Below are 60948 nucleotides of genomic sequence, written 5' to 3'. Positions count from 1 at the left end.
CCACCCATCTGACTGGGTTGCCCCGGCCACTCTGGACAGCATCTAACATATATTTAAACATAATAAAACATTAAACATTAAAAAGCTTCCCCATACAAGGCTGCTTTCAGATGTCTTCTAAAGGTTATATAGTTACTCATCTCCTTGACATCTCATTCCTTCTTTCCTATCATAAGATAGGATCTTGATTTCTGCACCGAAAGCAATCAAACAATGCTTGTAATCCAAAGATCCATTACTGCCATTAGCCTACAAGAGTCATGCCCATGTACAATGTGAGAAGGTTAGAAAGAATATCGTTAGAAGCAAGAGGGAGAACCAACCTAATAGTAATCCAAGGTTCTGTAGCAGAAACATCAACCAGGGCCTCTGTGTCTGGATGTGAGTCATTTCAGGAAGCTAAAAAAAGAATGAGGCAGCAGTAAGAGAGCCAAATATATTAATATCTGGGACTGTGGGTGGGGCAGGCTGAGTTATGGGAAACATGACAAACTTCATTAGTAAAGACTTTTAAACCCAAGGTTCTAAATATAAGATTCAAATCTGTAGTAAGCTTGGAACATAGTTTTCTACTTCATCAAATGAGAAATACAGTTCCGAGATTTCAGCTCTTACACCATCACTATAAAGAATTACTGGAAGTTTATATGCATGGAGTTTTGAAAGGAATCCTTCCAAGAAAAGAATGTTTGATGAACGCTTTCCTTATAGCAGAAAGTCCTGTTTTGGTTGGAAGTGGGTTTGTTGCACAAGAGCTGCAAATCAACTTTAATTGTGCAACCTACATTTGCTGTTATATAATTGAATCCTACCCAAAATTAGCCATAGTCCGGAAGCATCCAGAGACTTGATCCAGCAATACAGCACCATATTTATGAGCTAAGCTATCCAACTGTTGGACACTGACAAAAAGTCAGTGTGGTGTAGTAATTAATGCAAAGATCTTTTGATATTGAAAGGCCAATGTAAAGTTCTATGAAAGCAGTTAGAGCACTTAAGAAGTTCATTAAAATGGCAATCTTTGAAGAAAGACCTGTACTTAACAGTACTGCAAAATCTCCTGGGGAGAGGAAGAGAGACATAAAAAATTAATTAGCCAATAAAAGGCTAGTACTGTTTCACAGTAGTGGCTACAATTAAGATGGACCTTTCCATGCAAAATGTTACACCATTTCCATATGTGACATTGAAATTACCCTTTCCTTATATTCTTTATGTGAATGCCTGAACATTTTTTTATGCAGGAGAATGGGGGCGGGGAGCTAGTGTACGTTCTGGCCAAATCAGGTTTTATATTTGCATAACAGCGCAAACCTAAATGCACTTACTAAGGATTATGTCCTCTTGAATATAATGGTACTTACTTCTGAGTAAACGTGCATGTAATGTACTGTAATTTGTTCTGAAATAACTACATAGACAGGGATCTCAGTTCCTAGTGTTCACAAAAGTTAATGTGCGTGCTTTCCCACTGAATTCCCAATATTTCTCACTTGGAAATGTGATGCAGAATCATATTACTACATCCCACATGATCTACGGGTCCTTGTTAAGAAGTGATTCATGTTGAGAATTAGAAGCTTAGGACCCAGTTCTGATCTTGCACATTGGTTTTTAAAGGTCATCTGAAAGATCACCTATAGCAGGCATGGGGAACTGCATCTTGCCAGTGGGGCAAATCTTATCATCTCTCTCACTTTCCGGGGTTCAGTATTGATTGTTGGACCTATCAATCACACAAGTAACAAGTCTCTAACTCACCAGGGGTTTCAGGCACACCCATTGGCTACCCTCACCTGGTTCAGAACCTACCACCCTTAGCTTTCTGGGAGTTCTTCATGCTTGGTAACATTGGCAGGCTTGATAGATTTCTTTGCCAACTTACAGACAAAACCTAGATGTCAACTTGTACATCTATTTAAAAAACATGAAAAGCACATTATAGCATAGAACAAGAGTACTAAGAAAATAAAAGATTCTCTTTACCACTTTAAGTTTGAAAATGGCTATACACATTAGCTAGGTCAAAATCTTAGCAGGCCACACCTGAGGATGTTCTACTGAGATAGATAGAGATAGAGATAGAGATAGAGATAGAGATAGAGATAGAGATAGAGATAGATAGATAGATATAGATATAGATTTATGTAATGGCTGTAGGAAAAGACAGAACTAAATGGCCTTAACATTTTGTACTTTGGCATGCAGGGGTGATGGGGCTGCTGAGCACCATAATCAGCCCAGACTAGATGGAAAACAATTTGTTTTCCTTGACTTTACTGTATTTGCTAAAGATAGACCATGGAGAAGCAGGCAGAAATAACTGGTCAATCAGTACTGCAATATTAAGCAAAAGCCATTCAGCTGATGGTACTCTATTCCATATACATACCTACTACTATGGGTAGCTTGACAGAGGATGAGATGGTTGGACAGTGTTCTCGAAGCAACTGGCATGAGTTTGGCCAAACTACGGGAGGCAGTGAAAGATAGGGGTGCCTGGCATGCTCTGGTCCATGGGGTCACGAAGAGTCGGACACGACTGAACGACTGAACAACAACAACAACAACAACATGGGTAGCTGCTTATAATAGAAAATAGTAAAATAAGTGCTTATAGAAGTAACCTGTATATAGATGGCTACTGCTTGTAATCAGTTTCTTAAGCTGGAAAAAGTGACAGTATGTTAAGTCTGCTTAATGCATGTCTGTTGCCTTACATGGAAACCAAACACAAAATAATAAGAACAAAGCAAGGACACTGGAGAAGAAGAGGTAGCAAAGAGACTGAGAAGAAAAAGATATATAAGGATAGCAGCTTCTGAAGGAAAGAACTCATAAAGTTTTAAAAGCTGATTTATATCTATAGTTACAAATTTAGATCCATTTTCAGAAGGAATCCACACTGTAAGTGATTTTTTTTAAGGAGGTGGAGGGATAGGGCTTACTGGTAGGTAAAATATTCAGTGCTTGGACCTGTAACGATCCATTGGGGGATTTATATTTCACTCCTGGCTGCTGGAAAGGAGGTTCCAATGTAAAAATCCACATTAAATGAACCAGTTGTTGCAGAGTCTTGAGATGCTCCACTTGTGCAACCATTCTACTCCGAATGCAATAACTCTTGGGTCACTTCTAGATGACCTGTTTATTGAGCTTTTGTTTATGGAGAGATTAGATAATGTTGACTATTTAATTAGCATTCATTCTGATTTGTTAGCAGGGAGGTTAGCTAATGCTTCAAAGCAAGTGCAATCTCAAGGTTTCCAGTGCATTTTCCTGTCACTTTTCTTTTTGCAAAAAAGTCCAATTTGGGGGGTGGGACAGGTTTGTTGAGGTTGACCTAATTAACTATAAATGTGCAGTCTAAATATAAAACTTAAAAATAGCCATTGTTTGGAAGCACCCTTAGAAGTTGTAGCTATGTATGCTCTGTCGACCTTAAACTGGGCCATAGCATTGCTCTTCAGCTACTAGAAATGCAGAAGTTGGAAGCCTTTCCTGTCAAAATTGCAAAAGAATGCAAAAAAAAATAATTACATATCTATTTCTTTGATGCAGAGAGAGATGATGAGATAAAGGAGGACACTTTCTTAGAATTATCCCCAGTGCAGGCACAATTAGATTGAAGCAAATTACTGTTCTGCTACCTAATATATGTTTTATGTTATTAGAGTATGATGATTGAACAGCACAGAAACAGCCAAAGATGGATTAAGATAATAGCATGGAAACTAGCTCTGAAGAAAAGACAGCATTATGCCATATCTGAAATGGATAGCAAGTCCTATATGCCAGGGGACTGCTAAGGATCCTACCAGAGCATTTAGGGGTCATGTTTTGAAATTTCCTAGATTAAAGGAAACTGAAATGTATCATTACAAGATGCAGTTATATACCTATTTGTTTCCATCTGGGCTAAATGAAGTTAGACATAGGGATGGGTGAATCTGTCAATTTCAGTTTCTTATTTTTCCAGTCTTAATTTCTCCAAATTTCCACATCAGTTTGTGATTTTTACAAATGTATCCTTTTGAAAATTCATCAGGTTTTTTTGTGTAAATTTCTCCTAATGTACACATTTTTACAATGTAATTTTCCCTAATATAATTCATTTTTGTATATTATCTTCAGTAATATGTGTACATTTTGGTACACATTACTTGGCTGGAGAACTGAATTGCAAAATTCAGAGAATTACTAAAGGATAGTTCTGTTTTGGTTCACATAGTGCAGTAGCGGTGAACCTATGGCATGTGTGCCAGACTTGGCACGCAGAGCCCTCACTGCTGGCACGTGTGCCATCGGCCCATCCGTGCTATTGTTATTTTCCCCCCATTTGTTCTCCTACTCCCCCCCCCACACTATAGCTTGTGTTCACTATTGAAACCCAGAACCCTTTTTTCTTTCTTTTTTTCTTTTTCTTTTTTGCTGTTAGCTGGAGATTGTGTTCGGCAATTGGTCTGTTTTTCAATTTCCTGCGTCAGTGGCTGTTTCTGATTGGGTGTAACAGCGTTCATTTTTCAACCCTTATTGTGCTGGGGGGTTTTGGCGCTTTGGCAGACGATGATGTCAGTGCTGCATGTTAGTTTCTGTGAAGATATTATTTGCCCCCCCAAAAAAGCTCAGCAGCTTTGGGGCATCCCCCCCAAAAGCAAAGCAACTTTTGTGACCCCCAAAAGCTTCAAAACCTTGGTTAGCGGCTCCCCCTAAAAAGCTCGAGAACTTTGAGGAGCCCCACCCAAAAAACTCAACAAAAAGCTCAACAACTCTGGGCACTTTGCGATAAATAAGTGGGTTTTGGTTTGCAGTTTGGGCACTCAGTCTCTAAAAGGTTCGCCACCAGTGACACAGTGTTTTTGAACGTATGAAAGTATGAATTAGACCCCTTTAAGTGGGAACTGAATCAAATTTCTCTTCCATCCCTAGTTACACATTAATTCATCCTGCTCCATTAGTTCAAAGACTTTCAGAGCAGCTCAGAGTTTTAAAATGACTCTAAGAACAAAACATAAAGCACAATAAATAGGTAAAAGCAGTTGCAGTGGTACAATCAATAGAAATACATACAGCTCTATGGATAAAAATATCGAAAAATATGATGTGCATCTGGCTCCTTCTGCAAGGTTTAAGGTATTACATGACAGAGATATGTTGTGTGTGTGGCAGGGGGAGGTTCTCTTAACCCAAATTTTAAGCATCCCTCATTAAGATTGGAATCCGATCCATGGGAGAAAGCTCCATTGTATGCATGCATACATTTGTGCTGTAAGATGGCAATCCTGAATTGCTAGGATTCATTTTTACCTCTATATAGCTTTGATTCCTGGATCAAAATATTGTAATGAGAATTGAGAGTTGTGAAATTAAATTGTTTTTTCTTTTTAAATGGTCAAAATTTAAGTCCTTGAGGTTTCACAAAAAACTTATGGCATCAAGGCACCATAGGGTGTGATAAAAAACAGCAGTTGGTTTTTTTAAGTGACAAAAATATTGGTGGGCAGATATGCTCTTTAAGCTGTGGTTAGCCACCCCTAATACCCATAATTTAAGGGGAAGTGTCATTTTATAGTCATGATGGGTAGCATAGAATGTGATTATGTAGTATGGAAAGAGAACTGAACCCCTGGATGGTTAAGTCCAGTCAAAGGCGACTATGGGGTTGCAGTGCTCATCTCGCTTTCAGGCTGAGGGAGCTGTTGTTTGTCCACAGACAGCTTTCCTAGTCATGTGGCCAGCATGACTAAACCGCTTCTAGCGCAGCAGAACACTGTGACGGAAACCAGAGCGAACGGAAACACTGTTTACCTTCCCACTGCAGTGGTACCTATTTATCTACTTGCACTGGCATGCTTTCAAATTGCTAACCCCAAAACCCCAGAACACCAAACCACTTAAATCACTGACCCCCTCTCCTGAATCAGCCTCCAGCCCCCCTGCCTTCGTCACATGCTTGTCAGAGCCCTGCCAGTCCCTGACAGCAATATTTTGGATGATCATGGGCTTGCCCACATGGTTACATGTGTATTTGAAACTGCTTGTGTCTCATTCTAATTAGCATTCATATGAGGCTGGTGGGTGGGCAGGTGGGCATCCAAGGAACAGCAGCCCAGGCCAGTGAGTGAACAGCCAGGCAATTGGATAGCCCAGGCTACCAAGTGGAGGTTTTACTAGATTTAAGGGGAGGGGAGAGGTGATAGTTTTGGCAAGTTCTAAAGGGAGGAAGGTAGCTTTGAAGAAGGAGTATAGGGATGGGGGTGTCTTTGTCAAGGAGTAAGGAGATTGGAGGTGCCTGTGCGAAGGTATGAAGGGAGGAGTGGGTGGCTTTGCTGAGAAGGTTAAGTGGAGTTGACAAATAAAGCAAGCAGGGATGCAACCCCCAGTTCTTAATAAAGTTTTACACATAATGTATTAATATATAACGGTAGTTTATTTTACTAATTTTGTTTGAAATCATTAGGGTTGCAATCGTGTACACAAAAGCTTGAGATTAAGCCCCATTGAAGTCAGAAGGACTTACTTCCATGTGGACATACAATGGTACCTCAGGTTACATACGCTTCAGGTTACATACTCCGCTAACCCAAAAATAACACTTCAGGTTAAGAACTTTGCTTCAGGATAAGAAAGAACGGACCTCCAGAACGAATTAAGTTCTTAACCAGAGGTGCCGCTGTACATATAATTGCACTGTAGGCCAATCTTGTTTGTGATCATTGCCCTGATGGTGTGCTTTAGAAGATTTGGCAGAGAAAAATCATTTTTCTTTGTACATTTTCCTTTTGATGTATTTCCAATTGTTGAGGATAAAACTATGTCCTACATCATCAACAATCCATGTAATACATGGGACAGGTTTTATCTCTCGCTCCTCCTTGCCTCTAAGGAATATACTTGCATTGTTACATTGCAGAATTCTTGGAGGCACTCACTGATTACAGGAAATGTTTTAATGTCAACATATTCTGATTCTATATTTAAAAAATTAAGGGCAATGTTTAAAAATAACTTAAGGGAATTGCAATCTTTAAGCATCCTGGTTGAGTTAATAAATGTTAAGTATGGGCTGTAGTGACTGATGTACCTACACTTTGTCTTAACTTTTGGTAATGTTACCAGCAATACATAGAGATAGAATTGCTATTTCAAATGCTTAATGACAAGTAATACTCTTATAATCCAGAGAACAAGGAGTGAATTTGTATCAGTGTGGTTCCATGAACTCTTGAGGAACTGGTAGTGGAAGATGTGTCCCACAAGGCAGCGCATAATCAACTGAAGATTGCATTACTGTATAAGAAAAATGACAAATATAGGTAGTGTGATATAAACAAGTGAACCATAACAAGTGGGAAGTTCACATGTACCCCTCACATGTTTTGAAACAATGGGATAGCTTCACGCACCATGTCTACACTTCCTGCCACCTACAGCAGCAATGCTTCCCTGTCATTCAACTATTTGGATGGCATAGAGAAAGGCTTTCCACCGATGCTGATTTATGTGGAGAGTTCCTCCACATGGGGAGGGACTCTGGCTCAATTAATGGTGGAGGTAGGACTATTCTACATTGCTGTATAGTTAGAATCATAGAATTGGAAGAGACCACAAGGGCCATCCAGTCCAACCCCCTGCCAAGCAGGAATCACCATCAAAGCATTCCTGACATTCATTCCTTCACATTCATTTATTTCATGTATTTGTATACTGCTTAATACTTACAATAATCTCTAAATTGTTTAAAAAACCAAAAAATACAACATAACAATGAAACTGAGACATAAAAATACAATATTAAACAAAAGTATGATACAATGTAATAATGCAATAACATCCCAAAAACAAAAACTTACCAGTATATTTTGAAACATCTTTAAAGTCAGGGATCCCCTCTCTCTTCAGTCTCCCTCTTACCAAGTAACAACCTGACTCACAAAATACTCAAATTCTGCCTTGTATCTAGACAAATCATAAAATACTGAAGTGTAGTGCGTGTGTAGAATGTGTTTATTTGGGGAAGGAATCAGCAGTTTTAATGTGCAAGAACTGGAACTTAAGGAAATACAAATATCACCTGTGGAATAAGATGTAGTAGACATCTCTAGAAAGAGTTCCTACAGCTAACCCCACAAATAGCTGTAAAATGAGGGTGTAACATTCTTAACAGGAATTAAATAGAATGAGAATTGTGCCAAACATAGATCCAATTGTCATAAGTAAAACTGAGATTTTTTTCCTTTCTTGAGATTAGCATTTTAATTCTAATTAATATAATGGCTTTTATTTTATCAACTATTTTCTTGAAAATTGATGGCCTAATTGTATGATATTTTATCTGAAGGAAGAAAATTTTGTTTCTTAAATTAATTAGCAGTAGCAAAAACTGGTACCATCTGTTACTAGTGACAAATAATGTTTTTTATGTAAGTGTGAAAAACAGAAGATAAAATTTAGTAACAGCATGAAATATATCACTCTCAGCAATTACCTTCTCAAAGGAAGATGCTCATGTCATTAATGAGGCAATTAAGAGAAACAAGAATAAAGGATGATTAGAAAAAAATGGTTCTCTCTAAAGATGCTTTCAGAATTACTAGTCAACCTAGAAACCATTGAAATCTTGTTATTTGTCTTATTCCTGCCAATTTAATCCCATAGATAAGCCAGTTTGATTTTCACTCTGACTACAGTTTACTTGGTTTGAGGGTATGCTTCTATGAGGGTTAAACTATAGTACAGAGAGGAGGCTCTCCAGATGTTTAAACTCCAGTTCTCATCAGCCCCAGCCAAAGATATGAGAGCAAAGATATATTTGGAAATCTACCTGTTATATGGAGTTCATTAGTGCTGTTTAAAGAATGGAAAATATATTGCATAAAGAATTATGGTGAAGGTAAACGTGTTTTAGTCAGGCAGATTCCATGTAGGGCCAACCTGAGAATGGCAGCACCCAGTTGGGAAATGATACTTTCATCAGCACCACTGCTGTTCAGGAAAGCAGCTTTCCTTTCCAGAACACTTAGGTATTTGTACACACTGAAAACAGAAGAAAATTGGATGAATATTATTTATATATTATTTATCAAGAGATTCCTTTACCACCATTCACCAAAATGGTCATAGGATGTTTAAAAGAAGAAGAAAATATACAATCATACGGTAACATTTAATTAACTTAATCACACAGTAGTACAAATAATGATATTCAAAAGACACATGAGAGTATTTTCATAGTTGGGGCTTAAAGTTGTCTCCTGACTAAGAGTATTTTGCAAGAAGCATTCAAGTTGAACAATTAAAATGGATTAAAGTGCTGTGCTGCCCTAGCACAACAAATCCTGTTGTTGTTGTTGTTGAAAAACCAGACTTATTGCTGTTAGCAAAATGACAAGGAAATGCACCTAGAAGTGTGGGATGAATGAATGATTAGTAGAAAGGTATATAAACACCATGCAAGGAAATCAGGATGAATGCTTAATAAATAGGTCATCTGTAAGAGTATCAGTGTACACTGCAAAAGTACAAACTATGTTAGAAGTAGTGATGAACACAGAGTTTAGAATTCAGGAGGTTGGAGTACAAATTCTTGCAGGTACAAATGAGTGTGGCCTCTCTACTATTGCAACTATCTGCCGCCCTTTCAGGATGGCAACAATGAGAAAGCTTGCTAGCTGCTACAACATCCATTAAATAGTATAATTGTGGGCACCCAGACATTGGGGACACTACATTTTACTGGTGGGGGTGGGGTGGGGTGGGGAATGAGGCTTGTGGCTGTTGTTCAACAGCAGCATATATTAATTCTAACAGCCATATTAATAATCCTGCTTCTTGTTTTGTGATGATCACATTGGCATTTAATTTGAATGTTTAATCAAGGAGAATGGGACGTTCTCCATTATATAGGTAAAGGTACCCCTGACCGTTAGGTCCAGTTGCGGACGACTCTGGGGTAGCGCGCTCATCTCGCTCTATAGGCCGAGGGAGCTGGCATTTGTTCGCAGAAAGCTTCCAGGTCATGTGGCCAGCATAACTAAGCCACTTCTGGTGAACCAGAGCTGCACACGGAAACGCCGTTTACCTATTTATCTACTTGCACTTTGACGTGCTTTCAAACTGCTAGGTGGGCAGGAGCTGGGACCGAACAGTGGGAGCTCACCCTGTCACGGGGATTTGAACCACCAACTATTTTTACTCACTTTAGATACTGAGCAATTCACAAACCTTTTAGCATTCAGATATAAAACAGATTAACTAGCAGAGGGTTGAGCCATAGAACTCCAGCCTCAGGAAAAGATATTTCGAATACATTTCCAACTATTGCTGTGGCGGTTTTGCCCCATCCTGACAGACATAAAATGGATGAGGCTTTTCTGGAAAATAATACAAGGTTTGGCCAGCATTCTAAATTTCCACTTCCTGCCCACTTTTGCCACTGCTTTTCATCTATACAGTGGTGCCTCGCAAGACGAAATTAATTCGTTCTGCGAGTCGTTTCGTATTGCGAAAAATTCGTCTTGCGAAGCACAACCATAGGAATGCATAGGAATGCATAGGAATTTAATTCCCATAGGAATGCATTGAAGTTTTCGTCTTGCGAGGCAAGCCCATAGGGAAATTCGTCTTGCGAGTCACCCTTTCGTTAGCGAATGCCTTTCGTCTAGCGAGTTTTTCGTTGTGCGAGGCATTCGTCTTGCGAGGTACCACTGTATACAGTTGAAAAGCTCATTGATAAAGCTGATAAGCAAATTTCATTTTCTATGAACTTTATTGCTTTGTGTTGATTTCATGTTTCACCATATCCTTCAAGTTTGGGCAGCACTGCCTACTCAAATGTGTTTAGTGATTTTAATTAATAAAAAGTGATGGTGTTTAAAAAATGGTAATACCCTTTGTAACTGCCATTGTACTTTGGGCATGAGTGCGTACAAGCTAGCTAAAAGAATCTGCTCATCATTTTACCTGTGCATTCCTTCAGTTTACTTTTACCTGGTATTCAGATATTTTTAAATGTTTCCTTATTGCTTCCACTACATCTTCAATTTCATTCCAAGAGAAAAGTCTTCATTGCTTCTTCAACTGAGCATACTAGTTAGGTAAAATTTATAATCCTGGTTCCACTGACTAAACATTGATGGACAGATGTCTCTTTGATGAGTAATATAATAAAGAAGAAATTTTCTGGAAGACTTCTTCACTAAAATAGCCTTCTAAATCAAGTCCTTTTAACTCAGTATTGCCCACTCTGGCTGAAAGTAGCTCTTCATGGACTCAGACACCATTTTCTTACACCGTCTGCTCCTTGATCTTTAAATGAAAAACAAACACATAAAATTGGAACCAGGGACCTACCACATGCAAAGTATGTGCAAATGCAATCATGATTCATCGCTTTTTCATTTTCTCCCTTCCCAGAAGGGAACAACTGGTTATTACCTCTGATGAAGAATATACCATACTCGAAAATGCATTTAGCAGTTTGGAGAGGTTCTGTAAACAGAAGCAATTTGTTCAAGCACCTCTTAAAGTTTATCTCTGTTTGTTGGGCTGAAGATTGGTGCTGACCGCCTTCCTTTCCTCTCCTTAGACTTTGCCCCACTTACTCTTGTACCTGCTTTTTCCACCACAGCTACCACTTCCTGGCTACTACCGTTTTAGGAGCCATGGTGGTAGGTTATGATGCAGGGTTCTGGAAGTGGCATCAGTAGTGAGATAGAGGAACTGTGCGGTGAGTTCTTTCTTTATTTTTGTATTTTGGGAGTTAATATCTAATGCTTAAGCAGAAGAAGAAGAATTTGCTGAAACTTCATAGCTGTGTTGGAATTTGAACCTGTGATTCCCACCTGCTCCTCAGCCACATCCAGTGGTGCCAACTTGAATAAAATAGGAGGGGTAAGCCTCACCCTGCATAATCAATCACATGATGCGGTGCATGCACACTACTGTATTTGAATGGCAATACCCATCAACTTTGGGGGGGCAGGTCCCTCAAATATTTTATTCGGGAAGCGAAGACCCCTTGGCCCCTAGGAGTTGGCTCCTATGGCCACACCCCTTACCACGTCCAAATGCTCTAGACCAGCAGTAGGGAATCTTAGTTCTGGGGGCCAAATGCAGCCCTTCAGAACTCTGTATTTGGCCCTTGGGGCTCTCCTTAGACCATGCCCCTTCTCAGCCACATATTTAATGCCTCCTTGCTCTAAAAACTGTCTTACATTGGTTTTTAAATAGTCTAAGAACAGGTGTCATACCCTCCAAAATCTGACAGACAGAAAGGACATGCTTATAATAGGCAGTATACTCTAAGGACCCAACTAGATGAGATCCTATTCATCCAATTACCATTTGTGTGAATGACATTCTAAAAGACTGGACAATAGGTGATCAGATACCTCTGGAGTTTGAAGCATGGGAACTCCTAAACAAATAAATTTAAATAATAATTTGGTAGATTTGGAACTTTTTTATTGATAATTGGATAAATAATTTGGAATGTAATTTGGAATGTTTCAGTGTGATTTTGTTATATTGGAAACTCTAATAAAAATGATTTGGCAAAAAAAAAAAGAAATTCTAAAAGACTGTTAATCTGAATCACTGGCACATTACCAACATTTTGAACTTGAGGCTTGCAGGAAATGGCAAATGGATCTAAGATCATTTTGGTTATATATTTAGCTCTGCAAAATAAAACAGCTTAGGAAGTTCCAGAGAACCATTTTAGTGTTTGTGAATCCCTTTCTAGTGTCTATGTAAGTGTTACAGTTGAAGCAGAAAAAACTAAATGGTAACAAATAAATGTACACATGTACCTGAAGAACATAGTACATCTGTTGAAAACAACATATAAGATGAATAAATATATAAATAGCAACATAATCCTTCTTTGCTGAGATGAGAAGTGAATCACATGAAAAAAAACAAATAAAAGAAAACCTACATACAAAAAAAAAGAAAAAAAAGAAAATGAAGGTGCTGTGCTTACTAAGTTATCCATACAATTTTCCATTCACCACTTGACTCACTGACCAGATTACAGTCCTCTTGCATCCCACCAATCCTTTGTGGACATAAAGTTCCCTCCAGCATTGATAATTTCTCTTGTTTGGTTCTGGTGGTGTTCACTATAGTTGTTAACTGACATGATGCCTAAATCAACTTTCAGATACCTGTGGTGAGAGGCAGAGCTGCTGTCTTCCTTCAGTTCTTTATCAGGCTGCATTCCTGCAGTATTTGGTCTAAATATAAAAAGTCAAAGATGCCATCCAAAGAATGAGACAGGTAGTCAGGAAATAGATTTCCTACACTTAGTCTGTGTTTGCGTTGAATTCTGGTTTGCAGTTCGCAGCTTTAAACTTGAAACCTGAAGATTTTATACAATAAATGGGGGAACCCTTAATTAGAGTGGCTGCAATATGTTTGGAAGGATTTATATGGTTGGCTAAGCTGATTTGCAGCGACAAGCTGTTTCTGAACAATGTGGGGGTCTGCAGGGAAGCAGCAGGAAGCTAAGTCGACTGTGGGTAGAATGGTTCAGTAGCTTTACACTGTAAAAGGGTGACTCAAATGGATCATTCCTCTCCCCCATCCCCAACAACAATAATAATAATATCCTTGTAGTAAAATGCTCCATTCTTCATTAACCAATTTGATAATGATAGGCTTCTGTGATAAGTTTATGAAAAGGTTGTATGTTTCCCTTTCACTGCATAATGTCAGGAGGACTAGGAAAATTCAACAAAGATTGCATATTAGTATAAGAGCTCTGCAAGTGTATACACATACCAGTTTCCAGTCACTTCCAGTCACAACAAAGAGCTTGAACCTATGAGCCACTGAACTAATAGAAAACAGCAGGTTCTATTTTACCTGTGTTGAAGCATCTCTGCTTTGGTCTACATTTCTGGGAGAATGAGGTGCACTACACAGCTTCAAATTGTAGGTGTGTATTCTGGATTTGAATGTTTCTAAATGAGAGAAGGTGAAGAACACTATTCCAGCACTTTATTGTGCAGGTTTTCTATTCACAAAGGCATAGTAAAGGTAAAGGGACCCTTGACCATTAGGTGTAGTTGCGGACGACTCTAGGGTTGCGGCGCTCATCTCGCTTTACTGACCGAAGGAGCCGGTGTACAGCTTCCGGGTCATGTGGCCAGCATGACCAAGCTGCTTCTGGCGAAACCAGAGCAGCGCACGGAAACGCCATTTACCTTCCCGACGGAGTGGTACCTATTTATCTACTTGCACTTTGACATGCTTTCAAACTGCTAGATTGGCAGGAGCAGGGACCGAACAACGGGATAGGGCTGTATTAAAAATGTGATCACCCACTCACAAACTGAGTGGTACAGTTCAGAACACCACCTCATCATAACTTCTCAGTCACTGGAGTTCTAGTGCTCTGCCCTTCCCACAAACACACATAACACTGCAACATCCAGTTTGTTTATGTATTACATTTATTTATTTTTAATCATTTTTATTACATCTTCCAAATTAACAATCCAATCAAAACCATATTAAACATTCTGAATTATACATATACTTAATCCAAATATTCAATCCAATTATAATTTAATTATTATTTTTTGGACTCTCCATGCTCCAATCTCATCTCAGTCTTTCTGCATTTTATATTTCTTTCCAATAGTCCTTTTGGCTCTCTGTCGTTATCCTTCATTTTTCTCACAGCCTCTGAATTGTTCCCACAGGTGAGTTGAAACAGATGTTATATTCCTGTGTGGATTTTATGTCCATTTTGTTTATGTATTACGTTTATGTCTCCCCTTTCCTTCAAGGAGCTCAAGGCTGCATACATGAAATTGCACCCCAGTTTATCTTCACAACTATCCTTAGCTCTGGCTGTGAGAAAGTTATATGCCCTAGATCATCCAGTGAGCTTCATGACTGAGTGGGGATTTGAATTTGATTCTCCTTGTCATATGCACTGTCAGGGACTGGACTGAGGTGGAATGGTGGGAACCGTGCCCCCCCTATTCCAGCACCTTCCCGAGAAGAGGAGGATAGTATTGATTTAGAACAGTGGTTTGCAGAAGGTTCAGAGGCTACAGAGGGGAGAAGCTGGGAAATATTGGGGAGTAGCAGGAAGAAGAAGCACCAGGGGAGAGACAGCTAACAGACTCAGTGTCTCTTGAAAGCATTCATGACCCCCATTCCCTCGGAACAAGGTGTGCCTTGCGGATGGTAGAACAGAAAACTCAAAGGCAGAAAGCATAGGTCAGTCGGCACAGGGGTGATGTAGAATAGTGGGGACTGATGTGGTGGAACTTTACTTGGAGCAATGCCATTAACTAAGAGAGACCACATTCCTTAGTCTCTCTCTGAATATTGAATAAACTACCTGCTAAGAATTCTTTTTGTTTTCCACTTCTTGGCATCCCACTGTGAAGGGGATAGGATTCCCTGGAGCCTTGACACTAACCACTACAACACACACTGGACTCACATCAGACTTAAGATTATCTGTATTGGCCTCAGAACCCAGGACAAAGTGAAGACAGTTGTCATGTTGTTTTCATCAAAATAGAACATGTACAAATACATGTACAACACTTATTTAAGATAGAATGCCATTGAATCCTCATAAAAAACAGTTATTCTCTACACATCTATAGACAGAAGACGAGTTTCCATGTAAGAGGTCCAACAAGTATGATTTGCAGACGAGATTGACTCCACACTTCTTATTTAGCAAGTAAGCCATAGAGCATGACATCATTTTTAAAATTCATGCATTGTTTGTACCTACACACACACTGCCAAAAACAGACACAAATACTTTTAAAGTGTGAGGAAACACTTGCTTCTAGTTGCATGCAGTTTTCCTCCCTGCAGGAAAAAACACACCAGTGAACTTTTCATTATACAAAACCATTATTTCTTTAAATTAAAAGAACAAAGAATTATGTGGCACCTAACAGACTAACAAATTTATTAAGACGTAAGCTTTTATGGGCCACAATCCATTTCATCAGATGCCTCAAGTGTAATCCTGAATTAGCAAGCTTGCATACACATGGTGGTGGTAGTGAAGAATGTAAAACTCTGAGATTAGAGGGAAACGAAATGTTAAAAAAGCGGACTAACATCACATTTTGCTTAAAGTTATTAATGTTCTCATTATGCTGAAAAGAACCTTGCAAATATGTAATTTTATCAAAACATGATTAGAAATGTATGAAGATTCGCTTGTGCCAGGAAACTGCTATAGACATACAATTTATTCTAGATGTAATTCCAGATACTGCAAAGGACAGCGCTTTTTTTCTGGGTGGATGCAGGAGTACGTATACCCCTAAACATTTTGTGAATCTAAGTTTGGCCTCATTGCGGGGCAGTATTTCAATATGAGTAGAATTTTTTTTTTTTAAGAAAAAAAAGCACTGGCAAAGGACACCACTCATAAAATGTCCTTCATCCCAATACAATATACCTGCTGTATCAAAAGAAAACTTCTGCTTTCAAATAGGAAGTTTGGCCTACTGTAGCCAACAAACCCGGCAATGTATGCATGCATCCCTTTACTAGAAGCATCCTCCATACAGCAGTCATGCCTGTTATTATACACAACATCAGACCTGATTTACTGTAAAAGAATGTAGGTTTCATTGCGAAATGAAGCAGTGCTAAGAAGCTATAAAAGTAGAAGCAGCTAATAATGCCTGCCAAAGCAGTGCCTGGCGTACAGTCAGATGGGAAGTTAACAACTGTGTGGATGTTGAAGAAGGGCTTTTGATGATTAAAAATAGTTTTAGTTTTAGGGTGGCACCGAGAAAGGATTTAGAACCGAGAAAATGTTAGAAGGAAATCCCCATCTTGAATTCTCTCCTCTTACCTTTGCTCTGGGGGATAAAAGGGAGGACTGTGTATCTTTAGCTTTGTGGCCTTTTGAATCCCTCAAAGTATTAAGCTGCTGGGAAGCCCAGTGTTTTATAAATTCCTTGGCGGTGCTCTGCAAGCCAGAGAGGATTAGTTTATTCTTGCTTTGAAAAGTTTCTGGTTGCTATGGAGAGAGTTGTACTTAAGGTAACAAGGGAGGTGGATAGACATTTTGTACAAGTTCTTCCTGGCAGGTTTCAGAAAGTACATTGTAAAATATAGCTAACTATTTTAAGTGTATATCTTATGCAACTATATCCTAGTTAGTACAATCATAAAGCAGGATACATATCTGCAGAACAATTTATCCTTTTAAAAATTATAAAGTAATTAAGAAGCACTGCTTCTCCTATGTTTTTAAATGATATTTTCCTGCAAAAGAAAAAAAAAGTATTGAAAATGTAAATGCTTTCTATTTCATTCACAGAATGTCTAGCTTCCAGGCCCTCCCCCGCTCCTTAAAGTAAGAATAACTTAAGAAAGAAACCTCTATATCCATTTTTATTATTTGGGCTCCTTCTAGGCGACCCATTTAGCAAAAATTCATCCTGATTTGTTTGCAGGGAGAATAGATGACATCTATTTATCAAACATCCGTTTTGATTTGCTTGCAAGGAGGTTAGATGATGTTGGGTCAAAGCCAATGTTATACCACTCTTCCCAGTACATTTCCCTCAAAAAATTCCTTCTTGCAAAAAGTCTCCAATCTTTTGGGGGAAGCGGGTTGTTCTGCAATACATTCAAATCAATATCTCCTGCCTACTGAGTGGTTCTGTGTTCTCTTTCTGCTTTCTGTTATCCTGACTGTGTGTTTTGCTTCTGTAACTAGATGCAGTCTTATGAGCTGAAGTTTTTGAACCTTACTGGGGATCCAGAAAGATCCTGTATGCTTTTGAACCTCAGTAAACTATTACTGAAGAATTCTGCTGCCTGAGTGTGTATATTTTATTTTGAACTCTGCATGGGAATTGAACCCCACACATCTGCTACTCTGCTACCTTCTGCCCATGTTCTGGAGTTGCTGTATTTAGGCGTGGAGACAGGGGGGGTGATGGATTCTAAATGGAAGCATTGCAGACAAGGGCATGCTCTGTGGCTCACATGGATTCTTATTCTTTGCTCAGTACTGGAGATAGAGCCAAGTAATGGCTAACTTGTATATTTTCCAAAAAAGGGGGGTAACAACCATTTGTGTTTCTATGTCCCAGGAGCCCTTGATGCAGTCTGAAATCTATTTTGCACCCTAGCACAATATAATTTAATTCAGTCTACATAAAACGTCCCATGTTCCACCTCATGAGCCAGTGTGGTGTAGTGGTTAAGAGCGGTAGTCCCGTAATCTGGGGAACCGGGTTCGTGTCTCCGCTCCTCCACATGCAGCTGCTGGGTGACCTTGGGCTAGTCACACTTCTCTGAAGTCTCTCAGCCCCACTCACCTCACAGAGTGTTTGTTGTGGGGGAGGAAGGGAAAGGAGAATGTGAGCCGCTTTGAGACTCCTTTGGGTAGTGAAAAGCGGGATATCAAATCCAAACTCTTCTTCTTCTTCTTCTTCTTCTTCTTCTTCTTCTCAAGATAGTTTGATTCTGTAGAATTCCAGGCATTTCCATAATCTCCCTTCTCCCCTCCATTAATGTTATGGTTTTGCTTTACATGTAATATGACTTTGTGATATATATTAGTCAGCCCTAATAAAGGCTGCTGGGTTCCCCCCCCCCTTATTGGGCCAATCACATGGTTGCCTGTAATTTTTCTAAGCATGAATGCATAGTTTAGTCAAGACAGCCATTGCTATGTAATGCATAGAAATAGTACCTCGGGTTAAGAACTTTGCTTCAGGATGAGAACAGAAATCACACGGCGGCAGCACGGCGGCAGCACGGCGGCAGCGGGAGGCCCCATTAACTAAAGTGGTACCTCAGGTTAAGAACAGTTTCAGGTTAAGAACGGACCCCCAGAACGAATTAAGTTCTTAACCCGAGGTACCACTGTACAGTGGTTCCACTTCTTCCTCCTGGGCCGTGTCCAGAAAGTGGTGTTGGGGGATGAGTGTTCAGACCCATGGGCTCTCACATGTGGGGTGCCTCAGGGTTCCATCCTCTCCCCCATGCTTTTTAATATCTATATGAAGCCGCTGGGAGAGATCATCCGGGGGGTTGGGCTGGGTGTTCATCTGTATGATAATGATACCCAGCTCTACCTCTCTTTCAACTCAGAACCAGTGAAGGCGGTGAAGGTCCTGTGTGAGTTTGTCTGTAGGAGGATAGATGGTGGCTAACAGATTGAGGTTGAATCCTGAAAAGACAGGATAGGGAGCAAGCAGGTGTGGGGGACTCCCTGGTCCTGAATGGGGTAACTGTGCCCCTGAAGGAGCAGGTGCGCAGCCTGGGAGTCATTTTGCACTGATAGCTGTCCATGGAGGCTCAGGTCAATTCTGTGCCCAGGGCAACTGTCTACCAGCTCCATCTGGTACACAGGCTGAGACCCTACCTACCTGCAGACTGTCTCACCAGAGTGGTGCATGCTGTAGTTATCTCCCACTTGGACTACTGCAATGCACTCTATGAAGGTGACCTGGAAACTACAACTCATCCAGAATGTGGCAGTTAGACTGGTGACTGGGAGTGGCCGCCGAGACAATATAACACTGGTCCTGAAAGACCTACATTGGCTCCCAGTACATTTCCGAGCACAATTGAAAGTGTTGGTGCTAACCTTTAAAGCCCTAAACTGCCTCGTATATCTGCAGAAGTGTCTCCACCCCCATCATTCAGCCCAGACACTAAGGTCTAGTTCTGAAGGCCTTCTGGCGGTTCCTTCACTGCAAGAACTGAGGTTACAGGTAACCAGGCAGAGGGCCTTCTCGGTAGTGGCGCCCGCCCTGTGGAATGCCCTCCCATCAGATGTCAAGGAAATAAAAAAACTATCTGACTTTTAGAAGACATCTGAAGGCAGCCCTGTTTAGAGAAGTTTTTAATATTTGATGTTTTATCATGTTTTTAATATTCTGTTGGGAGCTGCCCAGAGTGGCTGGGGAAACCCAGCCAGATGGGCTGAGAATGAATGAATGAATGAATGAATGAATGAATGAATATTATTCCAGTGAGTTTTGCCATTTCTGCTTATTCTAGTAATTTCTGTTGCCATTCTTCTAGTCTTGGAATGCTTCTGAAGTAATCAGGGGCACTTTTTAGCAGCTTGGATTGGTATGCCAACTGCAACCCTGTCTGGAGAGAATTGACCTTGCCTTAGTTATCAATGCCACTAGTAACATCCAGGTTTTTTGTTGTTCAGTCGTTCAGTCGTGTCCGACTCTTCGTGACCCCATGGACCAGAGCACGCCAGGCACGCCTATCCTTCACTGCCTCTCGCAGTTTGGCCAAACTCATGTTAGTAGCTTCGAGAACACTGTCCAACCATCTCATCCTCTGTCGTCCCCTTCTCCTTGTGCCCTCCATCTTCCCCAACATCAGGGTCTTTTCTAGGGACTCTTCTCTTCTCATGTACTGGAGCCTCAACTTCAGGATCTGTCCTTCTAGTGAGCACTCAGGGCTGATTTCTTTGAGAATGGATAGGTTTGATCTTCTTGCAGTCCATGGGACTCTCAAGAGTCTCCTCCAGCACCATAATTCAAAAGCATCAATTCTACGGCGATCAGCCTTCTTTATGGTCCAGATCTCACTTCCGTACATTACTACTGGGAAAACCATAGCTTTAACTATACGGACCTTTGTCGGCAAGGTGATGTCTTTGCTTTTTAACATCCAGGTTAGACTACAGTAATGTGTTGTATTTAGAGCTACCTTTCAGAATGATTTGGAAACTTCAACTGGTACAAAATGCGGCCTCCTGGCTACTAGTTTGGTGTAATATATTTATTACACAAATTTTGTGCCAGCATATTTCCAGGACTAATTAAAGTGCAGGTGATGACCCGTAAAGCCCTAAGCAGTTTAAGGACCATCTGCACCCATATCAACCTGCCAGTAGGCTAAGATCTACCTTGTATGACCATGTTGAGAAGCTTGATACTGAAACGTTTTTAAGCAAACAACAGCAACAATGCAAGTGAACATAAAAAAGTGATGTTACCACCCACAGTCTAAAATTGCCCATTCTACCACCTCAGGATTCTTCCACAGATAATCTCATTCTGTTGCATGGATGAACCAGACTCAGAGGTGGTCACCAAAGGAAATGCTTCATGTGAATATAATTACCGTATTGGCCCGAATATAAGCCACACTTTTTTTTTCCAAATTCCAACTGTGAAAAGTTAAAGTGCGGCTTAAATCCACGACCTTACAAAAATTGGCTTTTACAATATCACTGTAGGATTTTCTTCAACATTTGCCATTTACGTGTGTGTGTGTGCCTGCGGAATTTTAAGGGAGTGGCTTATTTGCGGTTGCGGCTTATATTCGGGCCAATACAGTAAACACCATGAGTTAGGTTTAGACTTGCTGTGGTTCAGTGGATGCTCTCACTGGAGCAAGAGTGAGAGTGATCTTCACAAATTATTCCTTAGCTCTACATGGGAAAAACAGGAATTGGGGGAAGTCAGGTGAAGTCTGAATCTAAGAGGAGGCATAAACAATGTTGTTTCTTCCACCATTCCACACACTGTTGGCAGAACATTGCTATGAACAAGGGTCCCAGATTTCCATCACTGTCAGCAGCTGAACAACATGGGGGTGTTAATGAGCTTTATTATACTCACTTCTTGGCTAATAGCAGAAATAACTCTATATGTGCCAGCAGTTCAGCATAAGAGTTTAGTTTTATTTACACAGCAGTGTGGGATATTATATATTAATGATGCCCCCTTGGTAATGTGCAGCTTTCTGATAGAGGACCACAATTTACTGAGCAACAGCCCCTACTGAACCAGTGAACAACTTACTTTGACGAACTTAGTAAATGAGCTTTGAGCTGTCTCAATAAGCACAGCAATTGTGAGGAACAAAGGATGAAACCTGCACTCTTTAGATTTCCTCCATGCTATAAGTGTGCCGTGTGCCTATATTCTGTAATTAGATCCATGGGGTGCATTTTTTTATATGAAAGAATCTTATTCACTGCACAAAATGAAGTGGTGGAGGAGTACATGTGGCAAGTCTGCCAATGCAGAAATTATGACATAAATAATACCCACATTTCAGAGTAATAAGAGAAGTACCATGTGCCAGTGTAAATGTGTAGAACTAGATCAGACAATACTTCTCCCCTAACCTAAGCCATCAGGTGGTTTTCCCATGGAGGCATATTGAATTTGGTGGATCTCTGAATGTTCTGGGGAATTTTGCAGGATATAGTCAGATTTTTTATGAAAAAAATGATTTCCACTGTTGTGCTGTAGAGATCCTGGCAGCTAACAGCTTCGATGTCAAAAGTTCCTTTTGGTGAAATGTCGTCATAGAGTCTGTCCACATATTTAGTAGGAAGAGAAATGTGAATGTGTGTTTTAATAATTTCCCACATCTCTTGATGAATTTCATTCCAGAATAAAGCATTTTCACCTGAGAGAGGAAAAAAGTCCCCATCACCTTTCCCAGCAGTTTGTTGATGTGTTATAATAATATGTGAATGGGTGTGTGATGCTACCAGTGTAGAATTTTTAAGGAACACATGTTGCAGATACTGATTTGTATGGCTTAAATTTTTTATTGAGTTAGTTAGATATCACCTTTCATCCAAAGATCACAGAGCGGTTCACAACTTAAAAATACAAAATGAGAACACAAAGTAGTTAATATAACAAAAACGAAAACAATCCAACCCCACAACACATTTAAAAGGCCATAGAATGTTAATCAGTCAAAGTCCGGGTTGAAGCAAAATGTTTTTGCCCAACGCCTAAAGATATATAATGAAGTGCAGTTGGGCCAGGATTGGTGTAATATGCTCAAACCATCTTGTCTTGGTGAGCAGCCTGGCTGCCGAATTCTGTACCAGCTGAAGTTTCCAAACCATCTTCAGAAGCAACCCCACATATAACATGTGGCAATAATCTAACATAGAGGTTACCAGAGCATAGCCAACAGAATGTAGGCTAAACTGTCCAGATACGAGAATAGCTGGGCCACTGAGGTTGCCATTGCGATTTTCAATGGAAACAACAACAAAACCCTGAATTTAAAAACACACAACTTTAAAAGCAGTTAAAAACAATTTAAAACTTTTCAGGACAACCAGGACAATAATGACAGCAACAAAACCTGCTAAACAATACCCTAACTCAAAGACATGCCCTCTAACAAGATACTCTATAGGCAGAAACAGTCTTAATCAGATAAGAAAATGCATATACAACTAGGTGCTATGTATGCAGTTACTCTTTCAGACTTAGCACCTGGGCTGCACATATAGAAGCCTATTTTCATACTGATGATTGGCTCTTTTGGAGGAGAAGTGCAAGGTTGGGCACAAAGAAACATTTCACTATCATATTTAAGTAAACAAAGAAATCATATCACTTTAAGCCATAAGCAGAAATGCCACCAAACAAGCAAGGGCTAGACATACAATGCAACCAGAAATAGGCCTATCTAGATAGGAAACTATGGATACAAAATCAGGTACTGAATCAGTACCTGGGCTGCACATATTGAATCCTTAAAAAAGAACAAAAAGAATCTTGATTATTATCTTTTCTGGAAGAGTCGAAGAGGGTGAGATACACCCCTTGCTCTTTCTACAACACCGGACAAGGGTGTTTTCATGCATGGCAAAAATATTGTGCAGTACCTTGGTTGCCAGAGGATATCAACGACACAGCCCTTAGTTTTTCAGTTCAAGTAATTTTTAATTTGTACATATTTTGTGAATATGTTTTCACAAAATAATAATTATGCATTCAGAGCATTCTACATAATAAGCGTGGTCACAGAAAGTACCTTTGCATATTGAGGCTTGGGACAAACCATTCCCAAACAATGGTTACTTCTTGGAAATGAATGAATGAACGAACAGTGCAATCCTATACCTGTCAATTCAGAAGTAATTCCTTTTGAGCTCAGTGGGACTTAGTCACAGGTAAGTGCATATAGCATTACATTCCTTTGTCCTCCACATGCACTTCTGAATCATTATTCTGAATAAGAATCCTATTGTCATGATACAAAGTGTTGTCAAAGCTACCAGTAGTTTGTTGTTGTCGAAATCTTCTTCTGTAGACAATATAAAGTGCAGTGCCTGCACCAATGAGGATGAGGATGAAGAACACTGGGAAAACCACCTTTATAACTCTGCCACGTGCTGATGCAGAACTATCTTCTTGCTCTGCCAATGGGGGGAAATGTAATATATATAAAAATATAATAGATAACACTGAATACGTTATACTATGGCAAACCAGTGACAACCCCCTTGTAAGAAGAGGAGGGATGTCTGAATGGTATTTGCTGCACATAAGCATAGTGTGCTGAGAACTTACCAGCCAATGAAATGGTCACCTGACTGCAGGGAGGGAAGGGGATGCAGAAGCAGAAAAGATGCACTGGAGTAGCTCAGATTCCTCAGTACATCCTTTTTTTAAAAAGAAAAGAGCTTTGGCAGGCTGTGAAGGAATCCAGCCCAAAAGAAGTTGGATGTTGCAATGCAAATGAAAAAAAACCCAAATGTCAAGGAAATAGTATACCTTCCCCCAGTTGCCTTTGCACTACATCTTAAACAGGATAACATTATTCTGTGTATGTGCATATAAAAGAGGATTTGCCCTTTGTGCTTCCATCTTGCACATGAAACACTATAGAATATTCCATTACAATGAGATCTCTCACCCACTCCCCAACTGTCCTGCTTCATAGTAGCAGTTTTTCACAAGGAAGGTGAGTTGCCATCATTTTCCCCCAGTCGGGAAATGTATTAGTGCCTACATACATTGAAGAATTTTTGCTAGGAGAAGGTTCAGTTGTTAATTTCTGCCTGCCTGTGTGTGGTAGGAACATGGGGGAAATTTGATTTCACATATAAAGGTGAACCTACCAAATCCACACTTTCTAAAATAACACACAAACTGAAACACAGCTATTGTTTGGAATTCACATCTATCTGAATATTGTGATGCAGTTCTCTAACCAAACAATGTCTACAAAAATGCATATAGCAGAGCAGAGGGCAGTTTTGAGAGTACTTAGAAATACATATTATGCACATGGCTTAGAAATTCTGAATATTAAACAGTATATAAAAAGAAACAAACGAATACTGAAGACATTATTACTTCAATGGGGGTTTAAACCCAGTCTTACCTGTACTTTCTGTAGGTGACTTAGTTGTTTCTTCAATAACTGTAAAACAAAAGAAATGTTTAAGGTGTGTGTGATTGTTGTGTGTATCTATTTATCATCTATCTAATAGCAAACTACAGGAGCAAATGTTCTCAACATAGTAGGGAAGACAGGTATGCAAGACTGTATTATTAACTTTTATTATTTTTTTAGCTCAAAGCTTTGATTAGCAATAAATTGAGCCAGACTAAGGTGGAGGAGTAAAAGGAAAGTTAGCTTGCTTGCCAGCAAATTAAGCCACCATTATCTACAGGTGAAACTTGAAAAATTAGAATATCGTGGAAAAGTCCATTTATGTAAGCAATTGTTTTCATTAGCTACTGGAGTTTAATATATGAGATAGACTCATGACATGCAAAGCGAGATATGTCAAGCCTTTGTTTGTTATAATTGTGATGATTATGGCATGCAGCTGATGAAAACCCCAAAGTTGAGATTGTTAATTTGGGGTTCTCATCAGCTGTACGCCATAATCATCACAATTAAAACAAATAAAGGCTTGACATATCTTGCTTTGCATGTCATGAGTCTATCTCACATATTAGTTTCACCTTTTAAGTTGAATTACTGAAAGAAATGAACCTTTCCACGATATTCTAATTTTTCGAGTTTCACGTGTATAATAAAAAATGTAGGAAGGGTCAATTGACCATTCAAATATTGTCAGATAATGGATTCTACCACATGAGTAGCTTTTAAAAATTGAAATGAATGTTAAATTCTCACAAGTTAGAAAAGGGTTTAAAATGTGAATGGTTCACTGAACGATTCTTCTCTTTAGCTATTGTTCTGGAACACCAGGGTCAAGTTACAGAAATAACTTTCAAAAACTAAATGTCAGCTTTTAAAGTCAGTTGTGTTAAGTAAGCAGAAAGCCATTTCAAGCATCATTTGACAATGAACAAATAGGTGGCCAGGTGACATTATCAAATTGACTGGAGTGCCTAGAAACAAACAACATGGAATGGATTTAATGGGGAATGTGGGGGGCAAGGAGAGGGAGTATACTGAAAGGATTGCATTCAAGTAGACTGGGCCCTTGGACCTCCTATTTATTTCTCTGCTTGGTATACTTATATCCTGCACTTATTCCTAAGAGATTAGGGCAGTTTACATATGGCTTGAGGTAGTATCATATCCAGGTAACTTCCAGACCTGCTTAGCTTTAGTATAACTGCTTCTTATGCTTTCAAATTGGACCCTCTGCATTTCTCCCTCAGCTGATTGCATTGTTCTTGTTAAGAAAAGTGTTGCAGCAAAAGTAATTTATTTTGAAACAAGTCCTGCTGGTTTCATTGGCATGGAATTGTCAATAAATGTGGCACACTTGTAGCTCTCTGCCAAGAACCGATCCCCTGTAGACTGAAATATATCACCTTTTGGAACGAATGTCTCAATAAACTAACCTTCTGCTTTTCCATCCATTGTAATAAATTGCTACCTACAAGTCTTATCTGAGGTTTTATTACAACCAAGAGATATATAACTCTTGTGAAATAAATAAGCAATTATTATCCATTTACCACGTTTGTATTTCAACTTTTCCAGAAATAGCTTAGTGTGCTGCACATTTTTTACCCTTCTATTTAATACTCAGAGGAGAAACTAGAGCAAAACTGATTCTTGATGGGACATTCCTGGGTAAACAAGGACTCTGTCAGTCAGTTCCTTTGTCTCTTGCCTAGTATAAACATTGAATTCTGGAGATATGGCAAGGTCTGGGGGGGGGGGGGTTTAGGTCTGCACTCCTGCTTCTCAAGATCCTTCCTTGGGGGTAATGGACAAAAAAGAAAAGGGGACTACTAAAGTCACCAAATCTGTTTCTTTAAGTAAAATTGCCCTGGAGAGTCTTAAGTCACTCTTTTGCAACTGAAGAGTACAGATGACTGGAGAGGGTCTTATCACTTAGAGATTGGGGTGAGTGTAATAATATTACAGGGAAAGCAGTAGCCCCCCTCTTTTTTCAGGCTTTGGACCCTGATATGTCACATCATGAAAAGAACATGAATATGCACCTCAGATAGGACATTTGCTTCCAGATGTGCTTCTTTCAATTAAAAAAATATGTTACTCTTTAAAAATGGGGACCAAGTTTTGAATTTGAAATGTTCAGTCTGTTCACTCAATCCCTATGCTTAGCAAGATCAGGCATGGTGACCTGAGCCTTAAAACTGTCAAAGTGGAATCTATTAAATGGTTTTTTCCTTTTGAATAAAAGGAACGATTTATTAAAATGTTGAATATACCCATTCTGAGGACTGTAAATAATAGTGGGAACCTTTGCTATTATATATTTATCAAATGTTAATAGCATTACATTATCAAATATAGAAGGAGCGAAAATGATTATTCTCTAGCTTTGGGTCTATCTTTTACCATTTGTTGTTAGAGAGTAGATGACTGGAAGTTCCAGTAAGGTCTGCCAGAAGTTGAAAAGAGAATGGGAAGTAACAAAGAGTATGGAGGACACATAAACAAAAAAGAGGACCAATTTGATGGAATGTGCAAGAAAAAGAAAGGCAGTTGGGAAAAACTGCATCCCCCCCCAAACAACAACAACAACAACAAACCAAAACACTGAGAACTTGCTAGTAAGGATAGAACAAGGTAGAATATTATAAACATGCCGAGACAGGAAACAGCCCCTCTCTGAGCAGTAGACTCACAGAAACACCTTCGTTACACAACTTTAAGAAGAGGGCAGATAAAGAGATGACGCGGATAAACTTCTAGTAATATGAATCTAGCCAGAAAACAATTACACAAGACTGTCCTAAGACATCCACTGTAGTTCTATACAACTCACCTCAACAGTTAAATACTGTTTTGAGTAAGAATTACTGCTAATTAATAAGAAAATGTCTTACTTTTGTGTCTTTTACAAATAAATCCGTTAGAATATCTGCAGCGTCCCTTGTACCACTCCCCATTATCTGCCTTCATGTAAGCGCAGATGTTGCTATAGTAAGAGAAATCTTCAGGCTCTAATGTGGGCTCATCCGCTTTCCAGTTGACAAAATCCACTTCAGTCTTATCTTCCCACAACCATTCTCCTAATTATTAAAATCAATAGATGCTGTAATGACTAAAAAGGGAAGGAGTAGCACAAAGATTGAAAGGTGTTCTATATGGAAACACACTTTAAAAACACACTCACCATTTTTAATTTGGAAAATATGCAAGCAACCAGCAATATTATATCAGAACACTGAATACACTAATGGTATGGGGAGAATGTCTGATTTCTGGCTACAGTGCCCCCCCCCCCGCATTTCCCCAGACCATATTGAACTCTGTTTTTGACTGGGAGCAGCTTTTTTTTAAATAGACAACATAGAAGTGTCAGGAGCAGCTTTTTTTTAAATAGACAACATAGAAGTGTCATGGGAACAAGGACTGCTCACACTGCTCGGGATCAAAACCAGATTAGATGTAGTATTTATTTTTTAAACGGACTAGTAGATACATCTCTTTTTCTCCTTTCTCTAAACTAGCAATTACAGGCAGGGCCCCATTTACATGGGAGTTACATTCGAAGACATCGCGTGTGTTGGTGAAATCGTGTATAATTGAAACCCATTGAAAATAGCCAGCAAAAACCCCATCCCAACCCCGTTCTGCCCTTTTAGTGACATTTCAGTGGTGTCTTTATGACGTTTCCAGGTCACTTCTGCATTTGGTGTGATGCTCGTATAGAGGTACACGGTCAAACACATACTGAATGCGCATAAGGGGGGGGGGCTGACTGTACCTATTTTTCATACCCAAAACTCTTTTACTAGATCAGTACCCAAAACTCCCACAACTATTTTGGAAAAATGGTTGGCTCTGCTTTTTCATAAAGTGAACTTTAACATGTAGATGCCATTTCCTAATGTAGACTGTTCTTCTTCTAATCTGAAGCTACAGTATAACTTCAAGCACACTTACTTCAAGCTCAATGGGAACAACAGACTTATTTTTTTAGTTTGCTAAGCTAAATACAAATATTCTGCTTTCCAACATCCCTTTTTGGGCAAGGCTCTGGAGCGTATGGTGGCATCTCAGCTCCATTGGTTTCTGGAGGAGACGAATTATCTAGATCCATTTTAATCTGTTTTCAGGCCTAGCTATGGGACAGAGATGGCTTTGGTAGCCTTGGTGGATGACTTATGACAGGAACTGGGGAGTGTGTCGCTGTTGGTTCTGCAGGACCTCTCAGTGGCTTACAATACCATTGACCATGGTATCCTTCTGGGCCACCTTGCTGGGATGGGACTTGGAGGCACTGTTTTACAGTGGCTCTAATCCTTCCTGGAGGACTCCTGGGGGTACTGGGAGACTCCTGCTTGATGCCTTGGCCACTGGCCTGCAGGGTCCCTCATTGTTCTGTTCTGTTGCCTATGCTATTTAACATTTACATGAAACCACTGAGAGAGGTTGTCCAGAATTTTGATGTGCCGTGCCACCAGTTTGCCACCAGTTTGCTGATGACACCCAGCTCTATTTCTCCTTTCCACCTAAATCCAAGGAAACTGTCTCATTTCTAAACTGGTGTCTGTCTTCAGTAATTCCAGCAAAGCTGTTTGACAAACTGTGTTATAACATTAGTCTATTTCTAGCAAATTGTAAGTTTTCCAGTTACTACCTATGGCTGTACATGCTGCCATTAGAAGATGCGTTACAAGTTCTGTGCTTTTTAACTGTTCAATTTCTTCCATATATTAGCTAAGGCAAAAGAAAATGGAAAACTCTGAGATGTAATTAAAGAAATTCCCTGGGCAACATTTTTCCAAAACAACTTCACCTTTGAACATTCCCACCACATATGCCTATACATTCTTATGCTGGTGTGACCCCTCAAGCACATAGAAGAACTGTTGGGCTTGATGTATGAAGGTTTTCTGGGAGTTAGGTATCATCTGAGCTCTTTCACTTCCAAAAATATTTAGTTTTAACCAATTTTTACCTTCTTGTATTGCATTTCTTGTAAACCACATAGAGAATATTATATATAAATTGTTTTAATAAATAACCATATTAGAAATAAATATTATAAATGTTATTATAGTATAAAAATTGACTGTAAAACAGTTACCTTCAATATTTCTAATTAATCCTATCCAATAATTCCAACGTGTGTTTTGCTGTGTGTGCTCCACTAAAAAATTCAGTTCAGCTAAATCTTCTATAGAAGCCAAGGTGCTACCTAGGAAACATCAGATGAGTTAAATTCTTAATTCATTAAGAATTTGTCGTACCACCTTTAATTTATTTAAATAAATACAATTTTCATACTGCATACTTATATCATTGTAAATTGCTCTGGGACCTTAGGGGCAGGTAAGACGACACAGAAACAACAACATATTTAATAGATATACACTGGCAAAACTGACCTAAACACCAGCAAGAACTTTCTGACAGTAAAAATTGTTCAACAGTGGAAAAGACTCCCATGAGAGGTGGTGGATTCCCCTTACTTGGAAGTTTCTAAGCAGAAGTTAGATGCCCACCTGTAATGCATGATCATAAATCAGCTTAGCAGTAAAGCACTGCTGCTGGCACACACAATTTTTGTTTCCCCACAGCGCTTCTCTGGCCCCAATGGAGCAACATTCTATCTGGGCTCAGAGGTACTGCGGAGGAAATAAAATGGAAAGTTAATAAATGTGTGTGTGGGGGGGTGTGTGGCATGTGGCTTTTTAACACCCCCACCACCACCCAATGAACTTTTATTCAGTAAGATTCATACATGAATCTCTTGGTTGGATAAATGAGGATGATAAGTAGAAGAACAGAACAACACACCTCACACAGAAGCACCCAACAATAGAAAGATTTATTATTAGGGATCAGCACAGCCAGGCATTTGCTGATGGCCTGAGCTCTCTGAAGGACAAACCACCTGTTCTTCCAATCTTCCCTCAACCTGGCCTCTCCCAAAGGAGGTCTGGGCAGCATTGTTAGCCAGAAACCCTACTTGCTGTGCCTTGCCATTCTATAGTACCTCCAAGGACTACAGGGTCAATTCCAGGCTTCCTTCCTTCCTGCTTTATCATCATAGCAACCCAGTGAGACACATTAAGCTAAAAGGTGGGGAATTGGCCCAAGGCATCCAGTGAGGTTTGTGGGTGAGCAAGAATTTGAATCTCTGTCTCTCTGGCCAAAGTCCAAGGCTAAAATCCTGTACCCACTTACTTAGCTATAGGCCCCATTGAACTTGATGGGACATATTTCTTGATAGACATGCATAGGATAGGACATCCCTGCAACACCATCCACTTGCCACATTGGCTTCACATGCTAACTAGGAGTCTCCTAGCATGGAAAATTTATGTCATGATCTAATTCAAAATGATACCCACCTAACTGAGAACATTTGAAGTATGCTGTCGGGCGATCAAACCAGCCAGTGTAGAATTTATAGCAATGTGCCCGAAAAGGAACCCAAGATATCGGGTTCTGTTTTGATTCAGGGCATTTTCCTGGTGCCTGTGGAGGTTCAGTTGGGATTTTGCCTATTATGAAACAAGTATTTTATTTATTTTAAGTAAGTATATTAGAAACCTATAAATACTAAGGATGTGCAAACAAACCCCAAATCATGAGATGAAGCAGAATATCAAGGTGGCCTCTTGGGCTAGTAAAAAGTGAAACGAGATGTCTGCAACTTTGCACATCTCAAAGCAGGACCCTCAGAAGAGCTTCATGGTGCCAATCCAGGCATTAAAAAAATGTTGCAGACAAGTGTCCAGAACATCAGCATGAGATGACGGGGGAAAGGAGAGCAAATATGAGACTGGGAGGGGGCAAGGAGGGAAAGTTGTGCTGTGATTGACAGGTTAAGCATATAACCAGAGGCAATAATTTTACACAGAAAGTGAATAATTTAATTCTTTCCCTCTGCAGAATCAATTTTAAAGGTGCCTAGCAAAATAACTCCTAGACTGATAGCAGGTTTCTTACCTACAAACTATCATGTCTGTATTTTTTCAGATCAATTTATTGACAAAACGCTAGGGGATATCAAGTGATTTTTTTATACCCATCCAAAAACTGTTACAGCTGTCCCAGGAGTGCCAGCTTGAATAAAATATTGGGTGGGGGGGGGGGAGGAGGTAAGCCCCGCCCCACATAATCAATGACATGATGTGGCACACACACACTCATGCCATTTGAATGGCAATGCCAATCAACTTGGTGGGCAGCCCCCTCAAATATTTTATTAATATTTTATTAATATTATTATTTAAATTAATCTCATTTGAGTCATAGCCAAAACCATTGTCAGTACATGGCATCCTTGGGCACAGTGGCAGGGCCCACCAGTAATACCTGCTTTGCCTCCCTACCCTGCTGCACATGGGCTTCCAGCAGATGCTACATTAGAAGCATGATGAGAAATTGTAAGGAAGACTGGGGGGGGGGGATGTGTGTGTGCTTGGTGCTCATCAGAGCATCCTTGCCACCACCTGGTAAGCCCAGCAGAATGATGTCCCAGCATAGGGTGATTTGCCCATCAGCTGGTGCTTTGCCAGAAATGTCTCTGGTTTCACCTCAGATCGTATAAATCTTTCGCCTTTTACAACTATTTGTAATATTACAAGTCATTGCTCTCTGAGAAATCAATGCCCTGAATGGAAATAAAATGGCCACCAAAAGAAAGAAAGAAGAAAGAATCCTCTTAATCAAATGTAAGCTATTCTAAATCCCATAGACTTCAATGGTAGGTTAACAGTGCAACCCTATGAGAGTTTACTCAAAGTAACGTTCACTGAGTTGCATGGAGCTTACTCCTGTGTTAATATATATAGGGTTGCTGCCTTAAAAACACTTGCCCAAGTCTCTTCAATTGAAATCAATGGGGACTAAATGTGGTTACCAAACCCTAGGTTACTTTTTGTAACTCCATCATATTTTTGTTTGCCTGACCGTTATGGCCTGATGGTTCGAACTGTAACAGTTATTTCCATATGAAAGAGGCAGAAGTTCCAGGAGCACATTTATCAGCTCTATCTTCAAATGGAGAAGGCAATGTCCCATAAAAAAATACATTCCTTTGCTTACCATGATGCTGCTCACAGACAGTGAAGAATGTTTCACTGCAATTTCCTGTTTTCCAGTGACCATCAGGGTGTAAGTAGACACATGCTATTTTCTGCTTTGGCTCTTCAGGACCCCAATCAGTATATACTAGTTTCTGGTTGCTTATCCACTTGTAATGCTCACCAGTCTAAAATTCAAATGCACATTGGAACAACACATGCTGGCTTAGAAAAAAAACAACACTTTGACATTTGCATCCCAGAACATGAACTCCACATTATTTACTTTTTCTCCTTTTCATTTTATTTACACACACTCACACACACCATCATCTTTCGGGGCGTTAACTGAGAGTACTACTATATGGGTGACATCAGAGATAATACCTATACTATTTAACATCTAAATGAAATAGGCAAGGTGTTATCCAGGAATATGGAGCATGGTGTCATCAGAATGCTGATGGCACACAGCTCTGTTTCCCCTTTCCATATGAATCAGGAGAGGCTAGGAAAGTGTTGAACTGGTGTTTGGAAGCAGTAATGGGTGGGGGTCAATAAAAGGACTGAATCCTGATAAGTTGTAGGTGTTGTAGGTGGACAGTTCCTATGTCAAAGAATTTGGTTGACAACCTTCTCTGGGAGGAGTTTCCTTGTGAAGGAACAGATTAACAGTTTGGGAGTACTGCTGGATTCCAACTTATCACTGGAGTCTCAAATGGCTTCTGTGGCTAGGAGTGTTTATGTCCAGGTTAGGCTAAGCTGCTAGCTACAGCTGTTCCTGGGCCACAGTAGTAGGGTCTCAGTTGCCCATGCTCTGGTGACCTCTCACATGGACTTCTTTAATGTGCCTGCTCTTGAATATGACCTAGAGGCCACAGCTATTGCAGAATGTGGCTGCTAGATTGGTGGCAGCATAATGGGATATGTCACCACATATCATCACTCTGCAATGGCTGCCAGTAACCTACCTGGCAGAGTTTGTCGTGCACCCAGACCACGCAGAATCACCCTCCCATCACATCAGCCACATCTCTTCCTTTAGAAGAAGAAGAAAACCCATCCACTTAGCAGCTCCTTGCTGCAAGCTACATAGGCAGCCAAACCAGGCAGCTTCAGGTGCATGAGAAAGCTCTCTGCGGAGTTTGTCATGCACCCAGACCAAGCAGAATCACCTCCCATCACATCAGCCAATGTGAATACATGTGTATGTGGCCCTGCTTACTGTTTGATTCTTATGGCTGGGTTTCAGCCTGAAATGGGAGCACCGGAGCAGCCTTAAAGCATTTTGCAAAAGCACTGTTTGAAGCAGTTTGAACTTTTCTTTAAAGTGAGTGGGTGGGCAGTGGCCAGTAGCCATGGTAGCAGGTTGGGTGGCATAGAGGACTCTCCCCCACCGCAGTACCCCTATGTGCTCATAGGTAACCCAGATTATATCCAAAGCTGTTTGTGGGAAGTAATGCTGAGGGTATTTTCAATGAAGTCATCTATTAAAAGTTCTGTGCTTTCTATCTATGCTCTCAATACAAGCCCTTGATGTGGATAAGCAGGTTTATGTTCATATATATCACATGTTCTTACCATATTGCTGTTTAAGCCAATCCACACAGGCTCCTTGTATTTTAACACCTGTAGCAATAAGAACGATTGGATGTATGGATTCACAATGCTGGCAAGCTCTGACTGTTCAGAATGACATTTTTTCCTGGCCGCTTCCCATGTCATTTTGGGGCCAGTGAGAGAGTAACTGCTATTCCCAAAAACAGCATAGCCAGAGGCTGAAATTGTCGTTTCAGGGTGTGATAATGCAGGGTCTATAGGAAAGTAATAAAGAGAAAGGGCAGAGATCAGTTTAGACTGTACACCATCCTAAAATTTGATTTCACTTGATACTGAAATTTCAGAATGCCATTATCTCCTAAGTTTTAACATCTCAAAGTACTAAAAATCTGAAGTGAAACATTAAAAGAAGCATAGCTGTGCATGCACACGAAAGCTCATACCAAGAAGAGGAAGTGTGCATGCACACGAAAGCTCATACCAAGAACAAACTCAGTTGGTCTCTAAGGTGCTACTGGAAAGAATTTCCTATTTTGTTTCGATTAAAAAACCTTGAAAATCAACATTTTAAAAGTTAACAATAACATTACAAGAAAGTTCTAGTTAGAGATGATATGGGTGAGGCCTCAGAATACATTTTCTTTAAAGTTACAAAAAGTCAAGTTCTTAACATGTAATCAACAGGCCCTTTTGAAACATATCTTCATTTCTTTCCAGAGAAGTCAAGAGACTTCAATTAGCTTCCTACCTGCCATCCTTCTCAGATGATAAAACTTTAGTTCAGTCATTCAAAGTGGACTTTCTTCTTATATTCAAATGAATTTGCATAGGTCATAGGAGAAGCATATCACTTTGAACAGGGCTAGATACTACAACATTAAACTGAAAAATCTTGTGCCAGCATCCTCCTCCTGCCTGTCCTAGAGATGATGTGTAAAAAAATGAGGCATATAATTGTGGCAACTCTTTGGCATTAGAGTTCACCTCTATGCATCTATAAAAACAGGTTCTCATGACTGCTGCTCCCCTAACCCCTGCCAGCTGATTTATACTGGTGAGTGTGGAATGTCTTATGCATTTAGAGCTTTCAATGTTGTTTTCCTTTTGATCAATATGGCATGGAAAACTGGCTTTGGATTCCATCAGGCAATCTGAATTTTTTTTAAAAAAATCTGTTACTTCTCTTCAAAAAACATACCAGAGTTTCTTTGGCAAATGTAGGATTTTTTAGCAGAACACGGTCCATCCTTCCAGTTTCCTGCCAGCTTTTCAGGCTCCTTCATCATAAAAACACAGTCTTCCTAAGGAATAAAAATATAACAAAGGAAGGAGTAACACAAGAGCCACCTATAACATGTAGGGTTTGATAATTTTGTAACATAATATGCTTTTCTACTACTTAAACTAGATGAAAATATTAATTATACTTTTTTGAGCCAAGTTTGTAGATTATTATTTCTCACTTCTTATAATGTCCTGTTGAATCCAGCCCAGAAACAACCTCCACCACTTAATGACTGCACGATTATCTTTGTGATTCTAGGATCAGCGATGGTGTGAAGTTCACACCAAAACCTGACTAAACAGACAGTGCAAGTTTGACAGCACCAGGTATCCTATCTCTGAACCCTACTTCTGAGAAGGAATATGTAACTGATTGTAACGGATCTGCCCTTAGGCAGGGTATGGTCAGGAGCCCAGTGTGTTGGGAGTTAACATACACTCTATGTGACTGGCGGGCAACTCGCAGGAGGCGGGACTTTTCACCCTTTAGAAGGAGGGAGCGGCAGTTGGTCAGGAGGGAGAAAGAGGGAATGAGTGGTGACTGAGGGAGAGAAGGTTAGAGACCAGGATAGTGGTGGGTAGGTTAGGCTAGGTCGAAGGTTTAATATGTTATTCTGAAGAGAAAACCTCTTATGCGTTTACGAAACTACGTTTAAACATTTGATGCTCTGAAACCGTTATGCTCTATAAAGAAAAATAAAGACTAGTTTTGTCGCTATAAATCAGTCGTCGTCAATTTGTGGGTCCAGCGGGTTATAAACTGCTCATGAAGAGGTGAACCCAGGGAAGAGGCCAAACTGTCCTGCGGGGTGTTAGTTTGTGTCTTAGGGGTTTCACTCAGGAGGGGCTGGCGGGCTGAAACATCGTGTAATGCCACTGAGTTGCTAAAAGGGTTTAGCAGACTGATACAGTGAGGGATCTAGAGAGAGAGACCCTGAGGCTGTAGGCAAAAAGGTGTTTAACCCCTGAAGCCCAGAACAAGGATTATAAACGGCCGCGGCAGCTGGACAAATACATTCCGGTTACTAAGATACTCCCGTTTTGTATCTACCAGGGAGTTTACTTCTTTGACGGACCTCCGAGGGACAGGTGGGGGGGCTATTTAGTCTGACACCTGAGCAATAAAAAAATTAAAAATAAACAAACTTAGTAACAGGGGAGGGGAGTGTGAAAGGGAGGTTCATTGCACTGATGCATGCTGATGTTTCCAGGAAGTGGGGCAGGGTAGCAGGGCCAGCTATAAAACTGCTTAGGTGATACCTATCTGTTGCTGGTGCAACACTTTTTCAGACTAGCTCCTTGGCTTGAGACACCTATGCTTCTTACCTGAATGGACAACTCTCCTTGTTTTCTCATCAGCTCTGCCCTATTAGCAACTCCTCTGACTCACCAGGAAACAGGGAATCTTTCAGTTTTAGTGTTGGCAGGAATAGTACACATTGAGTACCCCAACCAGTATGTTACATTTCCACACAAGTGGTGTATTCAGTTAGTGCTAAGGTGAATGTTCCATCAGCACAAGTATTTCTTCTTGTGCAATAGAACCTTCTACCTGTCTCCTTCCTCCATGTGCTCCCTACAATCAGTTTATGGGGCTCCCCGGTGCTCTGGAATAGATTTGGGGATGGCATAGTGGGATGAGATGGGGGAAATCCCCCCTTTTTTGCCAAAGCTGATCCTTTCCAGCCAAAATGTAGTTGAATATTGCGCCATGACGATGAATCAGAGATAATGTGAATTATTACAAGTCTAAGAGTAAGGTGCCCAGAAGGGCACTGCCTGAAAACTGGTCTGCAAAAAGAGTAGTAGTAATTGTATAGTTTTTATGTAGTTCTAGGGTGGTGCCTTTGACTCAATTGACCGTGAAAAATTGTGGAAGAAACTTGTTGAGCTAAAAATTGATCAACGCCTATTGATTCTAATACAAAATCTATATTCTTTTAATATTTGTCAAGTCAAACTTAATATTAAAGGTCATCTTTCGTCAGATATCCCAAACACAAAAGGGGTAAAACAAGGATGTATTCTTGCCCCCTTTCTATTTAATTTATTTTTATCAGATCTGCCAGATCACCTTCAAAAAATAGAATCACACGCCCCCAAACTTAATCAGAAACCTGGTCCTCTTTTACTATATGCTGATGGCGCTGTCTTGCTATCATTAACGAGCTTGGGTTTGAAACATCTTATACTTTCCCTGATCCTCTACTGTGAAATTAACAAACTCTCTATAAATTATGAGAAGACAAAAAAATTGGTCTTCTCTAATGGCTGGAAATTAGAGAAATGGAAAATAAGAGAGCAAGAAATCCAACAAGTGAAGATGTATAGATATCTGCGAATTCTATTCCAGAGCAATTTAGGGTGGTCTATCCATCGTACAAATGCTATAAAACAGGCAAAGTGTACCTCATCAGCTGTTACTCATTTTTATTATCAGAAAGGAAATCAATTTATCCCTGCGGCCAACCAGATATTCCAAGCAAAAGTGCTATCCCAGATATTTTATGGGATCCCACTATGGGTACAAGCATATAACAGTGACTTAGAAAAGATTCACTCTAGTTTCTTGAGACGTATCCTTGGACTCCCAAATGTTATTAAATATGAAACAATGTGTGCAGAATTAGGCATATACACAATGGAATACTGGGCCTGGACTACCGCTATAAAATACTGGCTGCGCTGCCATTTCCGCTGTCCACCATCAAGCCTGCTCTCTGACCTGCTTAAGGACTCCTATAAATCTAGATGGTACCAACTCCTAGAAAATAAAACCAGATCGATAGGCATCGAGCTGGAGCCCTTGTATAATTCAAGCGAGCAACAATGTCCTAAATAGACTAAAGGATGTTGAGAGACAAAATATTGCGGCAGCTGTAAATAAAATTTGCTCTCCCATATTCTATGATTTAAATATCTTAGATAGCAGGGTCAACTATGTTACTAAACTAATAATACCAGCCCAACGTAGGGCATTTATGCTGGCCTGACTGAATATCTTTCCCTCGACATTTGTCAGTGGTAGATATCAGAATATTCCCAGAAACAAGAGATACTGCAGATGATCCCTGAATGTCCCGGACACTGTAGAGCATATTCTCTTTTATTGTCCACTACACAGTACGCTGCGTGAATGCGTGTTGTCCCCCCTTTTGGGTGGTTTGAAACCGCAGCATGGTGGAAGTGTTGGATTCTGTCTCTCTGACATTGACCAAGGGGTGACTGCGGGGGTAGCCGAGTTTTTGGCAGCAGTGCTTCAAGGAGTACTTTAACAGGAGGAAATTCTAGATTTTACATATATACACATACAATCAGCCTATGAGTTTAATTGTTGCTTCTTTGTGTATATATATTTTGAAGTTTTTGTATGCGATTCTTTCTCTCGCGATTTTATTCGTAAAATGCCTAATAAAGGTTTGATAAGATAAGTAAGTAGCGGTAGGGAACTGGACCTGGTCAGCAGACACTTTGTCAAGCCCTGACAATCAACTGATGATTACAACTTCAAAGTGCTGCTTGGGACCCTTTGCAAGCCCTTAGCAAATGAAATAAGAACTATTCATTTTCTGTGCACAACATGTACATTTATAACCAATTCTGAGGAAAGTCCATGGCTGGCACTAAAAAAATGAACAAACTAGGAGCCAGATGAAGATTTGATGGGGGAGTGGTACATAAAATGGGTTTTCTGAATATGTAGTCTCACTGCATGAATGCAGTACAGAAGACTTTTCTTATCTTGGGGGTGGGGGAGCCTTTGCAGGCAGTACTTACACCCCAATAACGTGGAAAACCTTTGGCCCAGTTAAAATAGTGGACCCCACTTCCATCTGTTCACAGAAATCTGCTCTCCGAATGAATAGCATTCAGTCCAATCCAAGCATCAGTTGAAGCACTTTTTAAATGTACCGTGAGGAATGCTGAATAAAAACAAAAGACACGTTTCACCATAAAAGATTAAAAAAACACATCCCCTTAACCTATAAGTGAACTAAGATTCCAAATTGCTCACATCTATTCTGGCCATGTAATTAAAGCATTTTATGACCAAGTATATTGCTGAGAGGTGTATGGGGTGTTACGGGGTGGATAGTACCCCTGGTGGCAGGCATGCCATGGTCCATCTGGGATAGTTTGTCCCATCTTTGGTCCCCACCCTACACTCAGCTCTCACCTGTGGCTCCTAGAAGCTGTCAGCATGCAACAGCAGCCACACCCTGGCAATGGCTTTGATTGGCTGGCTAAACCAGGTGAGGGTAACCGATGGATCTCAAACCCTCAATAAATTAGGCCATTGGTTGTCAACCTGTGTGCCATGGCATGCTGGGGAGACTTGAGGATCATCCAAGGGAGCTGCAGGGGGCCCATCCTTTAATTAACTTGCAGCCCATTACCTTCCTGCATCTCTCTCTCTCTCTCTCTCTCTCTGGCCATCCTTCCTTGAGTTCTCCTCCTCCTGGATGCCTCCCAGCCATGTCCCAGATTCCTAGTTTCTGTTCCCGGCCGCCGCCCCCTCTCCATTTCTGGCGTGCAGATTTGCTGCAAGGAGGAGATTCCCTGGTGGCTGCCTTTGTCTATTGTTAACATGCAGGCACCATGCAGTGACATTGGAGGGGAAGGTTTTACTCTGCACCTCGGAGAGCTTGTCCAAGTGCATGAAGGGGCTGCCAATATGGGAGAAGGGATGGCGGTTGAGATCTCTCCAGCAAGGCAGGCAATGAGGCAGTGAGAAGTAGCTTGCATGCCTGTGTCATCAGGCAGTGTAGGCACCGGCCTATGGGCCCCATGCCTTTTAGGGGCCCCATGACAACGAATCAAAATAATATTGATTTGATCTTGAAAGAAAATTACAATCAAGCTTTCTTAGTTTAATGTTATCCCACTATATCGTGCACATGAGGGGGGCCATGAGATTTCGACTGCTTAGGGGCCTCCACTGGGTTTAATCTGGCGCTGTGTGCCATTTGCAAAAACGGGGTTGTTTCCATCCAAGCTCGCAAGTAAATCCCAACAGAAGAAGAAGAAGAAGAAGAAGAAGAAGAAGAAGAAGAAGAAGAAGAGGAGGAGGAGTTTGGATTTGATATCCCACTTTTCACTACCCTAAGGAGTCTCAAAGTGGCTAACATTCTCCTTTCCCTTCCTCCCTTCCTCCCCCACAACAAACACTCTGTGAGGTGAGTGAGGCTGAGAGACTTCAGAGAAGTGTGACTAGCCCAAGGTCACCCAGCAGCGGCATGTGGAGGAGTGGAGACGCAAACCCGGTTCCCCAGATTACGAGTTGAATGGGGCTTCCTCCCAAGTAAAATGTACATGAACTGGGGACCCGAATGGCTAAAGCCATGTGTGTGTGTGTGTGTGTGTGTGTGTGTGTGTATAAGGAAGGAGGGAACTCTATGCATTGCAGAAACATTGCTCTGGTTTCCAGCTCCTCCAAGTCACAAGCAGTTAGTCAAGTTACCTGAGTGGCAAGGGCAGGAGCCACATTGTAGCAGTTCCTCAGGCATGAGGAGAACTTGAGCAGGAGGTCTTGGACTTCTAAAACTTTAAGTTCATAAGAGCAATATGTTTTAAAAGAACTGACCTTGAAAAGCTTTGCTTGTTACAGAAGCCAGGTTTCCTCCTTGTTTTTTACAAGCGGTTCGTGCATCAGACCAATTTTTTCTGTCTTCTTCATTAAAACCAAACAGTTGGAAGCACTGGGGTAAAGGATACAAACTCAAAACTCTCATCAATCATGATATGGTTAATGAAATCAACAATCATGAAATGGTACTGGAGTAGCAGACATGGATTATTTAATGACTTCAGAGTGGAATCAGAAATCTGAGATTTGTTGACTAGGGTTATTATAGAGTGGAGGATGGGGCAGAGGTGCCTACCTGCTGCAGGTTGAGGGAGAGACTCCCTGGCAACTACAGCTATATCTGCTGATAGCTCTACAAGTGTAGATTTACCACTGATAGTGTTTCCAGTGGCAGTAGGCCCCCTAAGACCTTTGCGTTTCACAAGCAGTACTGGATTGAAAGCCGCTTCATTTCCCTGGGAAGTACAAGGATTGGGTTGCTCAGCTATGCCAGCCAGAAGATGGCATAGTTAATTTCCTCCCATAAGAATCAGTGGGAGATTAATTAAAATAAAGAACTGCCGGGAAAGGGGGAGCCATCTACCCATTTCCTACTTAGCACAGCACAAGCCTGAAGGGCTTTGTAAGTGACAGATCATCCACCACTTCAATTTTCTTCTCCACCACATACATCTGTAGAAGTTATCCAGAACTAGAGAAATTACCAGAGCTATGGTCCACTTTCTTTAGGAAATAAATAAAATAAAATAAAACAGATAGTCGGAACCAATGCCTAAGCAACCACTCACATTGGTTGTATTTAAATAAAGTTGTGGCCAAAATTATGCCAAAAACCTTAAAACTTAAATGATTGTGTGATGACTGAATTATTGGGGATGGGGAGCTGTCCTGGAACCTCGACACGCAAAGGAGTGATTCAATAACATATTCATTTACTTTTTAATTGTATGCTTTTTGTAACGTACAGCCCACTCGCAACTTGCGCTGGGGTTAGTGCAAAAGCCAGAATTGTGTATAGTCAGAATATTTTGGAACAGCCCACACACCTTTTGGAAGCTTTGCACTGAGTGGGCCATGCCCCCTTTGCAGGGCAGAGAGCTTTTAAGCTTTCCACCTTAAATACCAGGCTCTGGGAGGCTCTAGTGAGAAAACCTGGCATGCAAAGAGCTTTTAAGCTCTGCACCTTGTGTGCATTTAATTTCTGTGATTGCAGCTGACCAGCCACCGAGTGTGTGAGGCTGCCATCATGCAAGTTAAATACACGCAAGCTGCAAGTTGACTGTAATATTCATTGTAAGCTCTGTAAAGAGCCCTTGCATAGAACTGTGGACACAGAGAGCAATCTCTGCATTGTCATGAGCTCATTGTATGCACTATAATAACTGAAAAGGGACAATATACCAATATATTTGCAGTCACTTTCTTAGTTACCTTGTTATTAAAAAAAGCCAGCCATCAGCACAGCCCCCAACAGGTACAGGCATTGTGGGAGCAACAGTTGAGTGGACAGAACTGTTATGCCTTTCACAGATGAATTTATTAGTACTACCACAATTTGTATCATACCATAAACCTGAAAGAGGAATTATGTCTTGATCAGTAAGATTAAATCACTCCCAAATGAAAAAGCACACAGAGACCTTCAAGTATATATTACAAATGAAAGACTGGTAACAACAAAGAGCAGCCGCCAATTTTCTGAAAATAGAGCTTGTGAGAGACACCACACTGTTCCTACATTCTGTGGAATATGTCAATCATTCCAATCTGCGGTCTGCAAGCACATGATACAGAAGCCTTGCTGAAATTAAACCTATGTGGGTTAAGCCTCAAAGAGAGCCTGTCCATGAACTCTGTGTTGTTTTAAGTTCCATATTGGATGGAAGGGGGGATTATGTATACAGGAAATCCTTGTTTTGCACAGGGGTTACATTCTGGACTCCTTCAGGTGTTTGTGGAACGTGCATTAGCCTGCTCTGTCCCATTCCCCCTCTTTTCATGACATCTTGAGGACATTTTGGGGCTACTTCTGGTTGCAGTGCTGTGCATGCATGCATAATTGCACATCATTTAGGCGTGCCTGTAAATGTAATGGGCAATTATCAGTGCTTTTTTCTGGTGGTACTCAATGGTACGCAGTACTGGCACCTTTCCCCCCCAAATCTAGCATGGCCTCCAGCCACGAGGCCCAGTCGGCATCTCTCTTACACAGCGCCTCCCTTTCTGTCTCAAAAAACTTTGTGCTTCTTGCTGCTGCTGCTCTCCAGCCTTGGAGTCCATGTGGGTCCAGGGCTACAACTCAGTGTCACTCTCGTAGTCTAGTCGGGCGGTTGTGGGCATTTCCTGGGACTCTTCGCCACTGAGATGGTAGCAAAAGCAGCTGCTCAGGGCCGAGGCTGGTGTGAAAGGAAAGACGAGGATGCCGAGCAGCCATGGCAACTGTCACTAATGCAGGAGGGCAAAGCTCAGGAGCAGAGGAGGCCCAAAGCCTGCAGGGCCAGTGAGTGGGTGCATCACTGTGTCATACAGTGGCTGAAACATCCCATTCCCTCTTATGTAATGGCAATGACTGTCCTCAGCTAGGAGCTCCCACTGCTCCACCTACCCTGAGGCTATTTCCTCCCTTTGTGAATCATCCCTGTCTTCTCTGCATTTGCTCTGTCTCTGCATTAGGTGACAGGAAAGAGGGAGGCTTCAGGTGTGTTAGTAACACTGAGGAGGAGGAGGAGGAGGAGGAGGAGGAGGAGGAGGAGAGTTTGGATTTGATATCCCGCTTTATCACTACCCGAAGGAGTCTCAAAGCGGCTAACATTCTCCTTTCCCTTCCTCCCCCACAACAAACACTCTGTGAGGTGAGTGGGGCTGAGAGACTTCAAAGAAGTGTGACTAGCCCAAGGTCACCCAGCAGCGGCATGTGGAGGAGCGGAGACGCGAACCCAGTTCACCAGATTATGAGTCTACTGCTCTCAACCACTACGCCACACTGGCTAAGGATAAAGAGGTTTATTTATCCTTCAGCATCATCTCTTTCAGCTCTCTGGCCCAAGAAAGGTACTTCATGGTGAGTACCAGCACCTTTCCCCCCCCCTAGAAAAAAGGCAATGGCAATGATCCAGAATATAAATTGCTTAAAGTCCCAAAGTTAGTAAAGTAGCATATATAAAAGTCCATGTGGCAGTTCCCAAAATCTCTCTTACTGTATAAACTTGTCCACATGATAAATATATAGTGTCTTTCAAAATATTTTAATATTCTGTCGTATTCAAAAGAAGACAATTAAAGAGCTGTAAAACAATTGATTTCCCCTCTCATTTAATGTATATTTATGGATGGAATAGTCATTGTAACTACAGATTCAATGTGTGGTAGTTATTCATTGTCAAGCGTGCAGATTCTTATGATTTCCCCGCCCCCAATGATAAACTTTTATTCTACTTGCCTGTGATAGCCTTCATAGCAACACATGTTTCATCATCATTTCCAGAGTTGGGTTCACCGGGTGCCCAGGGCGCATAGGTCACTGGAGTTTGATCCAACCAGCTATAGAAAATAGTAAGACAAAATGGGACAGAAGAATGGTATTAGAGGGAGAATGTCATGGGAGAGGGAGAGTATCACTGCTGCAACGTTCAGAGCGTGGCTGGGAGCAGAGCAGAAGGGAGCAATTAACTAGGAACACGCCACATCCAAGCTACATATAATAGCCGTAGAAGCCAGGCAGATAGAGTGGTGAAGAAAGAGGGTGGTGCCCCCAGAAGCTTTGGAGGAAACAGCATAATAAGTGTGAAGTCCCATGCAAGTGGAAGAGACAAGGGAGTGATGCCAGCCTTGTGAATTATAACATTGTAGTTTTAGATTGTTGTAACCTGTCCTGTCTAGACAAACCTAGACAGCATCTTAAAAAGCAAAGACATCACCTTGCCGACAAAGGTCCGTATAGTTAAAGCTATGGTTTTCCCAGTAGTAATGTATGGAAGTGAGAGCTGGACCATAAAGAAGGCTGATCGCCGTAGAATTGATGCTTCTGAATTATGGTGCTGGAGGAGACTCTTGAGAGTCCCATGGACTGCAAGAAGATCAAACCTATCCATTCTTAAGGAAATCGGCCCTGAGTGCTCACTAGAAGGACAGATCCTGAAGTTGAGGCTCCAGTACTTTGGCCACCTCATAGAAGAGAAGACTCCCTAGAAAAGACCCTGATGTTGGGAAAGATGGAGGGCACAAGGAGAAGAGGACGGCAGAGGATGAGATGGTTGGACAGTGTTCTCGAAGCTACTAACATGAGTTTGGCCAAACTGCGAGAGGCAGTGAAGGATAGGTGTGCCTGGCATGCTCTGGTCCATGGGGTCACGAAGAGTCGGACACGACTGAACGAATGAACAACAACAAACCTGTCCTGAGACCTTATGGTTAAGGATGGGTAAAACATGTTAATAATAATAACAACAAGGCCAACAAGAACTAGAATGCATAATTCTGGGTCATAATTCTGTGTCAGAGTAGAAAAGCAGAAGGAATAGAGGGAAATACAACTTGCAACGCTAAGAAAGGTAGGTCAAGTGATTAGAATGGCTACTGAGATCTTTGAGCAAAGGGCCCACTAGTTAAGATTTAGCTTGTGGCTCTGTAGACCCTTTGTAAAGTCTACTTTAACAGAGCTAAAATAGTGAAAAAGCTAAATTGGCAGAACTACAATATCCAAATCCCTGTTGGGCTCTCACTGATGTAGCAGAAGGAAAGGTGGTGTAGGACTTTTATTCTCTATCCTTTTCTGCCTACTCCCCAAACTATTTCACTTTTATTGGAGACATATGTTTTACCACTTTGTGGGGGCATGCTGGGGACTAAGCGCTGGATCCTTAGGATCAAAGCCTTCCCCTGGCATGTCCCTGGAACGTATGCAGCCATTCCAACACTGGGCTTTGATGTCAATAGAGCAAGGGCTGTGAAAGTTTCTGAGGTAGCACAGAGGAGGTAACTGACAGTCAGTTTTCCTCTCCAAGGTCAGTCTTCCCTATCCACCATCCCTAGACACCATTACAGGAACCATAGGATTGCAGAGTCAATCTATATATCTGGGAGAGTAATTGAATCAGTGTAGAGAAAAATGGTGAATGCAACATCCTTATATCCAAATTATTTAACATTAACCTAGATATTATCTAAGAAACTTAGTATGATTTACATTAAAAAAAAGAGTTGTTGACTTACCCAAACTCTCCATCAAGACCCACAGTTAAACCAATGTAAAGGTCACCAGAGTGAGTTCCATAATAGTTGTTCTATAGCATACAAAGGAAAAATGGGGGAGGAATCAGATATATTTACAAATCAGCCAATATAGAAAGAGACTTGTAATTATAAACATAGCATGTTTGTGCTTTATTAAAAACACAATTAAAATTTTCAGTTAAAAGAAATTAAAGCCTGTCAGCTAAAATTAGAGAAAACAAGGAAGTTATATATTATGGATTAATTAACTGATGTACCCGTAATAAGACCACTGGTACTTAACATGAAAGGGATTTTTGGGCCAATATAAAAATGGGTATTTAGCTCCCTCTAGCAGTCGCAGACAAATTGCAAACTGGAAAAAAAAATATTCAAATTCCTCCCTCAGTTTGTGAGAGGCAATAGACAACTTAAGTGGAAGAGGAAGATTTCTTAAGTGCTGAGCTAGGAACTGAGAGATCAAGGTTCAAATCCCCACAGCCATGAAGTTACCTGGGTGACCTTGGGCCAGTCACTGCCCAAGTTGTTGTGGGGATTAAATGAAGAGAGGTAGAAACCAACAGTCCACCTTTAGCTCCTTGGAAAAAAACCCCAGAGGAAAAGCAGTGTGACTTTGTTTTCTTTTGTTTGGTTGCTTCCTTTAATAAAGAAGGGAGAGGGAGAAAACTGATCTGCCTTTCCTCTGCTGTGGGAGAGGGACAGTGGGGGGGGGCAAAGAATGGTTCTTCAACTGGCTCCGGAGCTCCTCATAAAAACCAGACAGAAGCCAAGCTGTCATAGAGAGACAAAACATAACATAAGTGTGTAGTGGGGCTATGGCAGGCAAGTTGAGGGAAAATATGATGAGGGAATATATGTATATATAAAAGAAAAAATCTTTAACAACAAGGTAAAGCAACACACTACAATAGCACAAACAAGGAGATACAGAAATAATACAAGCCTACAGTGAAGATGTAGAGAGTCAAGAACAGACTGCTTTCCTGAGGCAAAACTGAAGAAAAAAGCCAATCTGGATTGTGCTCTAACCTATCTTGTATATAAATGTTTTTTGTCTGATGGCGAAGAGTCTCTCTGTTTTCTTTTGCTGTTATGTGTCTGGCTTCTCTTTCCCTTCTTTTGCTTGTCTCAGTATAAAACTGGCTTTCAACGAGGGAGCAGTTTGGATTACTTCTTTCCAGCTTGCAATTTTGACTGCAACTGCTAGAGGGACCTAAATACCCATCCTTGACATCAGCTCAAGAGCCCCAAGAGAACAGATGGTTTACTGAAGATTTTTTTAGTATAAATTACAATGCAGCCTATGCCACCTGCTTTCATGTCATAATACTCCCCATTTCACTTCATTCTTCCACTTAGTGAGTTGCACTTCTTTGTCTTCTAAATGAAGAGATAGGTAAGGAAAATCAAGCAATGAAAAAGAACTAGAAGAGGGAAAGGATAAGATGGATCTATAAAGAGGGTTTCATAATGGATCTAGACAGAGCTTTTTTTCAGCAGGAACTCACTGGAACTCAGTTCCTGCACCTCTCAGGTGGTCACCATTGCCATTATAAGAGAACAAGGGAGGTGTTCATGGTGAGTTCCATTACTGTTTTTCTAGGAAAATAGTGCTGGATGTAGAGAAAAGCAGGAAGAGAGGTTGGGCAGAGGGTGAAACCCTGAGTGATAAGCCCACTATGCTTTCATTATAGGCCCCTGATAATCTGTAGAGAAGCCCCTCTTCCCAAACATTTTGTTTGTGTATTACCATCATGTTTCTTTGACAACTGTGTATTGCTAGATAGAATATTGAACTTTGCTGGAATGAAAATTAAATGCTTAGGCACAAAAATACATTTTGACCTATTGCTCTGCATCAAGCCTAGATCTGTGATTATTATTTGGGTGAATGGATCATACTCTCCCTTCTCACTTCTTTGTCAGTGTCTTACACTTCAATTGAAGTACATGACCACATGTATAGGATTAAGCTTCTGGTGACCCTATCCAGAAGAAAATGTTTAACAGGCATCAAAATAGCCACAACCCATCATTCATCTGGCTCTTTTTTTTTTTTTTTTTGAACCAAGCTGTACTTGATTAGGAAAACATATGTTCCAAATATCTTACATATTTCCACAAAAACTTTCTTTCAGCTTCACTTTCAATGACAGCAAGATCTCCACCATGCTTCTTGCACGATGCTCGTGCTCTTTCTGCAGATGTAGTTCTATTACTGACATAGTACTCATGTTCCTCATACAAAATCCAGCCATTATCAATTATTTTGAATGAATAGTCTGCAAAAGAAGACATATTTTCATTTATCTTATTTAAAGTAGTTCTTAAATACCCTTCACCAAATGATTCCAGAGAGTTATACAAAAATATGCATAACGGTAATTCTCACAATCAGTGCTATAACTAAGAAACGTTAATGATATTAATGGGGATCTCCCCTCCTCTACATTAGACAATCACGCACATCAGTTCAATTTGAAACACACAATCAACACCCCCATGCATTTCTTATTGCTAGTTCACACTGTAAAATTAATTTAAAAACAAAGCAGTTTAGTTACCATGATACTATATTTTATATATAAAATGAGCACCTACAGTGGTACCCCGTGTTACGTACGCGATCCGTTCTGGGTTGCGCCACATAACCCGGGCATACGTAACGCGAACGAACAAAAAAAGAAAAAGAAAAGAAAAAACCCGGAAGTTTGCGGGTTTTTGTGCTTCTGTGCATGCGCAAAGTGCGCAGAACGCTTCTGTGCACCCTCGCACACCCACGCATCATGCGCGCTCCATGGAGGACTTCCGGGTCGCGGAGGTCTGTAACTCGAACGTACGCAACACGGAGCGTACGCAACACGAGGTGTGACTGTATTTATTTATTTTATTTTTATTTATTGAATTTATTTACCTTCCCAAACCCGCAGGTCTCAGGGCAGTTTACAAAATAAAATCAGATTATAAAACCACTAAACACATAATCAAAATAAAAACAACAACCCAATAACACACACCCCCAAACACATTTTAGAAGGGCGTAGGATGTCAATCAAATCAACCAAAGGCCTGGTCAAAAATGAATGTTTTTGCCTGGTGCCTAAAGATGTATAATGAAGGAGCCAGGCACGGGGAGAGCATTCCACAGAAGGCCCGTTCTTGTGTTGCCACCCTCTGGACTTCTCCAGGAGGAGGCACACAAAGAAGGGCCTCACAAGATGATCTCAGGGCCCAGGGTCGTCTTAAGCATATCCGGCGCCGTGGTGCAAAGATCCCTCTGGGGCCCCCCACCTTTCCCCAGAGTTGTCGACTTGTTGACCTTTTCTCAAGCCTCTGCGGGGATCCTCCCGCGGAGGCTTGGGAAGGAAGCTGCACGCCCATCAGCCATATAGTTGGGGGGGGGCGCGCAGTTTCCATCCTAAGCCTCTGCAAGGATCGCTCTCCTCCCGGGAAGGCTTGAGAGGCAAGCTGCATGTCCACCAGCCATATGGTTGACAGGGCACAGCTGACAGGCATGCAGGGAAAGGGGAGGGCGCCAGCAAAGCCGCACAGCTCCATCACTTGCTGGGGCACCCCTGAGAGGCCAGCGCCTTGGCGCAATGTGCCAGTAAGCCCAATAGGAAAGACGGCTCTGTCAGGGCCCGAGTAGGTTCATATGGAAAGAGGCAGTCCTTAAGGTATTGTAGTCCTGAGCCATTTAAGCCTTTATACGTCAAAACCAGCACTTTGAATTGGGTTCAGTAACAAATTGGTAGCCCGTACTTTGGGGGCCAAGGTGCTTGAGAGTTTGGTGGTAATTCATCTGCAGTCTTGAAGGAACTGGTTAACTTGACCCATTTCTGTCTGGATTCAGGTCTAGATCTGGAACAGCCATAGTTTCCCTGACAGCCCCCTGACAGATGACCTTATTTGGGAGAGGGACAGAGAGTGTGTGACCCAATTAGTCTTGCATTGAAGGTGCAACAAACCTTCAGGCAAGCAGCCACCTTTTTCGAAGATCTGAGCTAGAGTGCCTCTCTTGATGCTTCCCAAAAGTCTGCTGGAGTGTGCTGGCAAGTGGCTAATCGGCGTGCCTCAAGCTATCAAAGTCTCAGTGGAGGAATGGTGAGAAGAAAGAGGGTGGGGTGATCCTACATTCCAAAACTGCAATGTTTCTACTCTAGACAATTTGGGTGGCAAAGGGAAATGAAATAAGCAGATTATGGGGGGAGGAGAAGCAGAAAGGGAAGTGTTATGTACTGAGCTGAATCCTAGAACAATAGGATCCAGAATGCAGCAGTCTGATTTGTCCGCAGGAGCCACCCAATCCAGCTCCAGGTGGAAGTGAATCAATGACCTGATTGGCCTGCAAGAGCAGCCAATCAGGCTCCTGGATGAAGTGAACCAGCAACCTGATTGGCCTGCAGGAGCAGCCAATCAGGCTTCTGGGGGAAGTGAATCTGCAACCTGATTGGCCTACAGGAGTAGCCCGGAATTAGCCAATCACGTGGGGCCCATTGTGTAAATAATGTATATATAGCAGACGTTTTGGGGAAAGATCCATTCATTGCTACTATGAGCTGAATAAAGAGCATGAAATTCACACTTGACTCCAAGTATATTTCAGGAAGTTATAAGGATATAAGGTACAGCAGTCAACGAAAATTGATGCATAGGAGCACAGGAAGCTACTTTATACCTCCAGCTAGCTCAGCTTTGTCAACACTGGTTAGCAGTGGTTCTCCAGACTTTGTAAGGAATCTTTTCCAATCCAACCTGGAGATGCTTCAACACTCACCGATGAGCTAAAGGCATCCCTTCTAGAGATGAAGGTTAACCAGTTCAGCAAGCCCATACCAAGGAGAATCTACTGATAGAACTTTCAATGGCTGAAGAAAATTGCTACTTAGGACTACACTACTTAGAACCTACTTGTCCTGAGAGAAGGCAGAAATTTGGGTGCTCAGACTATGGAGCACGCTTATCTTTCGCTCCTGAGAGAATCATCCTTGGCCTGAGAGAGCTGTTAAGGCAGACCCACCCCCACCTTCTATAGTGCAGCTTTAAAAAGACCAATGTGACCTGAGGGAAGGCAGAATCACCCAACATACCAAAATCATTGCTTGGTTCAGGTTTCAACGCTGCACCTGAAAAACCAAAGACAAATTAATTATAATGGATTATAGTATCATTTGTATTGTATTATGTTATTTCATATAGCAAGCAGGAGTTCATAAAAATGAACATAAAGTTTTATTTATAGCATACCACATTTCTACATCTCTGTGGAAACACAGGTAATAACCTAATGTGAAAGAACAATCGGTAGCTCTGTACTCACAATAGCCTCAATGGCCTAATTTCTTGTTCTTATTGAAATTGAATAGATGCGACTCAGAACTTATGCTGGGGTTATGTTCCAGGATAGCACCTAAAGTCCAAACCATGTATGGTCAAAACATATTGGGTTCAATGGCGGGGGCGAGACGGGGCTTGCCAAAGTATTTTTTTTCTAGCCACCCACCCCCTTTTGCCAAGCGGATAGGTTAAATGTGTATAAGTTGTGAGTGACTTGCGCTTCACATCTCAGACTGCCATAATATGAAAGGCAGGGATCTGAACTCTGCAAACATTCATAGCAAAGGCTGAATGCATTTCTCGTTATTTTCCCCTCCTCTCAAAAAGGCAGGAGGGCAACATGAATCTTAAAAAGCCAGCCTTCAGAGGTGCAGCAAATGAAGGCCTTGCTTGCTTTGTTTAATAGACCAGTAGTAAATGAAAAGGATTCTTACCTCTTTTAATTTGGCAAACCCAACTGAGAAAACTGCCACAGTGGAAAGGGGTCCAACGACTCCAACCCTCTCTTTTTCCTCCACATCTTAAATCTTGTGCATAGAGAAACCAAGTGCTCCTTCTTTCAAAGTTTAGCTACAGTAGAAACAAACTTTTCTTATTCTTATTCTTTTTAAAAATTCATCAGTGGCAACATACCAAAAAGGAGACAGACTTACAGTAGCAGTCTTAGAATGATTTGTACCCATGTGAACATCTACATATATAGAAAGAAATGTGTTGCCATTTCCTAGTTAATACTGTGTGGGTGCAGGCTAACATTACTCTTATACCTAAAGAGTTGACTTTAGTAAAAAATTATTGACCAATCTCATTACTGAATAATGACTATAAATTATTTCAAATGATTTTATTAGAAAATTTTTAAAAAAATTCTATACACAATGACCAAAGCAGATTTTTATCTAACAGACAATTAACAGACAATGTCAGAAATGTGTTTGAGTATTTGAGCTGTCATAATGAGAAACAAGCTGCTCTGATTTTTCTGGATGCAGAATTTTTAGGTGAAAGAGTAACTGAACTTGTGGATTTGAATATGGAAAAAATGTCATTTTTGGAGAAGTTAGAATGGTTAGATTTTAAGGAGTGAATACTATATTTAGCTGCAGAATAGAGAGCCAGAAGTCCTTTTATTCTTTTTTATCTTTCTCTAAACATTTCTCTTTCTTTCTCCTCTCTTGCTTTCTCTTTCTTTAGGTTTCCCCTTTTCTTGTCTTTTCTTCATTCGGCCTATGTTCTTTTTTAGATTAAGTGGATGTTTTATATTAGTAATTTATAAAATGATACTTTGTAATGGGCATGTATTTTTGTATATCAATAAGTAATTTCAAGCAAATCTTGTAGATTGCATACAAGTAATAGGTTTAAAGATTTTATTGCTGGATATTTCAGTTACTAAAGGTTTTAAAACACTGCTATGTGATCTGTCCAAGGTAAATATGAGAACAAGAGGCTGTGTTCGCCAAGGTTAAAGACATTTTCTGTAAAACTAATAATAACTTTGCTATCAATACATCAGCATTACCCTTTTACTTACATTAGATCTATCACTCCAAGCAAATCCTTTATCAGGATCCACTTTATTCAAACCAATCCAATAACTGTCATCGGAACATCTAAAATATATATTAAAAAATAGTGATACAGAGTCTAGAAAATTTTAACAAAGGAATGGATTTCATAAATCTGATACTCTGGTTTCTCTTCAGATCGTATAAATCTTTCGCCTAAGGATTTTATACATCTGAATTTGCATTCACTACTTTGATATTCTCTAGAAAAATATTATACATGTGTATCATCAGTTCATTCATTTAAAGCTTGTTACATTATCAAATTTCTGGAACAGGTGTGCCATTCTGAGCAGGAAAATTAAAAAAACAACAACTCACATCTCTTCTAGAATCTTCTGTTCTTCTTCACTGTGAATAGAAATGAGTTCTCCTCCAACTGCTCTACAAAACTCTCGTGCTTCAAACCAAGATTTCTTATTACTTTTGTTTTTCATATAGGCCTAAATGCATAAGACATAATTAAACGTTGATAATAAGCACCAGCTTTTAATATATAACACTCACTCACTCTAAATATTGCTAATTTCCTTCTTTCTTTTGCACCCAGGATTCATACCCTGATAACCTTTTGAATTCAGACTCCAATTTCATATATTGCTTGAGATTCTACTACTTTTTCTCCTGACCACTAACCAGTACCAGGCCAGCACCCCATTCTGTCCAATAATTTATTCATGTTATAGAAAAGAAAGGAGCTTAAAAGTGTGAGCTTCATTCATTCTGCTACAACTAGAAATATGTGACAAGGGCTGCCCCAAAACATTTTGGCACCCGGTATAAATAATAAATTATTATTATTATTATTATTATTATTATTATTATTATTATTATTAATCAGTATCCCTCTCCCTACCAGGGATACTGCCACCTGAGGTGGTTGCCTCACTTTGCCTCATGGGTGGGCCGGTCCTGTGTGTGAATGACCCCTAGGATAAATCTGGTGAGCATTCCTTATGAAAGTCCTACTTGCACTTTCTTTTCCTGAACACAAATAACATATTTCTATGCTAGTTGTAATATAAAATGTGGGACTATCCAATAATCTCATTCAGAGTAATCTCACACACACACACACACACGCCCCGATATGCAGTTTTCTCATATTCTCCCCCCCAGACATTTAAGTAGCATTATTAGTCTTCAAGGGCACATTTTAGGCAGGCAAAAACATCCAAAGAAGGTACAAAGAAGGCAGATCCTTTGCATCCCGGTCATCATCTGTTTGATTTACTTCCATCTGGACGTTGCTACAGGGCTTTATATATGAAAGAGGCTAGGCACAGGAACAGTTTCTTCCCTTGCGCCTTTAAATTGTTAAATTCGTAGTTATGTAGTGGAAGGGGAAGCCAGTTATGGGTGGGGTTCCTTTGCTGTGTTATTGTATTGTGAGTGGAATAGTGTTGTATAAGGTACGTTTATATTGCAATGTAGCCGAAGCAAAATTCCAAGTATGTTGGTACTTGGCCAATAAAATTATCCCTATTCCTATTCCTACAACATAGGAATGGTGTCTGGGGAGGGTCCCAAAAGCCAGATATACCGGTAGGTGCTTGGAGGGCCACATTCAGTCCCTGGGGCTAAAGCTTACCCTCTCTACCCGCCTGCCCGAAGAGAGAAGCAAGTCAAGCAGTAATGCAAGCTAGGATCTACTTCTCTTAGCATTGGCTTGGAGAATAAACATAAAGAGATAACAACACAAACCATTTTCATAGAGGCCATGTTGGAGCTGAGCTTGATGTTTCAGTGCATGGTAAGCTTATCAGCCCCATCATTTACTATTATTATATAATTTATTATACTTATTTGTATCCCACCTTTTCCCCCTAACAGGGACTCAAGGTGGTTTATAGATTAAATCTGGATTATTACATGTTCAGAGCTTTACAAAACTGACCACATTATTAAAGCAATAGGGAACCTGTGGCTCTGCAGATGTTGTTGGACTTCCATTATCCTTTACTGCTGCCATATTGGATGGGATTGATGCCAGCGGGAGTCCAACCACATCTGAAGATGCACAATTTCCACATTCCCCCATTGTACAACTCCATGTTTGGGTCGTTCTCATTACTTTACCTGCCCATTCAAGCAAACACTACTGATGCAGATCACAGGTGGAGCAAATGGCTCACAGTCCACATTGTGAGATATAGTAGACCTGTTGCAGATACTGTAGTGATATTGTGCAACTTAAAGCAATAGGATGAATAAAATATGACTCTTCTTGGAATAAAAATTGTCCAGACCAAAATATGGCTCCAAAGCTTTACTAACAGAACTTTCTTTGAATAGTCTTAAAACAATAATGATGCACCCAAATAGTTGTATAAAATCTGTTCAAGCACAGGAACATCTTCTAAGAAATATAATATTACTCCAAACAAGCCTGAAATCAAAGGTATATTTCTCCACACACGGACTCCATTAGCTTGCATTCCAGCCTGAGGCTTTATTCTCCAGGACAGACTTATTTGCATACCTTTATTTTGCTGTGGCTTGAGAACAAAGAACTCCCTCCAAATGGAGATTTGCAACTCAATAACCCTCCCATGTAATCTAAAGTTAAACACATGTGAGAGAGCAGCAGATATACCATCAACAGTTAATTATCAGCCTCTTAGGTACCCAGAGAGCTCTTCTTAGCTGCACTGGAATTTTCCATGGCCCTTTAGCAATACACATACAGAGTCATTTTCCATTTCAAAGTACAATTAAACAATTATACTTAACAAGGCCAACATTCTTTAACCTTGAGCCTCCAAGTGTTATTAGAATCTCTAGGTTATATTAGACTACCTCTTCCTTCATCCCTGATTATGTTGACTGAGGATCATGGGAGTTATAGACCCACAACGTCTGGGGACCCAAGGTTGAAGACAATAAATTTGGGGTTTACAACTAAAATGGGGGGATCACTATAGTGGTTCTGGTCTTTGTGGGAGCCCTAAGAGCTAAACTTGCTCTTGACTCCTATAGTTAGGAAAGGTTTCTTCAAACTAGTATGCACTTTTGAAATCTATGTAGGATGACTAATTTTTATTATTAATTATTGACTGGCTTTCCTACCCAGCTTTAAGTTCCATATAAGTCAAATGGACACTGTTTTCAAGAAATGTATTTTGCAACAGGATATTAAGAAACCAGTTTTCAAGTCTTTGAGTGCAGTAAGCTATAATCAGCTAATAAACCATATGTTGTCTGCAGTTTAACCTAAAGTTCAGTAAGTCCAAAAGTGGAAGTATTTGCATGTAAATTGCTTTAGGTAAAATGTGAAAAGGCACAACAAGAAAATAAGAAGGGATGAAAATGTTACTGTTAAATGTTTACAGGCTGCAAGCTTAAGCACCCTTTCTTGGTAGTAAACCCTTCTGAGCACAATTGGATTTTCTTTGTAGCAAATATGTTCAGGATTGGGCTGCCAGAATAAACTCCATTTTAAAAAAAAGGTGAATAAATATAATATTCAGCAGTTTCAAGCCATTCAGCAGCTATTCAGATTATCTGAGAGTGGGGCATCGTTCACAGTGACTGAAAATCACTTCTTATTTATTTTCTTTATTCTTACATTTATATCCCATCTTTCTGATGAAACTCAAGGTGACATACATTGTTCTCCTCTTCCCCATTTTATCCTCAAAACAGACTTGTGAGGTACAATAGGCTGAGAGACTGTGACTGGCCCAAGGCCACCTAGTGAATTTCATGACCGAGCAGGGATTTGAACTCTGGTTGCCCCTTATTTGAGCTTCAGAGATAAAAGAGCAGTGATTTCCAACCTGGGGGCCATGGCCCCATCCAAAGGGTCCCATGCCCAACTGCTCACTCATGGAGAGGGAGCACAGAGATTGCCTTAAAATGCTTTCAAAAGCACCCTTTGAAGCAACCTCCTTCCCCTGCTTCCCCTGAATTAGGAATCTTTCTTTTCTGTATAAACATCTACCTCCCCGCTACTAATAGTTTGTCACAGACCACCAAGATTTGGTCAGAGCTAACATCCATACTGGAGCATATGAATTCTGCAGAGTATTTATACTTTTTTGTGGAGATTTTAATGCCCAAATTGGGAAAAAACTGCAAAGGGTATCTTACTGCCTTTAGGCTTAGACATGGAAGATATCTGCCTAACTTCACATTGTTCTTTGGACAAGAAATATAATGCACAGGGCCTGAAAGTTTTGGAATTTCTATTCCAACATAACACAACAACACAGCACAACACAACACAACACAACACAGTGACCAGAGGAAGAAAGGGACACAGAGAGAAGAAACACCATGGTGTACCTGCAGAAGCAAAACCAGATGCCTTCATCTGCCCTTCTGCAATAAAATATGTCTCTCCTGTATCGGTCTATATAGCCATAGCAGGCACTGTAATGGTTTGAATTTACCTCCAAAGGCGCACTCTTCCATTATCTCCCAAGACAGAGAGATGCCAACAACAAGAACAATTTATAAATTCTAAAGGTCAATATGCAAACATGGTGGAAGTGCTATTGACTACATTATAGTCTCTCCTTCAGTATTGACTTTTGTGAACATTTTTGAAGTGTTAGAATGAACAGAAATGGTTTGGTTTCTTTTGAGTGACAGTAACAGCTTCGTAACACACAGAGTGGCCCTCTATGTACTGGCTGTAAAAAATTATAACCAGGAGATCGCAGTTAGACAAATTTGTGATAAATTGTTGTGATTCAGAGGTTTAATCAGAAATCAAGCTGTATTTGAGTTTGTTGGTGTCTTTGGTAACTTCTCCCTCTTACATCATGAATGTTCTCAAACTGGATTTTTAAAAGGCAAAATAATATTAGAATTGGAGGTGTTAGATGCATAAAAGAAACTGTTTTAATGCTCAGGAATTTGGCAGAAGTCTTTGCAGATTTTTATATTATGAATGCATGTTTTGCATTATTTTATTAATACTATTGCTTAATACAAGTTTGTCATGGCCTTTGGCTAGAGCAATAAATTTATGAACTGAACTATTCAAGTGACTTCTTCATTCCCATGGCTGGAGTGACTGACCAGGATAATACAAGATCATTCAGAAGAATTAATTCAGAAAAAGAGGAAATGCTGTATTTGAACATCTCAGCAGCGAGTTCATTGGTGTGTCATAAGCTTCCTGTTCCTCTGTAGTTAGGGAGGGAACCCCTCCAAATGCATTATAAGTGTGTACTGTATATGTTATGTATTGAAGTTCTCACCTTGGCCACCAGGGGTGTGTGTATATAGTTTATTCTGCTGCGGTTTTCACTCAGGTCAGCTTATGCAAATGAAGGATTAGAAACTGACACTCAGGGATTGGTTAGCTGCAGAATGTTGTTACTGTTACATTGTAGCTGAGCTCTATATAAGCTGGTGGCTGAGGCCTCCAGCTCAGTTCTGTTCCAGCCTGCAAATAAATAAGAGCTGTTTTGGAAATCGCTGTGTCGTCTGTTGTGTCCACCCACAACTCAACACTGGCGACGAAGGTGGGATCATGGACATCAGAACACAGACAGCACACAGCCAGTCTCAGAGCAAGGGCAAATCACTGAGCTGAATCACCGAGCTGAATCACTGAGCTGAAACGCTGAGCGAAATCACTGAACAGAACCAACTCAGAGCTGCCCGTTCTGGCTAGAGCACTGTGTTCCATCCATCGCCCACCGCGTCGGCATCGGAATCATGGCTACACTAGTGCCTCTACCGCCGTTTGCCCCGGCCTCTGAATCATGGGACTCATACCTCGCTCGGTTCGAATGCTACCTTCAAGCAAACGAGCTAACAGAGGTATCAGAGGAGCGGAAGCGAGGCCTTTTCCTCAGCCTCTGCGGGCCCGAAGTGTTTGAGACGGCCAGAGTTTTAGTCGCTCCACTCGCAGTTCACAGAGCACCGTGGGACGCGCTACAAGAAAAGCTACGCGGCCACTACGCGCCCAAGCCGTCCAAAATTGCGGCCCGCCACGCCTTTTACCACCGGAACCAGGCAGAGGGGGAGTCGATCAACGACTACGTCGCCGCTCTCCGAAAGGCCGCATTAACCTGCGAGTTCCGAGACTTAGACGACGCCATGATGGATCGGATCGTCTGCGGGGTCTGGGACAACCGTCTGCAACGGCGCCTCCTTGCCAAGCCAGACCTCACGCTGCAGAAGGCCATCGAGGAGGCTGCGGCCTCAGAAGCGGCTGAACTCTCCGCCCAGGAGATCCGCAAGGCCAGCAGCCCACGTCCTACAAAAAAGCCAATCGCCGTACACCATGAAGAGGCTAGCAGCGACGAGGCAGCGACCAGCGAAGACGATGACGTGCACCAGACGAAGCGGGAACGCGGGAAGTTCAAACAGAAGTCCAAGGGCCAATCAGAATGCGCCGGCTGTGGAGGCGACCACCCCCGCGTCAAATGCCGATTCAGAGACGCCATCTGCCGGCAGTGCTCCAGAAAGGGTCACATCGCCAAGGTCTGCCGATCTACGCCATCAAACACAGCCTCTTCACCATCTCGCAAGTCCAAGTCGTCAACCCGGTCCGCAAACAGTAACTGTTTCGCTCTCACCAACTGTTGCTGCTCATCCGGAACCACGATTGGACAAACCGACTCGCCTACGCGACGCAAACTACACGTCACGGTGCTCATCGAAGGAGCTCCGTGTGACATGGAGATCGACACCGGGTCTGCCCTGTCCGTTGTGTCCTGGAGCACTATCAAAAGACTTGTGCCCAGACTTTCTAAGAGGCAGCTTGACCGACACCGTGTACACCTGAGGGACTACCAGGGAAACGACATTCCCGTGACGGGCGTCGGCCAGTTCCAGGTCAAGTTCAAAAATTTCTCGGGTCCACTCCGACTCGTGGTAGTTGAAGACCCGCGGCCCAGCCTCCTAGGGCTAGAGTGGTTTGGCGCCCTCGGTCTGGAAGTCACCAGCATCAACTGCATCTCCAACGCGGAAGTGGAAAAGTTAACTAAAGAGTTTGCCGAGGTTTTCGATGGCACCTTGGGCCAATATACAGGCACACCCATCTCCTTTAGCCTTGATCCACAAGTAGCTCCAATCAAGCTAAAGCCACGCCGGGTTCCGTTCGCCCTCAAGGCTAAGGTGGACGAACAACTGGACAAATTAATCGCGCAAGGGGTTTTGGAGCCGGTCGACCATGCCAAGTGGGAAACGCCTATCGTCACAC

The 60948-nt window shown here is 41.0% G+C and overlaps 3 protein-coding genes across 3 annotated transcripts; all 3 read right to left on the bottom strand.

Annotated features, from left to right (window-relative positions):
* Window positions 1-258: 258 nt before the first annotated feature.
* SLC39A12 (solute carrier family 39 member 12) lies at window positions 259-13222 on the bottom strand. The gene is given in 12 exon segments (XM_033165954.1): window positions 259-446; window positions 908-1060; window positions 2949-3018; window positions 8075-8097; window positions 8100-8240; window positions 8825-9036; window positions 10200-10207; window positions 10990-11060; window positions 11063-11175; window positions 11177-11259; window positions 13000-13090; window positions 13092-13222. Coding segments are annotated over 12 exon segments (1284 nt in total).
* Window positions 13223-23876: 10654 nt separating this feature from the next.
* Window positions 23877-35042, bottom strand: LOC117055982 (macrophage mannose receptor 1-like). Its single transcript, XM_033165952.1, has 7 exons — window positions 34797-35042; window positions 33238-33403; window positions 31536-31688; window positions 30266-30376; window positions 28056-28241; window positions 25150-25188; window positions 23877-24178 (listed from the first exon to the last, which is right to left on the bottom strand). Exons 1-7 carry the CDS (start codon window positions 34938-34940, stop codon window positions 23949-23951), a joined length of 1029 nt encoding a protein of 342 aa, XP_033021843.1. The 5' UTR covers window positions 34941-35042; the 3' UTR covers window positions 23877-23948.
* Window positions 35043-39904: 4862 nt separating this feature from the next.
* LOC117055980 (macrophage mannose receptor 1-like) lies at window positions 39905-52898 on the bottom strand. Its single transcript, XM_033165950.1, has 8 exons — window positions 52895-52898; window positions 51969-52004; window positions 48991-49160; window positions 46858-46928; window positions 45086-45186; window positions 43078-43219; window positions 41644-41758; window positions 39905-39982 (listed from the first exon to the last, which is right to left on the bottom strand). The coding sequence occupies exons 1-7, from the start codon at window positions 52896-52898 to the stop codon at window positions 41662-41664; spliced, it is 621 nt and encodes a 206-aa protein (XP_033021841.1). The 3' UTR covers window positions 39905-39982; window positions 41644-41661.
* Window positions 52899-60948: the final 8050 nt, after the last annotated feature.

The sequence above is a fragment of the Lacerta agilis genome, chromosome 12, assembly GCF_009819535.1.
Source record: "Lacerta agilis isolate rLacAgi1 chromosome 12, rLacAgi1.pri, whole genome shotgun sequence".
Lineage (NCBI taxonomy): Eukaryota > Metazoa > Chordata > Lepidosauria > Squamata > Lacertidae > Lacerta > Lacerta agilis.
The sequence above is the reverse complement of the archived record's forward strand: the minus strand, read 5'-3'. Positions and strand labels throughout refer to the sequence as shown.

Excerpts from the sequence above, each read along its gene's own strand:
- LOC117055982 (XM_033165952.1), bottom strand. The coding sequence starts at position 34,940 with ATGACATGGGAAGCGGCCAGGAAAAAATGTCATTCTGAACAGTCAGAG. Across the intron at positions 31,689-33,237 it reads TGTCTGTGAGCAGCATCATG|GCAAAATCCCAACTGAACCT; the intron begins GTAAGCAAAGGA and ends GTTTCATAATAG. Across the intron at positions 28,242-30,265 it reads ATTAATTAGAAATATTGAAG|GAGAATGGTTGTGGGAAGAT; the intron begins GTAACTGTTTTA and ends TTTAATAATTAG.
- LOC117055980 (XM_033165950.1), bottom strand. Across the intron at positions 46,929-48,990 it reads GAAAGTTTTTGTGGAAATAT|AACAACTATTATGGAACTCA; the intron begins GTAAGATATTTG and ends TGTATGCTATAG. Across the intron at positions 45,187-46,857 it reads GGTCTTGATGGAGAGTTTGG|CTGGTTGGATCAAACTCCAG; the intron begins GTAAGTCAACAA and ends TATTTTCTATAG.